At 36.8% G+C, this 72,089-nt stretch overlaps 1 protein-coding gene across 4 annotated transcripts; it reads left to right on the top strand.

Moving 5' to 3' along the window:
- Window positions 1–28,453: 28,453 nt before the first annotated feature.
- On the top strand, window positions 28,454–42,991 carry LOC126702601 (uncharacterized). Of its 4 annotated transcripts, XM_050401348.1 has the most exons (4): window positions 28,468–28,635; window positions 40,624–41,173; window positions 42,412–42,525; window positions 42,590–42,991. In XM_050401348.1, exons 1-4 carry the CDS (start codon window positions 28,594–28,596, stop codon window positions 42,718–42,720), a joined length of 837 nt encoding a protein of 278 aa, XP_050257305.1. In that variant the 5' UTR covers window positions 28,468–28,593; the 3' UTR covers window positions 42,721–42,991. The 4 variants fall into 4 exon arrangements, with proteins under 4 accessions (XP_050257306.1, XP_050257305.1, XP_050257303.1 ...); XM_050401349.1 differs by lacking the exons at window positions 40,624–41,173; window positions 42,412–42,525; window positions 42,590–42,991 and adding exons at window positions 30,416–30,529; window positions 30,593–31,007 and having other exon boundaries at window positions 28,454–29,185; XM_050401346.1 differs by lacking the exon at window positions 40,624–41,173 and having other exon boundaries at window positions 28,469–29,185.
- Window positions 42,992–72,089: the final 29,098 nt, after the last annotated feature.

A 72,089-nucleotide genomic window follows, 5' to 3' on the forward strand; every position in this document is an offset into this window, starting at 1 on the left:
CTGTATCTCAACACAAATGGAGGCAATCACAAACAAGTGTGCGAACCTTAAGCTCTGAGAAAGGGAAGGAAGCGAAGTGGACCTAGCCCGCCTGGAGTGGACCAAGGTTTGGTGTTGGCTGGGAAGTTTTGCACTAAACGCAGAGTTAATTTAGAGGATGTTGGGAGGGCATTAAGATCGGTCTGGAGAACAAAGAAAGATTTTGAGGTAAGTGATATGGGAGAAAACAGAGTCTTATTTCTGTTTCAAGATAAGGAGGATTTGGATAGGGTTTTATTGCAAGGACCATGGTCTTTTGATAAGTATATTCTTTTGCTGCATAAGTTAGAGGTGGGAGAGTTAGTCACATCTCTATCCTTTCACATGGCAGTGTTTTGGGTCCAGATTCATGGCTTACCAACATTGAGCCAGACTAGGGAAGCGGGTATACGTATTGGAAGTATTTTGGGCAAAGTCGAAAGAGTGGATGTAGGGGATAAAGGCTTCAGTCTGGGCTGTTATTTGAGGATTAGAGTAACCATGGACATCTCGCAACCATTGTGTCGAGGAAGAATGGTATGGATGGGAGGTTCGAAATCGCGGTGGGTTGAATTCAAGTATGAATGACTGCTTGTATTTTGTTATTTATGTGGAAAAATTGATCATGACGAGAAGGATTGTATTGACTGGATCTGTAGTGCGGACTCGATAAGTTCAGAAGACAAACAATATGGCCCGTGGATGCGGGCAATTCCGGATCAGCTTCAGAAGCCACACATGGTGCTTGTGCAATGAGCTGGGGAGAGAGATAGTGTTGGGCAAACCAAGGCGAGACAGGCAGAATGGGAGCAGCAGATTTTACCGCAAACGACAGCCTCAGCCAAGCACTCTTAGGCCTCTGACAAATCGGTGACAGACCATGAAGTGGTTGACGTGGAGGGTTTGACTTTGGGAAAAGCTAGAAGTATGGAGAAATAGATTGGAAATAAAGGAAAAGGTGATTTTGAGAATCTGTTAAGAGAAATTGATGCCGAGATTTCAGGTAAGGCAGATACGGGGTGTAATGTGGTTACTGCTGAATCGGTACGAATAATGGAAAATGTTATGGTGAGTGCGCAACACAAGGAAGCTATTGGGGGGGGGGGGGAGGTTTTAACGTAGGGCCTTGGGTCTAGATTTAGTTGTAATGGGCCGCAAGCTACAATGGGCCACATTGAAGATCACGTGGGTTCAGATGGTCCAAAAGCCATACTTACACAGGTGTAGGATTTAAAAGCTTTTCAAGTTAGGCCTATGAAGTCAGAGTTGAGTGGAAAGGGTAGTAATAAGAGATGTAAGAGCCCAACCCGAAGAAAGCCACATGCATATGCAACCAAGTTTGGAAAGGAAAACGTGGGACTATGTATTTCTACTTTGCAGAAGGAGAACGCCAAGGAGGATGTAAGTCGAATGGAGGTGGAGGAGTTGGATGTGGGGCCTAGACGAAAGGTACGTGCACCTCTATCAGAAGTAATGGAAAACATGGAGGTTGGAAAGAAACTCAAGCTAGATGAGGAAGTTATTGCTCTTGGGAAGTTGATGGCCACACAAATGGGATCGGCGGCGGCTGCTGGGCAGCCCCGCCAGGAACAATGAGTGCCATAGCTTGGAACTGTTGAGGGCTTGGGAACCCTCAAACAGTTGGCACTCTCCAAAAAGCAGTTTTGGACGAAGATCCCACTTTGGTTTTCCTTATGGAAACCAAGTTTAAAGTTGAAGAAATGGCTAAGATCAAACGTAAGTTGGAAAGAAAACAAGGTCTAATTGTCTCTAGTGTGAGTCAGAGTAGGGGCCTGGCTCTTTTATGGAAGGATTTGATGTCAGTGGATGTGTAGACGTATTCTCAAAATCACATAGATGCAATTGTTAGGGAGGAAGATGGGAACAAGAAATGGCGATTCACTGGTTTCTATGGCCATCCTGAAACCAGCAAAAGAGAAGAGTCCTGGAGGTTGTTAGTGAACTTGAGCACAAGGAGTGATCTACCATGGGTTTGCATGGGAGATTTCAATGAGATCAGGCATAGGGGTGAGAAGGAAGGTGGTGGTGAGAGACCTGAATGGCAAATGAGAGCATTTTTGTCAGTTATTAACAAAAGCAAACTTAGAGACATGGGCTGTGTGAGACTAGAATTTACGTGGAGCAGACGGTTGGGTGCACGTGGGTGGGTTTGTAAGAGATTGGACCGGGCTTTGGTCTCTACAAATTGGAGTTCTTTGTTCCCATGGGTCAGACTATACAACGTGCCAACTTGCTCATCAGACCACAACATGCTGATCCTTAAAGCTTCCCCACCAAGAAGTAGAAATAAAAGAAGGCAGCGGTTGTTTAGATTTGAAGCAATGTGGATTAAGGAGAGTGAATGTGATGGGGTAGTGAAAGAAGCTTGGGAGAGATCAAAATTTGGGGGATCAAAACCAATTTAGGAGGTGCATGGAGGAGTGCAGAACCTCCTTGCAAAGCTGGAATAGCACCACTTTTGGCCATGTTGGTCGAAAAATAGCATCACTAAACAAGAAGCTTCAATGGCTTGAAAGCTTACTAGGGAGTGGGGCAAACATGGAAGAGATACATGCTACAAAGGTGGAGCTTAACAAGATGCTTATGGCGGAGGAAGAAATGTGGAAGCAGCAGTCAAGGAATTGTTGGCTGAAATCAGGGGATAGGAACACATCCTTCTTCCATGAGAAAGCCTCCAAAAGGCACCAACGAAATACCATTACTAGGCTACTTAACTCTAATGGTAAATGGCAAGATAAGGAAGATGTCATGGGTTAGATTTTTGTTGATTATTTCTAAGAGCTTTTTACATCATCATACCCAACAGTTAGTGATGAATTGTTGGAAGCTATACATCCTAAAGTGACTAACAGAATGAATGAGGTTTTGTTGCAGGAGTTTCGGGTAGTAGAGGTTGAGAAAGCTCTTAAACAGATGCACCCATTGAAGGCACTAGGCCCTGATGGTATGCCTCCTTTGTTTTTTCAACATTATTGGCCCATTGTAAATTCTATTGTCATATTGTAGTAGACTTTCTTAATCATGGTGTAGCTCCCCCTAAATTTCATGAAACCCACATTGTACTTATCCCAAAGACTAAAAACCCAACTAGAATAACTGATTACAAGCCTATAAGTTTGTGTAATGTGGCATATAAGATTGCTTCCAAAGTAGTGGCTAACTGAATGAAGGCTGTTTTGAAGGATATTATATGTGAAAACCAAAGTGCTTTTGTTTCAGAAAGGCTCATCACAAACAATGTTCTTGTGGCCCATGAATTAATGACTCATATTAAAAGGAAGAGGAAAGGCAAAGTTGGAGAGATGGCATTGAAGCTTGACATGAGCAAGGCTTATGACCGGGTAGAGTGGGTGTGCTTGCAAAAAATAATGGAGAAGCTTGGGTTCCATGATAGGTGGATTAGCATTTTTATGGCATGTGTGTCCTTTGTTACATATGCTATTAGAATCAATGTCCAACCTGGGGGTAGGATCACTCCAACTCGTGGTTTTGTTACATATGTTATTAGAATCAATGGCCAACCTTGGGGTAGGATCACTCCAACCCGTGGTTTGCGACAAGGAGATCCACTTTCCCCCTATCTTTTCCTACTTTGTGCTGAAGGGTTATTAGCATTGTTGCACAAGGCATCACAGGGGAAGGATTTGAAAGGAGTGGCTACCTCGGCTAAAGGACCATGAATTTCACACTTATTCTTCGCAGATGATAGCTTGATATTTTGTAAAGCAACAGAGAAGGAAGGGGCTGAAGTACAAAGAATTTTTCAAGTCTATGAGTCCTCCTCAAGTCAACAACTAAACAGAAACAAGACAACACTATTCTTCAATAGCAATACTCCCACATGTACACAGGAAGCCATTAAGGCCATGTTTGGTGCTCAAGTCATCAAACCTCATGAATCCTACCTAGGACTGCCCACATTGATTGGGAAGTCAAAGAAGAACACATTTGCTCAGTTGAAACACAAACTAGCCTCCAAGCTTGTGGGTTGCAAGGAAAAGTTGCTGTCAAATACGGGGAAGGAAGTATTAATTAAAGCGGTTGCATAGGCCGTCCCCTCTTACACTATGAGCTGTTTCAAGCTCCCCAATGCTCTATGTGAGGAGATGACTAGAATGGTGTGGCAATTTTGGTGGGGAAAAGTGAAGAATGAAAAGGTGGCTTGGATGAGCTGGGACAGAATGTGCTTACCGAAAGATAAGGGAGGGTTGGGTTTTAGAGACTTGAAGTCATTCAATCTTGCTCTTTTAGCCAAACAGGGTTGGAGACTTCAAACTAATTCCTCCTCCCTATTCTCATGGGTTTATAAGGCTAAATACTTCCCTAAGGGAGAATTTGTGGATGCTGAGATAGGAAAGAACGCTTCCTTTGCTTGGAGGAGCATAATAGCAGCCCAACATCTGGTCAAACATGATTTGAGATGGCAAGTAGGAGATGGATGCAGTATACGGGACTGGCAAGACCAGTGGCTCACTACCTGTAGCACGTACAAGGTGGTTATTCCTGAAATTCCTAGGACTCAAGTTAAAATGGTTAGGGACCTAATGAAAGAAGGAGGAAGGGAGTGGGACATAGAGTTAGTGAGGAGTCTATTTCTACCCCAGGATTCGGATGCCATCCTAAGTACCCCGCTTAGTAACTTGGTTACAAAAGATAGACTAGTATGGGCTGAAGATAAGAAAGGTAGATTTATAGTGCGCAGCGCATACAAGCTTCCTCTAGAAATAGTAGTTGAGGATCATAATGTTAGTTGCTTAGACCCGATGAAAATGCAAAGCGTATGGCGTGGGGTGTGGAGTATGAACCTTCCAAACAAAATCAAGCATTTTGCTTGGAAAGCCTGCAATGGTATCTTGGCCATAAAAGCAGCTCTTTTTAGAAGGAAAATCACGGCCAATAACATTTGCGAAGCCTATGGAGAGCATGAGGGAACAATTATGCACATGCTCTGTTTTTGTAACCAAGGAACAGAGGTGTGGAGCGCTAGTAAACTCTCCTTGCCATTCACTGTACAAGAGTCATGGAGCTTTGTAGACACTTTCAGCAGGTTGAGGAATTGTTGGGAAGCACAGCCAGGGAAGCTTGAGAAGTGGGTAACAATTTGCTGGGGAATATGGAAGAGTAGGAATGAGGTTCGGAATGGAGGTAAGAGGTGACCCGGTCTATTAGTAGTGCGAAGTTCTCTGAAATTACTAGAGGAGTTCCAAATTGCTAATGAAACACCGAACCGAGTTAGCTCAAACCATAGGGATACAGCAGCTTGGAAGCCACCACCGCCGGGTTCGTTCAAGGTTAACGTGGATGGTGCACTTTTCTCGACAGCAAAATAGTCCGGCATTGGAGTAATGGTGCGAGATAAGGAAGGGAACGTGATAGCGGCTTTGAGCAGAAAGTTGGACTTGCCCCTAGGCACTTTAGAGATTGAGGCGAAGGCCCTGGGGGTAGGGATTCAATTTGCCGAGGAGGTGGGGCTTAGGAAAGTGGTGTTTGAAAGTGATTCGTTGCTAGCCATCAATGCGGTCCATGGGGTTGAGAAGGCTGTGGTATCAGTTCAAAATATCATACATGGTGTGCTACAGAAAGTTCAGGGCTTTGAGACATTTGATTTCTTACATACTAAAAGGTAGGGAAATGTCCCTGCCCACTTGCTTGCTCAATATGCTCAAAATGTTGATGGTTGTATGGCTGGAAGATTGTCCCAGCCAAGTGGCACGTATGTGTGCGAATGATGTATGTTCTTTACAAAGGCTTGAATAAAACTGTTAAGCATTTCTCATCAAAAAAAAAAAAAAATCTATCTCTCTGTCACTCTCTAAGCCACACCTCCACACAACAACCACCTTCTCATCCACACCACCTCCACACACCAACCACCGTGACCCCAAACCCACCACAATCCCAGCAAATACCAACCTGCAAACCAACCACAAACCCAACCACAACCCATTAAAAAAACTATAAAAAAAAACCCAGTCACCACCACATAGCAACCACCATGACACCAAACCCATACCACACAGCAACCATCATGACCAAAAACCCACCACAAACCCAGCAAATATCCAGGCACAAACCAACCAAAAAATACCCACAAACCCAGCTACAAACCCATTAAAAAATAACCAGAAAACCCACATCAACCACCACCATGCTCACTACCCTCTATCCACCACCACCACCACCACCACGGCACCACGAACCCACATCAACCACCACCACCAATTACCCATCCTCACCACCATGAAAACCCTTCACCACCACAAACAGCAAATACAGAGAAATCCACGGCCAAATCCATCACCATACCCACATCGATCTCGTCGCTGCAAACCACACCGGAAACCCATGAACACACCGCTGCAAACCACCATACCACGGCGATCTCGCCACAAAAAATACCCAGAAAATGGTGCCGGAAAGAGTGATGGAGATGAGAAAATACCCAGAAAAATGGCGCTGAAAAAATATCCAAAAAATACACACTATATCAAGCTCATGCCTCCGTTTAAGCATGCTTTGGCCAACAACGGCGTTGGAAGAATGAGAGAGACGATAGTGAGTCAGAGACTAAGAGAGGGGGAGACGAGAAGACAGAGTTGAGAAAGAAAAGGAGACCATCTCAGCCCAGAGAAAGAGAAGATAGACGGAGAGAGAAACAAAATACAATAGTGCTACAGTACGTTGCTACAGAGGAGACTGATATTTGTGAATAGAATATTAATATTTTTGTTTAGAACGTTGTTACAGTACACTCGTAAATTTACAATCGTACTGTAGCACAATTGTAAATTGTTTTACAATTAGAAGACCGAGTAACGTGACATTTTGGTGCTTTGATACTAAAATATACCAACATATGGCATTTAAGAGACCGATGTGAATGATCTTAGAGTGGTTTATTTTGATAATATTTTAAACATGATATATACAAGGATGGAAGGTGATGAGGTACTGCTAAACACAATGTCGGCTCAAGGGTATAAGTCATTGATGCGATTGTCTAAGGCCCCAAGTAAGAAAAAAGTCCCAAAATTTTAACCAAGGATGGACCTAGGATTTCAAGTTAGGAGGAGCCGAAGTTAAAAAAAAAAAAAAAAAAAAAAAAAAAAAAAAAAAAAAAAAAACTACTCCAAATGAGCTTCATATAGTATTAATAAAATATCAACCAAGAAAAATACAAAAAATCATTGTTTCTTAATATATTAAAATGCAACCATCTACTAACAAAGACAAAAGACACAAAACATCATTATTTCTTAATACATTATAATGCAATTATCTATGAAAAGGGAACTCGACGCTCTATTAAATTTTACAAAATGACTAATTGTTATTACTAAGTAAAGACAAATATTATAATGTGGGTGATATACATAATGCATCAAATATAAATTTAGACTTCTCAATTGATAGATTTATTAGTTTCATAAATTTATATAATTTTAAAATATTAATTAAAGCATTATGGCTTATGAGTTAGCAATGTGAACAAGTGTGACAATTTTATTTTTTTCAATTTGTGCGACATTTTTATTCTATGATGTATTTGTCTTTGTTATGTTCTTCAATTTGTGGGACAATAGTGTATTAAATATTCAACTCTATATAGATTGTTGCCCGCTAAGACACTGTCAATTTATTATGATACGCCAACATACCATTTTCCTAACTTTACCATTTTTTTTCTTGACTCACTGCACTGCTAGCCCACTTTACCACTTTTGTTGCCCCCACTAATGTAAAATATTTTTACATGTAAATATTTTACTGTAAAATATTTTCATTTTCAAGTGTTTGGCAAGTGTTTGATGTATCCTAAACATTTGAAAATGCAAACATAAACCAACAACTACTAACCATTGCAAAGCCAGCTAGCACAAACCCAACCACCACATTCATAGCCACCACCACTAACCATTGCAAAGCCAACCATCACTAACCCAACCAACACAGTTACCATCATCCACCAACCATTGCAAAGCTAGTAGCCGCCAACCGCCCCAAATCCAGCCACCACACTCACCGTCATCCACCTACCCACCATAATCTCATCTAATCGACCACCATCATCCACCTACCCACTGTTATCCCATCCAATTGGCCATCGTCATCAACAACCTAAACACCGTCATCGGATCTCTATTTCAGAGAGAGAAAAAAAAAAACCAGCCCGCAAAGACCCAGATCTCCACTGCAACACCTCCTTTGACCGCTGCTACCAAATCATGCCGAAAGGCTACCTTGACCACCACCAGCATCACACCTCTCAAGAAGCCTCTTTGTGACTTTCTTTGTCTGTTCGAGATGGGTAAGAGAGAACGACAAGAGCCCCGACGAACCTGAGAGTGATGAGCTCCTTGGTGGCTTTGGTTTGTGGGAAGACAGAACTTGAGAGTGAAAGGGAGAGTTATTGCTGGCGATGGGTAGTGCCTTCGGAAGCTGAAGCTGGCCAGTGGTGCTATAGACCTAGAGCCTTGGATTGATGGGGGAGGAGACCGGAGGTGGCTGGGTTTTTTTGGAGAGAAATCTGATTTAGGAGTGTTTGAGCGTAAAGTGACTATGGGAGTAATTGGAGTGATAAATGTCGGGGTACGAGAGAGGAAGCAAATGTAAAATGTTTTACCAAAATTTTTAGTGTAAGCTTTTTGAAGTAAGCGGAGCCCAACTCTATTTTGTCTTGGGTCTTAGTTATATTATATAATAAAAAAATTCTTTTTGGAATATCAAGGGGGGCTTGAGCCCTCTTGGGCCCCCATGTAAGTCCGTCCCTGATTTTAACTTAATTAAGCCGAAATATTAACCAATAAATAAAATAATATTTTTTATCAAATGAAAGAAAAAGATAAAAAAATATTATGTCCACAACAATTTTTACAACACTTATACAACAAATCCTAAATAACAGGTTGTTACGGGCTATTATTGATAGCAAAAAAATAATTTTAGTAGTGGGTTCAAATAGAAAACAAGAAGCAACTTAACACCTAAAATTTGTTGTGAAAAATATTGTGAATCCACTTCTCAAAAAAAAGCAATAAACAAAAATTCACAACATTTTTCATAATAGTTAAGTTAGCAAACTTTTACTAGTTATCATCTAGGTCCAGCACTAACATCGCTCTTTTACTTACCACTATCAATCTGCCACATCAACAAATGTAAAAACTTTTGTGAAATTTTTTGAGTTTATAAACTTTCTAAAAAATAAAAAATTATATGTGGTTCATGTTAATTAGTAATAATTTTGCATATAAAACAAGATAATCAATATTCACTTTAGGCCCTCAAATGTATCAAGCCGCCCTAAACAACAGAACAAGGGCTCCAATTGTAAACTCATATTCAACCTTTGCTTCAAGTAGACTTCGCTGACATTATGTAAAGGCAATAATCGGTTATGTAACTATTTATAAATCTCTCTCTCTCTCTCTCTCTCTCTCTCTCTCTCTCTCTCTCTCTCTCTCTCTCTCTCTCTCTCGTATAGATAGTTGTGCATTCGTAGATGATGATCTCTAAAACTTATCTTAAATGTGCTAATTTTGTGAAATGACTCTTAGCTTGTAATTGCTGTAAAATACTCGTTGTTACTAGATCTGAGTAAAGATGAAGTAGTAGAGTACATCTCAACTCATGTAAAAGTAAAACCTCAGGTTGTAGGTATGGGTATGCATCTTGTTACCTTTTTATTAGTTTGTACTTGATAATTCCTTGATCAAATTATTTATTTTTGTTCTTTACAAAGTTGGTTGCTTGTAACATATGTTGGTGTGAGAATTTGAAAGTTCAATTAGTGTATAAAACACTATGAACGTTTAGACCCCCAATTTACAAATTATCAATTCAAGCTTAATGTCAAACAATTAATGTGTGTAATATGAACAAAAGCTTAAAACAGAATTGATAAACAATCTAAACCAAATAAAATCACATCCACAGCAGAAATTAAATGGAAAAGATTAAGGGAAGAGAGATGCAAACACAAGGACAACACATGATGTGTTATCAAAGAGGAAACCGAAGCCCTCGGCGTAAAACCTCTCCGCCGCCCTCCAAGCAGTAAACAATCCACTAAAGAATGTAGTTGGGATACATGAACAGCAGAAGACCCTCCAAGCCTAATCTACCCAATGTACCTAAGCCCTCCAAGCTCCTACTCCAACGAAGTTACGCCGAACCTATTTCTTCTTTAGCTTATTGGATTCCGCTACTTGACCATAGCATCAACCAATATGAAATTGGTCCCTTCTTAACTACTTCCCAAACACCAAATGGCCTTCTCACAGATATGGGTATGGTGAGAAAAGGTTTTGGTAATGTACCTCTCAAGGATTTGACAATGGAGAGGAAGACGGTAGAGGAATTTGAAGAGTCTCTATGTGAAGATTGAGATGAATCAATCTTGTTTTTCTTTAGGGTTTCTCTCTCAAAATTCTCTCTGGAAGCTCTCTAAATATCGTGGGTATAAGGGTCTATATATAGTAGGGTGAAAAGGAATGTGAAAAGTCAGTTTTTCCCAAACAGGGTGGTCTGGTGACTTAACCTTGCAACTGGACTGAGTCGCGAGTTCAAGCCTCGAGCTAACGGCCTGGCTAGCCTGGGACTTTTGTCCTGTATTGCAACAGCTGGCATGACTCTTCAGCTCCCTTGCATGCTCCACACGTGTGCCAACTTTGATGGCTTGCTAGTTGCGAGTCACTCGTGAGTCCAGCCGCAAGTCTCTGCATCCTTGCACAATCTTGAGCATTTTTTCACTCTCTCACTCACTACCCTTACATGATTCCCACCTAAATACAAGATTACTAAATACTAAAATACAAGCAAATTTGGCACGGAATAAAGCCAACAAGATGGTTGATAAAATTCAACCTTACAGAATCAATATATATGTCATTTGTCCACCATTCCATTAAAAAAACTTTCACTTGTTTAAAATTGCTGAGCCAGTAATCAGTTTCTATTTTAAAAAATTTTCTAACTCAGCAATTTTAAATAGGTGGAAGTCTTTTAGTGGAATGATGGACCACATCACTTATCCACCATGAGGACCTTATAATTTCTCCATAAATTCAATAGGATATTCAGAATTCCAAAACATTTTTTTTTTAGTTCTCTAAACTCTTCCACTTCCTCAATTATAAATGCTCTCAACAATTTAATAGAAAAGACATCAAAGATCAATCATCTCAATGAGGATGCAAAGCTTGCTGCATCAGATTTACGAGCATGGAAGTCTAAGCACCTCAGGTGTGAAGTTAACTAGGCTACACATCGATTGGTGAACAAGTTTGCATTGTTTCTGATAGTCCTTCCATTTGGTTTTAGGATGTGCTTGATTGTATTGCTAATATTGCTGAAGCTAAGTCTAATTCCCGTCTATATTTCTCTCTTTTCTTCAATGTAATGAATATTTGTCTTTTCTCAAATTAAAAAAACAAAAACAAAAAAAGGACTAAATCACAATAATAGTATGCCCTCTTACCATCACTTCTCTCTTCTTTTTTAAGTTTCTCCTTTTTATGTTTATTTTTTTTCCTTTCTAAAATTTTTAGTTTGTCAATGTCATTGCTAGCTTTATGTGATTAATAACAAGTATGCTATAGTGGTAATTCTAAAACATGTTTTTTAGTATTCACAGTTTTATAACTTAAAGTTTTGTTTGTGTAGGCAAGATAGTGATCTAAATGTGAATGGTGAGTAAGGGTTTACAATTTTATTCTCTTTTCCCTTTTCAGAAAAGGCATTGCATTCTTGGATAAGTATGAGAAAACACAAATATGAACTAAATTTATTTATTATCTAAAATTTATCTATATAAACCAACAAGCAATTGGTCATTGAAGAAAAAAAAAAAAGATGGTTACAGTTATATTGTGTTGTTATTTAGATGCTCTAAAGGCATTGATTTAGAAAATATTTTTAGAAATTTTTTATAAGAAAAGAAAAAAGTAACTACTTTCCATAAAATTATTTTTAAAATTTTCCTAAAATAGTCAATTAACCCGTTGTCCAGATCCTTAATCAAATGTAGAGTTTACAATTTAGACATGTTGAGTGTTTTGTTGGAATTACAGTCAAAGAATAGTCAGATATATATAAGGAAGTGACTTATGAAATCCCATGACAAGGGCAATAGCGAGGAATTCAAGCATATCCAAATTCAATTATTCTCTCTCTGCTCCACCAAAATTGCCAATGTATCATCATAATTGAATTTTCGCTTAGAAGTCAAGTTTTTCTTTTCTTTTTTCTTTTTTATGTTCTTCAGCAACTATTCTATATCAATGTCGATGGTTTGTGGCTAATATGCTTTTTGTGGTTTGGTTAGGATTTGGTTTGCCAATGATGAAAAAGGGAGTTTGGGATTTTTAAATCTCTAGAAACATTTTTACACTTTTACTAGCAAACTTTGTAGATTTGGTTTTTAATGATAATTGGATTTGGTTTGTCTATTATTTTACACTTTTACTAGCAAATTTCATACATAAACTGTGACTATCATAACTAAGAATAAAAGTATCGATGAATCCAATGAGTTATCAGATAATTTCTTACAAAGTTTTTAAAAATGCACGGCACATCGTGTGAGATATTGGCTAGTTTCTTTTAACTGCATGATCAAGTCTTGATGCTTCAGCTATAACGTAAAATGTGAAAGAGTTGTAACAAATGAAGCAAATAGTTTTGAACAACTTGAGCTCAACTTAGAGGAAAACTTGTTCATGCTTGTTAATTCAGTGCACAAACCAAGCTTAAATCTCTGTGCATGTGCACGCGCGTCTGTGTGAATACACTTAAACAAATATAAACTGATATTGGATTTTTAAATTTGTAAACAAGTTCATAAGATAATAAATAGTTCATTTCATAAAAAAAATTGTTAGTAAAAATTACATAAAATTTTTCTACAATTCAAGTCAGTGAATCAAAATTTTATAATTTCATAAAAAAAAAATTATATTTAATTAAATCAAGTAATATAATTTAAACTATAATTTAGTTATTCATTATTAGCATAAATTTGAAAATAGATAAAAGAAAATTAGTTGTGGTGTTTACTACATATAATAAAAGAATAAGTTAATTAATTAATTTGTAAATAAGTTCTGACTTATTTGACTTGAACCAAACTTGAACAAATTTTTTGGTTTGTTGATGACCTTGAAGTTGGCTCATGTTTGAAAGAAAATCAAATGAATAATCCTACACTTTCAAGGATTGGATACAAACTTGATTGTAGCCTAAGGCTACAACTTCTTTTCAAAAAATTAATATGGCTACATATTTTGAAAATCTAACTATTAGATTGCATGTTCTTTATGTTCTTAACACACATCAAATTTTGTGTCAATCAGATGTTATTTACTTTATAATCCTTAAACTTATTTTTTATGTATAATTTTAGATTACAAAACTTGCAATTTAAACAAATTATTTATTTTTTTTTTTTTGAGAAGAAAGTCCGCAAACCTTTATTGAAAAAATTAGCCATTCTTGGCAAAAAGAATAGAATGTAGATGGGTAGGAACATCCTCCAACCACATTGCTAAACCTCTAGCATGTTTAGCTAAGTTGTGAGCTATAGAATTGCCTATTCTAAGAGTATGAGAAAATGAGATATTGCTAAAGGCATCTATAGAAAGTTTCATCTACTCCAGTAAATAACCAAAAGAAGCCAGAGATTCATCTTTCGTTAATTAGCAATGTTTCAAAACTATTTAGCAAACTAACACCTCGAATCTCTTAGACTTGAGTTCATTATAGCAACTCGAGTCCTAGAGACTTGAGTTCCATGTGTTGGCAGAGTTGAAGTAGAAAATTATCCACGTGGAACTCAAGTCTTAAAGACACTTGCTAAAGCAAAACATTCATCAAAAAACCTAGAGATAGACCCAAAGAGAAACAATGAAATCAACAAACCCAAGCAAACCTAGAGACCCAACAAACCCAAAGACCCACAACAAACAACAAACCCATTTCAACCCAAAACGAACAACAAACTCATTTCAACTTCAACTTCAACAACAAAATAAATACACACACAGAGAGACAAAGCCACAATGCACCTAATCAATGTAGTGATTGCGACTCAGATGTTGATCGGAACCAACGGCGTGGTGGTTCATCTACGTCGAGATCTCTTGCTTCCTTTTCCCCTTCATGGGAGGGTTTTTTTTTTTGGGGTTTGGGTTTTTGATCCAATCAGTTTTTGTTTTGGGTTTTTACGGCTTGGAAGTTTGAGAAATGAGAGTGGGAGGAGAACAGTGGGACAACAGGAAGGTAGGGAAAGGAAAAAAGAAAAAAGAAGAAGAAGGAAGATGGGGAAAGAAAAAAAACGAAGGAAGAAGGAAAGCACATGGAACTTGAGTCTTAGAGACTCAAGTTCCACGTGGATTTTTAATCCACCTTAGTTCTGCCACCACATGGAACTTGAGTTTCTAAGATTTGAGTTGCTACAATGAACTTGAGTCTAAGAGACTCGAGATGTTAGTTTGCTAAATAGTTTGGAAACACTGCTAGGCCAAAATGTCACAATAGCATTGTTTACTGAAATATATATCAATCTACCACTATTTCGAAAATATGTAGGGATCTACTGCTTTTTGGGTACTTGAGTTTGGGGAACTCAAGTTTTCCATGGTAATCGAGTTCCATGAACTCAAGTTCTATGGAAAAATTTTGAAATTTTTTTATGGTACTCTAGTTCCATGAACTTGAGTTCCATCAAAAAAATTTCGGCAATTTTGAAGGCAATTTTTTCAAAGAACTCGAGTTTATGGAACTCGATTTACACGACAAACTCAAGTTTCACAAACTCGAGTTTTAAAAAGGTGGTAGATCCCTACATATTTCCAAAACAGTGGTAGATTGATATATATTTCGGTAAACAGTGGTATTTGGCCATTTTGGCCAACATTGCTAACTAACGAAATGGGGTCAAAATGGCCAAATACCACCATTTACCGAAATATATATCAAACTACCATTGTTTTGGAAATATGTAGGGATCTACCACCTTTATAAAACTCAAGTTTGCTCTGTAACTCGGGTTCCATAAACTTGAGTTTTTTGAAAAAAATTGCCAAAAAATTTTTGATGGAGCTCGAGTTCATGGAACCCGAGTACAATAAAAAATTTTCAAAATTTTTCCATAGAACTTGAGTTCATGGAACTCGAGTACAATGGAAAACTCGAGTTCCCCAAACTTAAGTACCCAAAAAATGGTAGATCCCTACATATTTCCAAAATAGTGGTAGATTGATATATATTTCGGTAAACAATGCTATTGTGACATTTTGGCCATAAAATAGTGTTATTTTGCAAAAAAATCCAAACGACTAGTAGGTAGTTTGTGGGAAAAAAATTGGTAAATAACACCAATCCCTAAGCAATAAAGTTAGTTAGCAATGTTTCTAAACTATATACTAAACTAGCATCTCAAGTTTAAGAGACTCAGTTTACCCCTAAGAACTCGAGCCTCAAAGGCTCGATTTTTGTGTTCTGATGTAGATGATGTGGTTTTTTATCCACGTGGAATGCACCTGGAACTCAACTCTTATAGGCTCGAGTTCCATATCGACCATTAAAGGCTTGATTACCTTGTTCTAATGTAGATGATGTGGGTTTTTTATCCACATGGAATCCACCTGGAACTCAACCCTTAGAGGCTCGATTTCATAAAAGCAAAATTCCCTTCATGCTATCATTCACTCACACTATCACCACTCTCCACTTTCAATCGTTCACACTCACCACAGAGACACTCTCGTTCCTCACTTTGATTCTTCCTCTACACTCTCAATTCCTCGTCCTCCACCAAATTCCTTGTCCAAACAAGGATTTTTCTCCCTCAATTCTTCCCCCAAAATCAAACCCGCACACTCTGAGCTTCCCCCTGCACTGAAACCCGCACACTCACCTAAACACTCCGACCACCCTACCTCACTGAAACCCGCTACCCATAAGTCCTAGCTTCTGTATCATTGAAACCCACAATCTATAGAAGCTCATGAAACACCATGTAATCCATTTCTTTGTTAAACGCTTTTTTTGTTTTGTGGGTTTGATTTTTTATTTTTACGCTTTTTTGTGTTCGTGGGTTGAACTGTTTTTATATGCTTAAATCATTGAATCATGTATATATTGATATACAGATCCTCACTGTCCTAAAATTCACTATTAAAAAAAAGAATCAGGAAAATCAATTTTCTATCTTATATTTTGTCAAAAAAAGGGAACAGGAGTGTGTGAGTTGGATGGATCTTTTATCAAATTTCTATGCATTGTTTTGTGATATGCATTTCTTTTCATTAATAGCTTGTAAGAGTTAAATTTGATTTGGTATATAGTGTTCCTTTTGCCATTATCTATTATAAAGAAACACTAATCGCATTGTTTTTAGCAAAACACTAATTTTATGTTTAATTTTGAAATGATATCGTTTCATCAATAATGAACGAAAGGACTAAAATGATTTCATTGCTAAAGTTAATAGATTAAAATGACAAAATTTGAACTTAATGGATTCAACCAAAAATTCATCAAACTTATATGACTTTTGTTTTAGTTTTTTTTTTTTTTTTTTGGCGAAAAAATTTAGGATTTTAATTGAGTTAAATTTATATTTTGTCTCGTTGTTTTAGAAGCCTTCTTAGAGTGAGAGAGGATCACTATTTCTTTCTTTGTTTATCTAATTAACTAGTCGCTAACCCGTGCGATGCACGAGATAGTTAAACAAAATTTATACACATTCACTTTTATTGGTACAATCATTTGAAAATAATTCTAACTAATACCCAAATGTAAGAGACACATTGACTTACTATTTAAAGTAGCCTTTTGAAGAATTTACACATATTGTGCAACTGAGCCTTAATTTCTCATCAACAATAAAAACATGGAAATTCAAAACATGGAAAGAAAAATAAAAATTACAACAATTAATTCCATTATCTTTCATGCTATACTTTGTAATTGTACGGAATTAAGTCAACTCAATTTAAGTAGTTGTAATAAAATTGGCTTCTACTATTCTCTATTCTTTAGAGATATGAACATATTGGATTTCTCAAACAATTACCGGTATTGCAATAAAATGATTTATTATTGAAAATAAGAAACAAAGAAAATCTATCTATAGCTTCAGAAACACAATATACTAAAATTAAAGAGATAAAATTTTCGGAGGACAAAATATTATAGATAATTTTAGAAACAGATTATACACTTAAAAGGGTTAGTAATTTATAGCACTTACCCCCCACTATTAGTATACAGACACCAAGTGCGGTCGTCGTAACCTTTTGAAAGAACCTTCCCTTATTGGACCCTATCAAAAAAAAAAAAAAACACCCAATTAACAAAATTGATCCAAAAGGGTCTAAAAAGCACACAAAATCAATTCAAAAACAAAAATATGAGACAAAGTAATTACTTTCCGCTGCCAATGAAATCGTCTTTTGTATTGTTGTTCCAAACTGCAACACTTATCTCTCTAAGGCCTTCAATTAACGAAAACACAAACTTCTCTTGAAATGCCGGAGTATTATGACCATCTATACACACACACAAAAAAAACAAAATCAGCATAACTCACTATAACTCTATAGAAGCCTCAAAAATATATAGAGAAATTAAAGGGGTTGAATTTGATATTTATGTTTGGAGAGAGAGAGTTTGCAGAAACTGTGGCTTTATATTTCTTAACTTGAGAGAGGGGTAAGGTTGCTAGAGTTTTGAGGTGTTATAATGTTTTTATTTTTATTTTTTATTTTTTAAATATTGTGCTGACGTGAAAAAATGTGGTGCTAACAGAGGCTTCGGTTTTATATATATATATATAGATTAATTTCAATATCTAATTATTAACTCAAAATTTGTTGGGCCTTTATTAGATTGAAGCCCTAAACAATGGCCTAAATGGCCTTAACCTAATGCTAGCCCTGGCTATGAGCTATAGGACGGTTTTAGTTGCGAATGCTGTTAGAGGAAGAAATGAAATATTGTGCAGCGTCCAACCTCTCAATCCATTTGACAGTGTTGATGCAAATAAGATAATACTTGCATTAGAAAACTACGTATTGAATGGTACAAGCAAAGTTAGGAAGGACAAAAGGAAACAAGTGTTGTTTGATGTGATTCAAGGGCATAAGTAAATCCTGTCATGCTCGGGACAAAACGATATCATTTCAAAATTAAACATTAAATTTGATTTAGTATATATTTCATTAGTGCATTAGTGTTTTTTTTTTGCTAAACAATGCGATTAGTGTTTCTGTGATATATTTTTGATTTGGTATCATTCACTAGAATTTTAATCTATGAGTATGACATTTATCATCTTCTGATGTCTGAACTCTCTAAGTTAAGATGCCCTGATTCCAAATACCTTGTCAGATTTATGATATATTTGGATATATTGAAACTTAATTTTGCTATTCTTGAGTTGACTTTGCTCAATCTAAAAGCTAATTATTCATTTTAGGTGTGCATTAAAACTAATTATATTTGATCTGGTATCAGTGCAGCAACTGTAGTTGCTGCAGAAACCAGAATTCAATCTATGATATTTTCAACTTCTGATGTCTTTTTTTTTTTTTTTTTCTTTGGTAAGTTTGAAGTTTAAACTTATAACTCTTAAGATTGGTATGCGCTTGTTTTTGTTTTTATTTTATTTTTAAGATTGGTAATGTATGTTAAACAATTATTACCTTGCAAGTCACTCATTTATCAAACTAACTGCTTATCATTCTTGTGCAGTATGGTTGCTGTGAATGCTGACGAGATTGAGGCTGCGTGGCCTGGACCCATTGATGATTCAATGTTGACTTTGCAAGTCGAACATCGGTCAGATGTTATTTGGAATGGGCAGGTAAAACACAACACTAAAACCAGTTGTTATGTTCTGAATTCTATCCTTCATATGGTACCCCATTTCATTCATAGAACGTAGACACACATTATGTTGTATAACTTTCTGTAGTATTACTTTATGTAAATTCTATATTAATCCATGTTTCTGTCATGTGTAGGATCTGGGGGCACTTACTTGTCGCAGTCGTAATGAAGAGTTTAATAATCTAGAGCCAATGGTGGATGACCGTGTGGTTGACATAAATAAGGGAGTTGGTTTGGAGGGACTCCTAAGGACCCCAGGTAGAGAGACTGATCATGGCCTGATAATGGCCTCAGACACACATTATGTCATATAACTTTCTGTAGTATTACTTTATGTAAATTCTATATTAATCCATGTTTCTATCGTGTGCAAGATTTGGGGGCACTTACATGCCGCAGTCGTAATGAAGAGTTTAATAATCTAGAGCCAATGGTGGATGACTGTGTGGTTGACATAATTAAGGGAGTTGGTTTGGAGGGACTCCTAAGGACCCCGGGTAGAGAGACTGATCATGGCCTGATAATGGCCTTAGTTAAGCGATGGCGACCCGAGACTCACACCTACTACATGCCACATGGTGAGGTGACCATCATGTTGCAGGATGTGGAGGTTCTTTTCGGGCTTCCTGTTAATGGCAAGGCTATATTCGAGAGCATTGAGAAAGTTTGGAGGGACGTGTGCTAGGACTTCCTTAGCTTTACTGTTCCTTTGGATAATACACCGGTGTTGCAAGGCGAGAGGATTGTCATCAAATGGCTTTTGGAGAAAGTTGCAACTCCATTGCTGCCTAATGCTAAAGAGGATCAGGTGCATAAGTATGCACAGCACTACATTCTAGCGCTACTGGGGGACACAATATTCATGGACAAGTCTGGCAATAGGGTGCATCTAATGTGGGTGTAGTTATTGGAAGACCTTCGCAACCCACGAAGGTATAGTTGGGGAAGTGCTTGCCTTGCATGGTTGTACAGAGAGTTATGCAAGACAAGTAATAAGACAGATAGTTAGATTGGTGCGTCCTTGCTATTGGTCTAGTATTGGGCATGTGCCAGGTTCCCATTTTTGTGCCTGAGGGTTGAGAGTGGCCCGCCAGTAAGTGCTTATGGTCCTCTAGTGCGTGGTTCATTGTCTATGAACTAAGTCTTTACCTTAGACACCTCATATACATTCTGTGATCATTACCTAACCATGTAACTTGATTACATTATAGATTGATTACATTATAGTTTTAATCATAAAAAAATTTTAAAATGTGTTTCCGCGGTTTTAATCATAAGAGTATGTTTGTAGGGAAGTTGTAGATATGGATCCCCTCGTTCTTGATTGTAGGTGGTTATGGGTCCCAAGCAAAAAAAACAGGCCCTCTAACATCTTTTTGCTCTAGCATTGTGAGCAAATAGCTTCAATGCTGTTAGACCAGGTACCAAAATGTGTTTTTTGACATATTTAGGAATAGGATATAGCTTTGGTGAACTTTGAAATATACACATTGTAATTGTCTATTACTCGAAAAGATGGAAAGTTGCCTAATGTGTTGCCTACTTGTGTTTTGGCTGCTGTAGGTGGTGTGGCAACCGTATAAAGTTGAATTAAGAGACCTTCCTACGTATTGCATTGCAGGGAGGGCAGTGTGAACGGCAACGATGTCGCTTATATGTTTCCACCTAGTAGAGAAACATACACTGGATCATGTCGTTCATCAGTTTGGGATGGTCTAAGAAATTCCCCAACTCGTTAATACTGATGTAGTGCTTTATGGGATTGATTTGAGGGGGAAGGTCAGTATTGATTGGACGCAGAAACATGCTGGGCATATCCTCAACTGGGGTAATCGATTTGAACGACAGTGTCATGTAGTGCTTGGTGATATGCCTCTTGACCATGAGTACTTCGACTGGTTCCATAGGATAACTCAGAGGTTTATCGATCGTGAGGGTGATAAAATGATTATAATGGTAAGTTCTTTCATTTCTCCATATCTTATTTAGTCTTGGAATTTGTTTCCCTAGTAGCCTTTTGCATTCTAAGTTAGGCATGAGAATTTTCAAGTGTTTCCTCATGGTAGCCTTTGATTTCAAACATTGTTGAGCATCAAATATGCTTTGTCGAATTTTTGTTGTTGTTGTTGGGTTTTATTTTTAAAATTTTTTTTGTTAAAATGATTATAAGTAACAGATATATGAAAGGAGTGGTTCATTCTAATCAGTTTGGAAATATATATATATATATATATATATATATATATATTTATATATATGATAAGAGGACAAGGAGCTTTGTTTATGTCTGACTTGAAAGTATTAACTCAGTATAGTTATGGCATGGTGTAAATGCGTCATATTGATGCATTACAAACTTATAAAACTTCCTGTAGGGATGGAAAATTTAAATGATCACTTCCTACTTTTCATGAAGCATACCTTCACCTTAACATTAAATTTAATCACTATAGATTAATGCAGTTCAAAAATGTACATAGATTCAGAAAGTGTCATTTGTAGTAATTGATTGTGAGGTTGCTGGATATTTCATTTTGCTATTAATAATATAGTCATTAGCAAAATGACTATATCTCCTTATAAGCAGTAGAAGTTACTAGCATAGTTTTCCATTTTGATTCAGTATTGTATTACTAATAGTAGTAATGTACTTGCAGATTGAAGGATACCTCCGTTTGTTAAGGCGTCACGGAGTGGGCACTCCAGACTATAAGGACATTATTGATGTGTTAAAGGCAGTGATTGACCATGTACGTGGTCATATCGTTGAGGCCCCGAATGAGGAGGCATCTACTCTTGAGGTAGCGGCTACTGAGAGGCCAAGCACGAGCACAGCTTCTGCCAAACGTGGCTGTGGTCAGCGTGTTGCAACCCCTTGGGTTGGCCCTAGCCTTGATCCCTCTCCACCCACCCCACATCCATCTCCTAGCCCCAACATCCCTCCATCCACCCCACATCCATGTCTTGGGTCTGACATCCCTCCACCCACCCCACATTCATTTCCATAGCTTTCACCCATTCCATCCTTTGACCTGGGTATTGACTTCAATCCAACCCCTCTAGTCATGCACACGGAGCCACCCTCCCACACCACTGGCCATATAGACCATGAATCCTTCCCACCCACTAGCTCTATTGGCCCCACTTCGACCATCGACCCACCCTATGCTGACCACGTTCAAAGCGAAGCTTAGCAACTACATATGCATGTGCAATCTGAGTAGGTTGTTGGGTTACTTGTAGAGCTAGAAGGTCTGCCGAAACGCACATTAAAGGCACCTCTTTGTGGGACAAGTGGTCACAAACATGGACACAAAGCTGGGCATGAGGCATTTGACCAAGGACATGCAAGACCTCCTCCTTCACAAAGTAAATATTATATGAGATAGCATAAACTTCAAAAAAGGTAGCTGACAAAGATTGTAATGTAACTGTTGGTTGACAAAGATTGTAACTGCTAGTACATTGATGTTGCATGTGTAGAAAGATAGGCATTAGTCTAGTATTTTGATGTGAATAAGTGTAGAAAGTTAGGCATGTCTCTAGTATTTTGATGTATCAAATTATGTGAACAAGCAGTGGTGATATAGAAAATGCCTTTTTGATGTGTCATATTATGTGAACAAGTACAGTTTGATTATGAATATACAAGGAAATTACTTTTGTTTGAAATTGTTTTTGATTGAAATGGCGCTTTTTTTTTTTTTTTTTTTAAAATTCAAATAGAGAGTTATGCCTTGTTTTATCCAAAAAAAAAAAAAGAAAAAAAAAATTAGTGGAACTTGAGTATATAAAACTCAAGCTCTATTTAGTACTCGAGTTCAGGGAAATCAGGTTTCTAGGTAGAGAGTTATGCCTTTTTTATAAAATGAAAAAATAAAAAATAAAAAAAAAATCAGTGGAACTCGAGTATATAAAACTCGAGTTCCACAAATTGAGTTTCATACACTCGATTTATGCTGGGATTTTTTTTTCACATGCAGCAACAAAGAACCAGAAACACCAAAAACACACAGAAACAAAAAACAACCAGAAACAAAGCAAACAGCAGAAACAGAGAAAAGAGAGCACAACAGTCCACACACACAAATATATATATATATATATATATATTTATTTATTTATTTTAGGGGAATGCTCATATTTTGTCAATTTATTGTTTTTCTACAAGTGGGGTGAACATTTGATATGAGGTGCAATTTGATTATCAGGGGAAATATCATCCACAAGAAGTACTTCTATGGTTCAGTGGCATTGCTTGCTTTGACAACTGTATTTATTGTATGTATGTGTTTACTTTCACTACGATTTTGGATTCTCAAGTTTTGAAGTTAGTTGCATTAAAAAGATGCATAACGAAACTAATCCAACAAGTACAATGGGTAGAGAATAGTTCGATTACAATACATAGGATAGAGAATAGTTTGATTACAAGTACATTAAGTGATAAAAAAAAATTAAAAAAAATTGTGTCGATACAACATAGCCTAGTTTGATAAGTGCACTTATCCATACTGAAGATAACCACAACTTCCAGCTACAATGCCATTCCAAAATCAAGTCTCCGCTCACCTGACAAATATTTAAATATGGTCGTTAGTTCACAAATGTGAAATAAAAAAAGCAAATGAAATTCTATACATCTCAGCTACTTTGTACAATCCAAGCATATTATATAAAAATAGCACTTACCTAGTTTGTAACATCATTGCTTGTCGAAGCCCCATGGGAATTGGGACATCTTCTATGGTTATGCCCCTCTTCATGACACAGTCCGCATTGCTGCTTCGGTTGAATCTCCCTTAAGTCCAACTCTTCCCTCCAACTTCCCAATTTTCGCCGTACCTCATCCATCTCATTCCTTATTCTTGATTTCAGAAGTCGGCCTTTGGCCTGCAACAGATTTGGGCCTGGCGTCCACTGTGGGCCATTAACTTCTCTCCATAATGACTTTGACTTTAGCACCACAAATTGATGTGAAGATGTGTGAATGGCGTTGTCCAAACTGTAACATGGGTCAATATAGTTGGTCGGATCAATTTGCAGACACTGAAAAACTCTAATTGCTTGTGAATAAGGGATCTTAATGTTTTGCCCACTTTCCACAACCACATGTTCTAGCCACTATGTTTATTTCATGACTGTGGTTTCTCCCTCCACCGCTATAGTCATTGTATAGGGGTACTACTTGATATATACCAGCTTCATTATTAAATGCCCTCATAGAGTGCCCTGAAACTTTGTGCAGATTTGAGCCATAGATCCCCATGGCATATTTACTCTACACCTTACCTCGAGAGAGATCAGAAGTAATCTCTCTATATCGATCATGGAAATATGCAACAAATTTGCACCAAGTGAACTCAAGCATTACAGCAATGGGCAAGCTATAGGCACCTTTAAGTACCCCATTAAAGCACTTTGACATATTGGTTATCATTGCCCCATAACGTCTTCCACCATCATGTGACTGGGTCCATGTGTCTAGATCCTCACTCATTAGATATGTATATGGCATATAGTGTATAGGATCGCCTTTCTTCATTTGTACCATCACATTCCTCCTAAGGGCATTAATCTTGACTTCTTAATGGTTTGCATTATGGACTTAAATTTAACTTCTTGAGTAGCATATCTAGCTTTCAAGGCCAATGCCTTTAGAATTGGGTCTTGAAACAGTGTGTTAAAGTTACTAGCAACATGTCGAAGGCAATATCAGTGAAATACTCGTAATCTTCCGTCATCACCTCTAAGCCACATTGCAATGGTGCTTTTAATACCAGCATGCTAGTCAGAAATAATGCAAATGCCCTTATTAGGTATCACATGCTTTATCAAAACCCTGAGGCACTCTAAAAACTACCCCCAACTAGGCCCTGACTCCATATTCATAACGGTAAAGGCGAGAGGAAAAACCTTGTTGTTAGCATCGGTTGCCATTGCAATCTGAATGTTCAAAATGTGTATAAAACACTATGAAGGTTTAGACCCCCAATTTCCAAATTATCAATTCAAGGTTATTATCAAACAATTAATGTGCGGAATATGAACATAAGCATATAACAGAATTAATAAACAATCTCAACCAAATAAAATCACATCCACAACAGAAATTAAATGGCAAATATTAAGGGAAGAGAGATGCAAACACAAGGACAACACAACGATGTGTTATCGAAGAGGAAACCGAAACCCTCGGTGTAAAACCTCTCCGCCACCCTCCAAGTGGTAAATAATCCACTAAAGAATGTAGTTGGGATACATGAACAGTAGAAGACCCTCCAAGCCTAATCTACCTAGTGTACCTAAGCTCTCCAAGCTCGTACTCCAACGAGGTTACGCCGAACCTATTTCTTCTTTAGCTTACCGGATTCCGCTATAGCCCATAGTTTCAACCAATATGAAATTGGTCCCTTCCTATAGATGTGGGTATGGTGAGAAAAAGTTTTGGTAATGTACCTCTCAAGGATGTAACAATGGAGAGGGTGAGAGTAGAGAAATTTGAAGAGTCTTTATGTGAAGATTGGAGATGAGTCAATCTTGTTTTTCTCTAAAATTTCTCTCTCAAAATTCTCTCTAGAAGCTCTTTACGTTTCATGGGTATAAGGGGTATATATACTAGGGTGAGAGTGGAATGCGAATAGTTAGTTTTTCAAAATAAAGTTAGCTGGTGGCTTGGTCTCGCAACTTGACTGAGCGGCGAGTTCCAGCCGCAAGGTAACTAAATGGCCAGACTGGACTTTTTGTCCTGTAGTGCTATAGTTGGCATGACGGTTCAACTTCTCTGCATGCTTGGCACGTGTGCAACTTCTGGCTGCTTGCAAGCTGCGAGCCACCCGCAAGATCCAATTGCGAGTCCCTGCTTTTTTGCACAATCTTGAGCATTTCTTCACACTCTCTTACACACTACCCTTACATGATTCCCACCTAAATATAGGGTTACTAATTGCTAAAATACAAGTAAATTTGGTATGGAATAAAGCCAACAAGATGGTTGATAAAATGAAACCTTACACAATCAACAACACCCCTCGATATTTACCATACAAATGGGTCCCATCAATACTAATCACTGTCTTGCAATATCTGAATCCATCAATGCATGGAGTGAATGCCCAAAATACATAGTGCAGTAACGTAATATTAGGTACGCTCCTGGATATGGTGTGATAGAAGTACTGGGTACCCGAATCCTGATTCAAGTATGCCAACAACAACAACTTTCGCAACCTATGGTAAGACTGTTCCTAATCCTGAATATCTTCATAATTGCCTTTTGTTTTGCACCCCATATCTTATAGTAAGAAAGCTAATGATCATACTTTGTTTTAATGAAGTCCCAGAGCTGATCAATATGAGCATTGTGATCTTGTCACAATTTTGGAATAATTTCTGGTGCAACATAATTAGAATCCATCATTCTACTGTCTCTTCGCAGGCCAAGGGGTATACAACTGTGTGGACCCACATAAGATGTGACCATCGATAAACCATTAAGTTTAGGCTTCATGAATGCCCCAATGTACCACTTGCATGACTCATCAATGCATGTCGTGCACAATTTACTTTTGGTCGACCTACTGATTGTAAAATTTCTATTATCCTTTACTGTGTAAATTATCAATGCACGCTTCATCGCCTCTTTATTTGCAAAAGTCAACCCTTTACTAAAATTCATCCCCTCATCCCAAGTACAAAAAAATGGTATTTGAAGATATGAAGGATCAACCATATTTTCCCAAGTATTTGCATTGAATGACGAGGCAGGAGGTGTGTAGGCAGTGGTCGTATTTGTAACATGTTAGGCACCAATATCATCGTCCGCATCACCTTCATCACAATCAAACATATTTTCATCTTGAAAATTGGGAGCAACTTCATGGTCGTTAACATCCCTATCAAAGTCACCTCGCTCAATATTCTCTTCGTACTTATCTATATCATCAAGATTTTCACCATTATTGGCAACATGTTCTTTGTCTTCATCTTCCTCTCCTAAATGTCTCTCTTGAGGTGGGAGTGTTTCACCATTATTGGCAGCATGATCTTCATCTTCATCTTCCTCCCCTAAATGTGTCTCTTGAGGTGGGGAGTGTATAGCCTCCCATTGTAGTGCATCCATCATCTAGGGTTGTAAAGTGTAAAGATGTAGTTGTTTGTTGCACCTCTTCGACACCAACTTCTGCAAGTGGCTCTGAACTGACGTACAACTCAGTAGCATTTACTTGGGGCTTTTTATGGATCCTATTAAACATGATATTCACATGTTTGTCTTCTTTGATCACCATATACCTGTAATTTATCCATCTATGAAGGACTTCTTGTGGGTAATGATAAATAATCTTTATGTCATAAAAAGCAGGGTTCAAATTCAATTCTTCTATAATTTTCATCTTCAAATCATTCAACGTCTTCAACTTATGACAAATCATCATATAATAGCACTCGATACCCGGCCCTTTAAATGGGAATCCGTCAATCTCATCAGGATTGATAAGGGGTCCACCATAGTATTTATTTATATCAATCATCTTCAGTTATGATTGTGAACCTATTGGAGTCAAGTGCAATATGTTAGTGACATATTTTATCTCTTTCATTTAACATCAATTACAAAACCTTCTATCTAGTTAAAGTACAAAAATTACAACTTGTTACATCATATGCATATATAAACACACCCCACATTTGCATATACTCACCCCACATCACATACAAACACACTCAATCATTATCATTTCATACTCCAAAAAAAAAAAAAAAAAAAAAAAAAAAAACTAAAGATACAGCTGCAACTAAATTTGAAAAATATCAAACCAAAAAAAAAAAAGTCATGATCCATTACATACCCATGATAAAAACCTAAGAATACAAATATATCTTAAATAATTTTTACTTTTTATAAAAATCTAGCAAATATATACATTAACAACTAGATACATACAAACAGTATTTACAATAATATCTTAAAAACCTCACTCAATAAATCAATGAAATTGGTTGAAGTTCTAAAGTGCAAATACCCTTACCTGACATGTGGATTTATGAGCTGTGAGTGTTAGGATTGTATGAGAGAGTGAGAGAGTACAAGAATGAAGAGAGGTTTTCTACATTATTCATTGCCTGAGAGACCCACAACAGAGAAAGAGCTGGGGTCTGAATGACCTTTATGTGGAAATAAGGACCCATCGAAACCATGTGGATTAATATCCACCACACTTTGCAAATCAAGCCTTAAAGGCTAATTTTGCTTTTAAGAAATCAAGCCTTTAAGAGTCGAGTTTCAGGTAGATTCCACGTGGATAAACCACAACATTCTCAGAACACGGAAATTGAACCTCTAAGAGTCGATATGGAACTTGAGCCTCTAAGGTTCGAGTTCTAGGTGGATTCCAAATGGATAAAAAAAGCACGTAATGTACATCAAAACACGAAAATTGAGCCTTTGATACTCGAGTTTTTAGGGGTAAACCGAGTTTCTTAAACTCGAGATACTAGTTTAGTATGGAGATTAGAAACATTAGTAACTAACTATATTGCCTCGGGATTGGTGTTATTTGCCAATTTTTGCCTAGTTTGTGTAATCTCAATCTTAATAAATTTCTAAAAATAATCCCTAATCCCAATTCCATTTTGAACGAGAAAAAACCCCAGTGAGTGATGGCGGCCACCGAAGATAAATCATCATCATCAGAAGAAGAGGTAATGGTGAGGAAAATAGGATGTTACGGAGAGAAGGTGAGAGTGTTAATGGTTGGGGAAGACTCAGCTGCGGAGGAAACGATGTTGCTTTGGGGAATCCAACAGCCCACACTCTCAAAACAAAACGCATTCGTCTCCCAAACCTCTCTCCAACTTCGCCTCGACGCTTGTGGCCACGCTCTCTCCATTCTTCAGTCTCCATCTTCTCTAACCAAGCCTGGTGTCACTGGAGCCGTCATGTGGGACAGTGGTGTTGTACTTGCTAAGTTTCTTGAGCATGCTGTGGACTCCGGATTGCTTGTTTTTCAAGCCAAGAAGGTTGTTGAATTGGGTTCTGGTTGTGGCTTAGTTGGCTGTGTTGCTGCTCTTTTAGGTGCTCATCAAGTTTTTCTTACTGATTTGTTTGATAGACTTAAGTTATTGAGGAAGAATGTTGAGGTCAATTTGGGACAGGGACAAGCCCATCTCAGGGGTTCTGCTACTGTTATGGAACTTGTATGGGGTGATCATCATCCTCACAAGGATCTACTTCACCCTCTACCTGATTATGGTAGGTAGTTTTTCTTTGATTTTTCATTTCTTTTTTTTTCTTCCATAGTTGTAAATTAACATGAAATTTGCCTATAATATAAATAGATGAAATTTAGCTAACCAAATATATCTATTTATTCATTCATTCATTCATTTTTTGTTACATCTCAATTGGGTTGTGTCCTATTTTTTCGAAAATTACTGTTTCATCTCTTCTTAGGTTATAAACAAAAGATATTTCATTACTTTAGTTGGCTGGTTTTTGGCCATATGTAGGAGTAGGAGACTCAAATAGTACTTCTGATTTTAGAGATAAGATATTGCCTAGATTTAGTGTTATGAAGTAAATAGTCAGGCGTCTTCAGCCAAGGTTTTATTTTGAGAATACACAGTTATTGTGAGCATCAGTATGAAAAATCATATATCTGTCTGAAGCATCTGTTTTAGGTGCTGCCCTGAAAATTTCATTAGTGGGATGGGCAGCTTTAAGAATATATAAGCTATAATGACTTTTTTTGGTTGTCTTACTCTTCATTGTAGTGAAATCTTTTCTGTGTTACCCGCTTTCTTATAATTTGATACTCATCCATATTTTGTTTTTGGGGTAATTACACTCTTCTTCCCTTCCTTGAGGTTTGGGGAAATGACATTCCACCCCAAACTTGAAGGGAAAAAACACTTTCCCCCTTGTCATTGAATTGACCAAATTTTGTTACATTAATATTAAAAATATTGTGTACTAACTTGTCATTTGCTTAAGGGCAGGTTTCCAAAATTATCTTATTTCATAATTAAAATTCAATGTTTAAATTTTTTAAATTAAAGTGTATTTTAAAATATTAAGTGTGAATTTTTCTTCTTTCTTTTTTTTTCCCCCTTTTTTTCAACAGGTTATAGAGAGATTTTCCACAGCAAGTGTTTTGGTGTTTGATAAATTTTTCATTTTTATTCTAAACTTATTAATTCTTTTTTACTCACAATAGTTAAATTTTGTAAAGAGATTTTTATAAAAATTTAGAATATGTTATTACTAATATAAACAAAAGGGGGGGGGGGGGGGGGGGAATGTTATTTTTTTAAATCTTAATGAAGGGGAGTGTTTTTTTCCTTTTCAGGTTTGGGGTGGAGTGTCATTTTTCCAAACCTCAAGAGAGGGGAGTGTAATTACCCCTTTGTTTTATTTGACCTTTTCAATTATTGTCTTTTTAAAACTGCCCTTTTTTGTGACAAGTTTCTTTTGTTTTTTCAGTGCTTGGTTCTGATGTAATCTATAATGAAGAAGCAGTGACGGATTTGGTGGCTACTTTACTGCAACTCTCTGGATCTGAAACAACGATCTTTTTGGCTGGTGAACTTCGAAATGGTAAGAATTCTGTTGTTTCTTCTTTCTGTTATGATTATTGTCTCAATACTTCTTCCTTTGCAGATACCATCCTCGAATACTTTCTAGAAGTTGCAATGAAGTATTTCATAGTTGGGCGTGTGGATCAGACACAGTGGCATCCAGATTACTGCAGCAGCCGTGTTGTTTTATACATTCTAGTGAAGAAGTGATAGAGAGGATTAAGATCAGTTCTTTGCATATTCTTTTGTAAGTCGGTAATTATATCTGCATTTTGCTTGGGCTTTGTCTCAAATGAATGAAATGATAAAGGGTAGGGTTGGGTTGGGGTAACTTGGTTCAAATATAACTTACTAATCACCAAGAAATATGAAAAAAAGGGTTGTTAAGCAACCTTTTGGATGAGAAGAGAAGAAACACTTTTTGACTTTGCTTATTGCCTTGTGAATCTGGCTTGGCAGGAGTTGCATAATTTCTCTGGGTAAACCCCTTGCAATCAGATTTAATTGCTTCCTGACAATATATATATATATATATATATATATATATATATTTATATATATTGATAACCTTTGGGCCAAATTATCAGTTGAAGCAGCGAAGTGTCTCGCTTTGACCCTGGTCATTAGAGTGTTAAGGGGGTTTATCTTATGGTATAAACATAAGTGTGTAGGCTTACTGAAAAGAAGAATATATGTATTCTTGGTCATTAGAGTGTGAAGGGGGTTCATCTTATGGTATAAACAAAGGTGAGTAGGCTTATCAAAATGAAGAATATATGTATTCTTTTAGAATAATTGCTTTAGGTACTCGATGGAAATTCTTAACTATGTGATTTAATAATAGCCAAACTGTTAATATTTATTTCACATATTATTCGTGGCAAAAGAATTACTTAATTGCAGTTATCAACCTTGAAAGAAATTTGCACATCTTTCCTAAACTTCTAGTGCTTTTCATGTACATGTTTTTATTCCAAAACATGTATAAACTGAACCATTATGCTAGTCAAATTTTTAGCTCATATGAGACCTTTGTCATATAAATGAACCATCAAAGAAATGACGTAGCAAGTTGTTGTGGCATTTTAATTGATAAATGTATTATCAAAGATTTCTAGATCTATGGTAAGATTATCCAAAGTTCTTAGCTACCAAAATATTGTTCCAAATGTAAGTTAATTGAAGCTAATAGCTTAACAACTTTCGTCATCAAACCTAAAATTGGGGAGATGTGGTAGAGGTAATCATTGTGCTTCACTGTATTTTCTCTGCATATTTGTCAGGTCAGCCTTTAATAACTGTTAGTATTGGAGAGAAACAAAATGTACCAAGCCTTCTATAGATTGGAGCTTTTGATTGTCAATGATCTTTGGTCTTTGGAGCTTTTGGTAGAAATATCATCCACTTAGGATCCCTTATGTGATTGTATGTAACAATGGCAGGGCCAAATCAGCATCATTGTATGCTTTTTATCGTTTTTGGCTTTTCCAAATTGAGAAAAAAGAACTATTTATTCACAAGTAATAATGATCATTAGTTATTATTTATTAGAGAAGTGAAAATGATTACTAGTAAAATCAAGTACACTATGTCTTTGAAGAGCAGGCTTTTTTGTCTTGATATTGGGAAATTGCATACTTAGCATTTGTGATGCCCCTTTGGAACATCTTGCTGAAAGTCTCACCATCCCTGTAATAGGGGTTGGCTGAATACTTCCCCCCCCTCCCCCCCCAAAAAAAAAAAAAAAGCAAAGGGATGAAACTCTGCCTATCATTACTGTTTTATTATATATTAAAGAAGAAATAATTCAGTCTGCTTGTGATGCTGATTATTCTCTAAATGATTAATTTCATGCGATTAATGCCTCTCAAACTACCAACAGTTAGGCTGCAGGTAATTTGTTACAAGTTACAACTATTAGAAAATTGTTTTACCTAATTCAGTTTTGCCTAACTGTTTTAGTTTAATTGCTTCTTCACTTGATGGTTTTGTAACTGCACCGGTATCTTGATTCCTGAGTTGCCATTGAACCGGTATCCTCAACATGCCTCCTCAAACTGATGTATAAGGGCTTGGAAAAAAAAAAAAATCAGCTCAATAATCATTGCTCGATATGAACTTGACTTCCAAGTCCTTTCGTACTGCACGTTTGTGGACAAAATGGAAATCTACTAATATATGTCTTGTTCGAGTGTGGAACACGGGGTTAGAAGCAAAGGCAAGGATTGATATGTTATCACACTAGATACGAGGGGCAGTAAGAGCAGACTCCTGAATAATGACAAATCATACGAAGGCCTGGCAGTTCTGCAGTACAAGAGGCTAAGGATCTATACGTACCCTCAGTGGAGGAGAGACACAGTTGCCTGCTTCTTGGCAATCCAGGTGATTGGCTTAGAGCCAAGAAAAATACTGTAGCCAGCAGTAGATTGATAGTCTGATGGGTCCAACCCTTTTAGCATCGCTGTATGCTGATTGATTCGATTGATCCTGGTTGAAAGAAGATACAATGATTTAATGAACCCTTGAGATAGCATATGTAAGAGACTAAATTTCTAGTTTGAAATAAATCAAACAAGTAAAATAGTTAGGTCGGGAATTTTCCCTCTCTACAACATAAATTATGCTTTGCTGCTGTGTAATGAAGGTCGGTAGGGTTCTGCATAAATTGACAGACAATGTCAACAGTAAAACCAAAATCAAGGCTTGTAAAGTTGAGGTAATGGAGAGAGCCAACAATACTTCACGGTAGGATCAGCAAGAGAGCTGCTAGCTATTTTACAGAGATGATGGGATGGAGAAGTAGGGCTAGAGCAAGGTTTATATACATACATACATATAAACATATATATATATATATATATATATTGGTTTGAGGAGGTCCTCGGTATATTTTGGTGGTTGAGATAGAGACCAGTGGGAGTATACTGGATTTGAAGGCCGAGGAAATAATAGTGCAAGGGCCCAAGGTCTTTAAGCTAAAATACAGCCACAAGTTTCTGAATTAAGGAGGAAAAGAGTATTACTAATGATGAAAAAATCATCAATTTAGGAGTAAAGTGGCGGAGGAGGCTTTATAGACGAAAGAGGAGGATTGGTAGCAAAGGGCTGAAAAATAAGAGAATGAAGGTGTGTGGTGAAGCGCTCTAAGCAAGCTCATGGAGCTTTTTCAAGCCAATAGAGAGATGTATGGAGGTGACACTCATGATGAGGTTTGCTTGGATCATCAAAACCAGGTGACTGTATCATGTAGACTTATTCTTTAAGCTAGCCATGGAGAAAGGCATCGCTAATGGGTAATTGGCCAAGGGGCCAGTGATGTTGGACAGCAATAAAAAGGATTTTCTGAACTATGGTGGCCTTGATAATGGGACTAAAAGTCTTGTCAAAGTGAGTATCTTTTAGCCACTAATCTCAGTATTTAGTGAGTAATGCTACCATCAGGATTGTGTTTTAAGCTTGTATACCCACTTACAGCCCACAATGTTTTTACCTGAAGGAAGAGGAACAAGAGTCCAAGTAACTTGCTTTTGTAAGGTCAAAAATCATCATACATTGCTTGGCACCACTGAACAATCTTTGAGGCAATTGTAAAGTTAGGGAGTTTGATGGTCAAGTGATTACTGGTGTAAGCTGCATGGCATTGTTTTCCTTCTAAAATGGCAGATTTGGACTCCATCAACTTGATTCTATACACTCTAAAGCATTGTGAGCACAAATAGTGTAAGCGACGCACCCCAAGATGCACCATGAGAGAGATGGACCGTCATCCTATCTCTTGCATACACACTATCTCACCAAGTTGTCATTAACTCCTATGGGAATGTTATCGGGGCTCGATTCGCTTCTAGGCAGTGTTATTAAACCTAGCTTGGCCCGCCCGATCAGACCAGTAAACTGGTGACCCAACACATAAACTGGTCTGGGTCATTAATTGGATCAAATGTGCACAAGACCTAGTCAAAGCAGGTAAAATCCGGCGGGTTTTAAGCAAACCATGTGACCTAGCTGGGTTTTAATGACCTGATTGAGTTTGTGAATTATGCAAAATTACATTAGTAGGTCCATCCCATTGATTTCTTTATTATTTAATAATGTGTGATAATATAGTAATTTAAATAAGGGAAAACCTAAAGAAATATAAAAAATGCACCATTCTATAACTTCTCTGTTGATTCACACTACTCTACCCATCACTTTTCACAATTTCAGTTCCCCAAATTTGCAACCATGCATCAATTTTCTGCTATGAACAAATCAATTTTTAGTTTCATGTAGCTAATTAGCACATAGGTATGAGTATATCAATATATGTTATATAGTTTATTGTTTAAACCTTATTTTCTCTTCTTTTGTTTACCTCTTTTTTTGTTTTTTTTTTTTTTTTTTGTTTGTTGATTTAAGTCTTTAACATTTTTTTCTCTTCTTTTATTTATGTAGTTTGAGATTTGATTCTTTTTTTTTTTCCTGTAATAAAATTTTATTTAGCAAAAACTTTGTTGCAATCTTATAACATTGGTTTATTTTGCTTGTGAATATTATAGAATTTTTAATGCTATTACTTGTGAAACCTTGATTTTGAATTATAATAGTGAGTTTCATTTAGGCATATGCCTTTTTTTTTCTTTGTTAATTTACATATTTATGTTATGATTTCTTAAACTTATATATATATATATATATATATATATGTATTAAAATATTTTTATTTTATATTGTGGTTCGATCGTTGACTGAACCAGTGACCTAACTCATAAACCGGGTCAACCTACAGTCCGGGCTTAATAACTATGCTTCTAGGTGCCAGCATTATAGAAATTTATTTTTTATCCAATGCATAAATTGCAAAGTTAATAACCCCAAGGGGTGTGGTGTATTGGTCGGGCGAACTCTAGGACGAGTAGTAAAACTCTGATGTCTTGGGTTTGAGCAATTATACATGCATTCACTCTCTTGGGGCCATTGGACTAAAGGAATTTAATTGCCCCTTAAATTACCTGAGGTGCACTTGCAGGAAACTCCTTGTCGAGGGCCTGTGCACCCTTAGGATTAGTTAGGACAAAGTCTTGAACACCTGGTGCCAATAAAACAAAAAAATTGCAAAGTTAATGGCAATTGTGAGGTTCTCTTGAACGGTTATATATACATGTGGAAGACTTGGGTTTTATTAAAAAAATTATTTTCACTTGAACATTTTCCTACAATGAATATGATCTATTCCATCTTAAGGGATTTTATCTAAGCGATGGAACGAATACAAAGATCATTTTTTTTTTTTTTTTTGAAAGTGAATACAAAGATCATTGGAGCATAGTTTGAAAATTCTTTCAATTGTGTTTAATGAATATGCTGTTGATCTTTTATTTATTTATGGGCTTATATATTCCTCTTTTAGAAGGTAAGAGCCCGTTTGGTAAGGAAACTTGAGAATTGTTTTATGTTATTTAAATGCTTGAGTACGTGGGCTCCACTTTAGATAACAATTCTTATTTTAGGTGATTTGAAACATGTATTTAAACTTTAAAGAACTCCACAAGATGTGTTTTTAGTATTCAAGTAATACTTTATAAGTGGGATAGTTGTAAATAATGTGGGACTCACCAAAATTTAACGTGACAAAGAATATGATGGGTAATTGCTACAAGGAGTCAGGGACCACCTAGAATTTTATGGTTTCTATTTAGGTTTTCTAATATTGAATAATTTTTTTTTCGAAATTATTCTCCTTAAACTTTTGATGGGTATAAAACGCACATGCAAAAACCCGATCTAATTGCTAATTGCTAATTTCTAGGATTTTTTGTGGGTTTTTGTTTGGTATTGTTGCTTTCTGTTGATTGTTGCTAGGAGTTTTGGAAATGGGGTTCCAACATGGGAAATTAATTTTGACAAAATCCTAACTTTTTAATTTTGTTTTCTCTATTTTTAAAATATTTTTTTCTTTGTTGAATACCTAATATAGTTCAATTGGTTGATATAATGGTACAAGTTGATTTTGAGCCACTTTTGTATTCTATTGCATTATGGACTTAAATTTAACTTCTTGAGTAGCATATCTAGCTTTCAAGGCCAATGCCTTTAGAATTGGGTCTTGAAACAGTGTGTTAAAGTTACTAGCAACATGTCGAAGGCAATATCAGTGAAATACTCGTAATCTTCCGTCATCACCTCTAAGCTACATTGCAATGGTGCTTTTGATACCAGCATGCCAGTCAGAAATAATGCAAATGCCCTTATTAGGTATCACATGCTTTATCAAAACCCTGAGGCACTCTAAAAACCACCCCCAACTAGGCCCTGACTCCATATTCATAACGGTAAAGGCGAGAGGAAAAACCTTGTTGTTAGCATCGGTTGCCATTGCAATCTGAATGTTCAAAATGTGTATAAAACACTATGAAGGTTTAGACCCCCAATTTCCAAATTATCAATTCAAGGTTATTATCAAACAATTAATGTGCGGAATATGAACATAAGCATATAACAGAATTAATAAACAATCTCAACCAAATAAAATCACATCCACAACAGAAATTAAATGGCAAAGATTAAGGGAAGAGAGATGCAAACACAAGGACAACACAACGATGTGTTATCGAAGAGGAAACCGAAACCCTCGGTGTAAAACCTCTCCGCCACCCTCCAAGTGGTAAATAATCCACTAAAGAATGTAGTTGGGATAAATGAACAGTAGAAGACCCTCCAAGCCTAATCTACCTAGTGTACCTAAGCTCTCCAAGCTCGTACTCCAACGAGGTTACGCCGAACCTATTTCTTCTTTAGCTTACCGGATTCCGCTATAGCCCATAGTTTCAACCAATATGAAATTGGTCCCTTCCTATAGATGTGGGTATGGTGAGAAAAAGTTTTGGTAATGTACCTCTCAAGGATGTAACAATGGAGAGGGTGAGAGTAGAGAAATTTGAAGAGTCTTTATGTGAAGATTGGAGATGAGTCAATCTTGTTTTTCTCTAAAATTTCTCTCTCAAAATTCTCTCTAGAAGCTCTTTACGTTTCATGGGTATAAGGGGTATATATACTAGGGTGAGAGTGGAATGCGAATAGTTAGTTTTTCAAAACAAAGCTAGCTGGTGGCTTGGTCTCGCAACTTGACTGAGCGGCGAGTTCCAGCCGCAAGGTAACTAAATGGCCAGACTGGACTTTTTGTCCTGTAGTGCTATAGTTGGCATGACGGTTCAGCTTCTCTGCATGCTTGGCACGTGTGCAACTTCTGGCTGCTTGCAAGCTGCGAGCCACCCGCAAGATCCAGTCGCGAGTCCCTGCTTTTTTGCACAATCTTGAGCATTTCTTCACACTCTCTTACACACTACCCTTACATGATTCCCACCTAAATATAGGGTTACTAATTGCTAAAATACAAGTAAATTTGGCATGGAATAAAGCCAACAAGATGGTTGATAAAATGAAACCTTACACAATCAACAACACCCCTCGATATTTACCATACAAATGGGTCCCATCAATACTAATCACTGTCTTGCAATATCTGAATCCATCAATGCATGAAGTGAATGCCCAAAATACATAGTGCAGTAACGTAATATTAGGTACGCTCCTGGATATGGTGTGATAGAAGTACTGGGTACCCGAATCCTGATTCAAGTATGCCAACAACAACTTTCGCAACCTATGGTAAGACTGTTCCCAATCCTGAATATCTTCGTAATTGCCTTTTGTTTTGCACCCCATATCTTATAGTAAGAAAGCTCATGATCATACTTTGTTTTAATGAAGTCCCAGAGCTGATCAATATGAGCATTGTGATCTTGTCACAATTTTGGAATAATTTCTGGTGCAACATAATTAGAATCCATCATTCTACTGTCTCTTCGCAGGCCAAGGGGTATACAACTGTGTGGACCCACATAAGATGTGACCATCGATAAACCATTAAGTTTAGGTTTCATGAATGCCCCAATGTACCACTTGCATGACTCATCAATGCATGTCGTGCACAATTTACTTTTGGTCGACCTACTGATTGTAAAATTTCTATTATCCTTTACTGTGTAAATTATCAATGCACGCTTCATCGCCTCTTTATTTGCAAAAGTCAACCCTTTACTAAAATTCATCCCCTCATCCCAAGTACAAACAAATGGTATTTGAAGATATGAAGGATCAACCATATTTTCCCAAGTATTTGCATTGAATGACGAGGCAGGAGGTGTGTAGGCAGTGGTCGTATTTGTAACATGTTAGGCACCAATATCATCGTCCGCATCACCTTCATCACAATCAAACATATTTTCATCTTGAAAATTGGGAGCAACTTCATGGTCGTTAACATCCCTATCAAAGTCACCTTGCTCAATATTCTCTTCGTACTTATCTATATCATCAAGATTTTCACCATTATTGGCAACATGTTCTTTGTCTTCATCTTCCTCTCCTAAATGTCTCTCTTGAGGTGGGAGTGTTTCACCATTATTGGCAGCATGATCTTCATCTTCATCTTCCTCCCCTAAATGTGTCTCTTGAGGTGGGAGTGTATAGCCTCCCATTGTAGTGCATCCATCATCTAGGGTTGTAAAGTGTAAAGATGTAGTTGTTTGTTGCACCTCTTCGACACCAACTTCTGCAAGTGGCTCTGAACTGACGTACAACTCAGTAGCATTTACTTGGGGCTTTTTATGGATCCTATTAAACATGATATTCACATGTTTGTCTTCTTTGATCACCATATACCTGTAATTTATCCATCTATGAAGGACTTCTTGTGGGTAATGATAAATAATCTTTATGTCATAAAAAGCAGGGTTCAAATTCAATTCTTCTATAATTTTCATCTTCAAATCATTCAACGTCTTCAACTTATGACGAATCATCATATAATAGCACTCGATACCCGGCCCTTTAAATGGGAATCCGTCAATCTCATCAGGATTGATAAGGGGTCCACCATAGTATTTATTTATATCAATCATCTTCAGTTATGATTGTGAACCTATTGGAGTCAAGTGCAATATGTTAGTGACATATTTTATCTCTTTCATTTAACATCAATTACAAAACCTTCTATCTAGTTAAAGTACAAAAATTACAACTTGTTACATCATATGCATATATAAACACACCCCACATTTGCATATACTCACCCCACATCACATACAAACACACTCAATCATTATCATTTCATACTCCAAAAAAAAAAAAAAAAAAAAAACTAAAGATACAGCTGCAACTAAATTTGGAAAATATCAAACCAAAAAAAAAAAAGTCATGATCCATTACATACCCATGATAAAAACCTAAGAATACAAATATATCTTAAATAATTTTTACTTTTTATAAAAATCTAGCAAATATATACATTAACAACTAGATACATACAAACAGTATTTACAATAATATCTTAAAAACCTCACTCAATAAATCAATGAAATTGGTTGAAGTTCTAAAGTGCAAATACCCTTACCTTACATATGGATTTATGAGCTGTGAGTGTTAGGATTGTATGAGAGAGTGAGAGAGTACAAGAATGAAGAGAGGTTTTCTACATTATTCATTGCCTGAGAGACCCACAACAGAGAAAGAGCTGGGGTCTGAATGACCTTTATGTGGAAATAAGGACCCATCGAAACCATGTGGATTAATATCCACCACACTTTGCAAATCAAGCCTTAAAGGCTAATTTTGCTTTTAAGAAATCAAGCCTTTAAGAGTCGAGTTTCAGGTAGATTCCACGTGGATAAACCACAACATTCTCAGAACACGGAAATTGAGCCTCTAAGAGTCGATATGGAACTCGAGCCTCTAAGGTTCGAGTTCTAGGTGGATTCCAAATGGATAAAAAAAATCACGTAATGTACATCAAAACACGAAAATTGAGCCTTTGATACTCGAGTTTTTAGGGGTAAACCGAGTTTCTTAAACTCGAGATACTAGTTTAGTATGTAGATTAGAAACATTAGTAACTAACTATATTGCCTCGGGATTGGTGTTATTTGCCAATTTTTGCCTAGTTTGTGTAATCTCAATCTTAATAAATTTCTAAAAATAATCCCTAATCCCAATTCCATTTTGAACGAGAAAAAACCCCAGTGAGTGATGGCGGCCACCGAAGATAAATCATCATCAGAAGAAGAAGAGGTAACGGTGAGGAAAATAGGATGTTACGGAGAGAAGGTGAGAGTGTTAATGGTTGGGGAAGACTCAGCTGCGGAGGAAACGATGTTGCTTTGGGGAATCCAACAGCCCACACTCTCAAAACAAAACGCATTCGTCTCCCAAACCTCTCTCCAACTTCGCCTCGACGCTTGTGGCCACGCTCTCTCCATTCTTCAGTCTCCATCTTCTCTAACCAAGCCTGGTGTCACTGGAGCCGTCATGTGGGACAGTGGTGTTGTACTTGCTAAGTTTCTTGAGCATGCTGTGGACTCCGGATTGCTTGTTTTTCAAGCCAAGAAGGTTGTTGAATTGGGTTCTGGTTGTGGCTTAGTTGGCTGTGTTGCTGCTCTTTTAGGTGCTCATCAAGTTTTTCTTACTGATTTGTTTGATAGACTTAAGTTATTGAGGAAGAATGTAGAGGTCAATTTGGGACAGGGACAAGCCCATCTCAGGGGTTCTGCTACTGTTATGGAACTTGTATGGGGTGATCATCATCCTCACAAGGATCTACTTCACCCTCTACCTGATTATGGTAGGTATTTTTTCTTTGATTTTTCATTTCTTTTTTTCCATAGTTGTAAATTAACATGAAATTTGCCTATAATATAAATAGATGAAATTTAGCTAACCAAATTTATTTATTTATTCATTCATTCATTCATTTTTTGTTACATCTCAATTGGGTTGTGTCCTATTTTTTCAAAAATTACTGTTTCAATCTCTTCTTAGGTTATAAACAAAAGATATTTCATTACTTTAGTTGGCTGGTTTTTGGGCATATGTAGGAGTAGGAGACTCAAATAGTACTTCTGATTTTAGAGATAAGATATTGCCTAGATTTAGTGTTATGAAGTAAATAGTCAGGCGTCTTCAGCCAAGGTTTTATTTTGAGAATACACAGTTATTGTGAGCATCAGTATGAAAAATCATATATCTGTCTGAAGCATCTGTTTTAGGTGCTGCCCTGAAAATTTCATTAGTGGGATGGGCAGCTTTAAGAATATATAAGCTATAATGACCTTTTTTGGTTGTCTTACTCTTCATTGTAGTGAAATCTTTTCTGTGTTACCCGCTTTCTTATAATTTGATACTCATCCATATTTTGTTTTTGGGATAATTACACTCTTCTCCCCTTCCTTGAGGTTTGGGGAAATGACACTCCACCCCAAACTTGAAGGGAAAAAACATTTTCCCCCTTGTCATTGAATTGACCAAATTTTGTTACATTAATATTAAAAATATTGTGTACTAACTTGTCATTTGCTTAAGGGCAGGTTTCCAAAATTATCTTATTTCATAATTAAAATTCAATGTTAAAATTTTTTAAATTAAAGTGTATTTTAAAATATTAAGTGTGAATTTTTCTTCTTTCTTTTTTTTTTTTTCCCCTTTTTTTCAACAGGTTATAGAGAGATTTTCCACAGCAAGTGTTTTGGTGTTTGATAAATTTTGCATTTTTATTCTAAACTTATCAATTCTTTTTTACTCACAATAGTTAAATTTTTGTAAAGAGATTTTTATAAAAATTTAGAATATGTTATTACTAATATAAACAAAAGGTGGGGGGGGGGGGGGGGATGTTATTTTTTTAAATCTTAATGAAGGGGAGTGTTTTTTTCCTTTTCAGGTTTGGGGTGGAGTGTCATTTTTCCAAACCTCAAGAGAGGGGAGTGTAATTACCCCTTTGTTTTATTTGACCTTTTCAATTCTTATATTTTTAAAACTGCCCTTTTTGTGACAAGTTTTTTTTTTTTTTTTTTTCATTTTCAGTGCTTGGTTCTGATGTAATCTATAATGAAGAAGCAGTGACGGATTTGGTGGCTACTTTACTGCAACTCTCTGGATCTGAAACAACGATCTTTTTGGCTGGTGAACTTCGAAATGGTAAGAATTCTGTTGTTTCTTCTTTCTGTTATGATTATTGTCTCAATATTTCTTCCTGTTGCAGATACTATCCTTGAATACTTTCTAGAAGTTGCAATGAAGTATTTCATAGTTGGGCGTGTGGATCAGACACAGTGGCATCCAGATTACTGCAGCAGCCGTGTTGTTTTATACATTCTAGTGAAGAAGGGATAGAGAGAATTAAGATCAGTTCTTTACATATTCTTTTGTAAGTCGGTAATTATATCTGCATTTTGCTTGGGCTTTGTCTCAAATGAACGAAATGATAAAGGGTAGGGTTGGGTTGGGGTAACTTGGTTCAAATATAACTTACTAATCACCAAGAAATATGAAAAAAAGGGTTGTTATGCAACCTTTTGGATGAGAAGAGAAGAAACACTTTTTGACTTTGCTTATTGCCTTGTGAATCTGGCTTGGCAGGAGTTGCATAATTTCTCTGGGTAAACCCCTTGCAATCAGATTTAATTGCTTCCTGACAATATATATATATATATATTGATAACCTTTGGGCCAAATTATCAGTTGAAGCAGCGAAGTGCCTCGCTTTGACCCTGGTCATTAGAGTGTTAAGGGGGTTTATCTTATGGTATAAACATAAGTGTGTAGGCTTACTGAAAAGAAGAATATATGTATTCTTGGTCATTAGAGTGTGAAGGGGGTTTATCTTATGGTATAAACAAAGGTGAGTAGGCTTATCAAAATGAAGAATATATGTATTCTTTTAGAATAATTGCTTTAGGTACTCGATGGAAATTCTTAACTATGTGATTTAATAATAGCCAAACTGTTTTTTTTTTTTTTTTTTTTTTTTTTGTTAGCATAGGAGAACTTCACTCAGATTAGTTGCACGTCGCAGAGCATACTGTACAACAATCCTCATTGTTAATCAAACTCCTACGGGCAACTGACCCCACCCGCCAGAACCAGTTACCGGGTAATCCAAGGGCTTTTCACCCCTGACGGGCTAAGCAGTTTATCCTCATGCCCAGGAGGCAGCCAAACTGTTAATATTTATTTCACATATTATTTGTGGCAAAAGAATTACTTAATTGCAGTTATCAACCTTGAAAGAAATTAGCACATCTTTCCTAAACTTCTAGTGCTTTTCATGTACATGTTTTTATTCCAAAACATGTATAAACTGAACCATTATGCTAGTCAATTTTTTAGCTCATATGAGACCTTTGTCATATAAATGAACCATCAAAGAAATGACGTAGCAAGTTGTTGTGGCATTTTAATTGATAAATGTATTATCAAAGATTTCTAGATCTATGGTAAGATTATCAAAAGTACTTAGCTACCAAATTATTGTTCCAAATGTAAGTTAATTGAAGCTAATAGCTTAACAACTTTCGTCATCAAACCTAAAGTCTATGTTTAATGGAGCGTAAAAAAATTGGGGAGATGTGGTAAAGGTAATCATTGTGCTTCACTGTATTTTCTCTGCATATTTGTCAGGTCAGCCTTTAATAACTGTTAGTATTGGAGAGAAACAAAATGTACCAAGCCTTCTATAGATTGGATCTTTTGATTGTCAATGATCTTTGGTCTTTGGAGCTTTTGGTAGAAATATCATCCACTTAGGATCCCTTATGTGATTGTATGTAACAATGGCAGGGCCAAATCAGCATCATTGTATGCTTTTTATCGTTTTTGGCTTTTCCAAATTGAGAAAAAAGAACTATTTATTCACAAGTAATAATAATCATTAGTTATTATTTATTAGAGAAGTGAAAATGATTACTAGTAAAATCAAGTACACTATGTCTTTGAAGAGCAGGCTTTTTTGTCTTGATATTGGGAAATTGCATACTTAGCATTTGTGATGCCCCTTTGGAACATCTTGCTGAAAGTCTCACCATCCCTGTAATAGGGGTTGGCTGAATACTTACCCCCCCCAAAAAAAAAAAAAAAAAAGCAAAGGGATGAAACTCTGCCTATCATTACTGTTTTATTATATATTAAAGAAGAAATAATTCAGTCTGCTTGTGATGCTGATTATTCTCTAAATGATTAATTTCATGCGATTAATGCCTCTCAAACTACCAACAGTTAGGCTGCAGGTAATTTGTTACAAGTTACAACTATTAGAAAATTGTTTTACCTAATTCAGTTTGGCCTAACTGTTTTAGTTTAATTGCTTCTTCACTTGATGGTTTTGTAACTGCACCGGTATCTTGATTCTTGAGTTGCCATTGAACCAATATCCTCAACATGCCTCCTCAAACTGATGTATAAGGGCTTGGAAAAAAAAAAAAAATCAGCTCACTAATCATTGCTCGATATGAACTTGACTTCCAAGTCCTTTCGTACTGCACGTTTGTGGACAAAATGGAAATCTACTAACATATGTCTTGTTCGAGTGTGGAACACGGGGTTAGAAGCAAAGGCAAGGATTGATTTATTATCACACTAGATACGAGGGGCAGTAAGAGCAGACTCCTGAATAATGACAAATCATACGAAGGCCCGGCAGTTCTGCAGTACAAGAGGCTAAGGATCTATACGTACCCTCAGTGGAGGAGAGACACAGTTGCCTACTTCTTGGCAATCCAGGTGATTGGCTTAGAGCCAAGAAAAATACTGTAGCCAGCAGTAGATTGATAGTCTGATGGGTCCAACCCTTTTAGCATCGCTGTATGCTGATTGATTCGAGTGATCCTGGTTGAAAGAAGATACAATGATTTAATGAACCCTTGAGATAGCATAAAATATGCTTTGCTGCTGTGTAATGAAGGGCGGTCGGGTTCTGTATAAATTGACAGACAATGTCAACAGTAAAACCAAAATCAAGGCTTGTAAAGTTGAGGTAATGGAGAGAGCCAACAATACTTCACGGTAGGATCAGCAAGAGAGCTGCTAGCTATTTTACAGAGATGATGGGATGGAGAAGTAGGGCTAGAGCAAGGTTTATATACATACATACATACATACATACATATAAACATATATATATATATATATATTGGTTTGAGGAGGTCCTCGGTATATTTTGGTGGTTGAGATTAGAGACCAGTGGGAGTATACTGGATTTGAAGGCCGAGGAAATAATAGTGCAAGGGCCCAAGGTCTTTAAGCTAAAATACAGCCACAAGTTTCTGAATTAAGGAGGAGAAGAGTATTACTAATGATGAAAAAATCATCAATTTTGGAGTAAAGTTGCGGAGGAGGCTTTATAGACGAAAGAGGAGGATTGGTAGCAAAGGGCTGAAAAATAAGAGAATGAAGGTGTGTGGTGAAGCGCTCTAAGCAAGCTCATGGAGCTTTTTCAAGCCAATAGAGAGATGTATGGAGGTGACACTCATGATGAGGTTTGCTTGGATCATCAAAACCAGGTGACTGTATCATGTAGACTTATTCTTTAAGCTAGCCATGGAGAAAGGCATCGCTAATGGGTAATTGGCCAAGGGGCCAGTGATGTTGGACAGCAATAAAAGGGATTTTCTGAACTATGGTGGCCTTGATAATGGGACTAAAAGTCTTGTCAAAGTGAGTATCTTTTAGCCACTAATCTCAGTATTTAGTGAGTAATGCTACCATCAGGATTGTGTTTTAAGCTTGTATACCCACTTACAGCCCACAATGTTTTTACCTGAAGGAAGAGGAACAAGAGTCCAAGTAACTTGCTTTTGTAAGGTCAAAAATCATCATACATTGCTTGGCACCACTGAACAATCTTTGAGGCAATTGTAAAGTTAGGGAGTTTGATGGTCAAGTGATTACTGGTGTGAGCTGCATGGCATTGTTTTCCTTCTAAAATGGCAGATTTGGACTCCATCAACTTGATTCTATACACTCTAAAGCATTGCGAGCACAAATAGTGTAAGCGACGCACCCCAAGATGCACCATGAGAGAGATGGACCGTCATCCTATCTCTTGCACACACACTATCTCACCAAGTTGTCATTAACTCCTATGGGAATGTTGTCGGGGCTCGATTCGCTTCTAGGCAGTGTTATTAAACCTAGCTTGGCCCGCCCGATCGGACCAGTAAACTGGTGACCCAACACATAAACTGGTCTGGGTCATTAATTGGATCAAATGTGCACAAGACCTAGTCAAAGCAGGTAAAATCCGGCGGGTTTTAAGCAAACCATGTGACCTAGCTGGGTTTTAATGACCTGATTGAGTTTGTGAATTATGCAAAATTACATTAGTAGGTCCATCCCATTGATTTCTTTATTATTTAATAATGTGTGATAATATAGTAATTTAAATAAGGGAAAACCTAAAGAAATATAAAAAATGCACCATTCTATCACTTCTCTGTTGATTCACACTACTCTACCCATCACTTTTCACAATTTCAGTTCCCCAATTTGCAACCATGCATCAATTTTCTGCTATGAACAAATCAATTTTTAGTTTCATGTACCTAATTAGCACATAGGTATGAGTATATCAATATATGTTATATAGTTTATTGTTTAAACCTTATTTTCTCTTCTTTTGTTTACCTCTTTTTTTTTTTGTTTGTTGATTTAAGTCTTTAACATTTTTTTCTCTTCTTTTATTTATGTAGTTTGAGATTTGATTCTTTTTTTTTTCCTGTAATAAAATTTTATTTAGCAAAAACTTTGTGCAATCTTATAACATTGGTTTATTTTGCTTGTGAATATTATAGAATTTTTAATGCTATTACTTGTGAAACCTTGATTTTGAATTATAATAGTGAGTTTGATTTAGGCATATGCCTTTTTTTTTCTTTGTTAATTTACATATTTATGTTATGATTTCTTAAACTTATATATATATATATATTAAAATATTTTTATTTTATATTGTGGTTCGATCGTTGACTGAACCAGTGACCTAACTCATAAACCGGGTCAACCTACAGTCTGGGCTTAATAACTATGCTTCTAGGTGCCATCATTATAGAAATTTATTTTTTATCCAATGCATAAATTGCAAAGTTAATAACCCCAAGGGGTGTGGTGTATTGGTCGGGCGAACTCTAGGACGAGCAGTAAAACTCTGATGTCTTGGGTTCGAGCAATTATACATGCATTCACTCTCTTGGGGCCATTGGACTAAAGGAATTTAATTGCCCCTTAAATTACCTGAAGTGCACTTGCAGGAAACTCCTTGTCGAGGGCCTGTGCACCCTTAGGATTAGTTAGGACAAAGTCCTGAACACCTGGTGCCAATAAAACAAAAAAATTGCAAAGTTAATGGCAATTGTGAGGTTCTCTTGAACGGTTATATATACATGTGGAAGACTTGGGTTTTATTAAAAAAATTATTTTCACTTGAACATTTTCCTACAATGAATATGATCTATTCCATCTTAAGGGATTTTATCTAAGCGATGGAACGAATACAAAGATCATTTTTTTTTTTTTTTTTTTGAAAGTGAATACAAAGATCATTGGAGCATAGTTTGAAAATTCTTTCAATTGTGTTTAATGAATATGCTGTTGATCTTTTATTTATTTATGGGCTTATATATTCTTCTTTTAGAAGGTAAGAGCCCGTTTGGTAAGGAAACTTGAAAATTGTTTTATGTTATTTAAATGCTTGAGTACGTGGGCTCCACTTTAGATAACAATTCTTGTTTTAGGTGATTTGAAACATGTATTTAAAGTAGGGGTGTGCAGAAAACCCACCGACCCGCCAAACCCGACCCAACCCAACCCGACCCACCGGGTTGGGTCGGTTTTTAAAGCTTGGTGGGTTGGGTTGGGTTACCAAAAAAATTATTATAGCGGGTCGGGTCACGTTTGGGTCATAAAATTACAAACCCGCCAAACCCGACCCGACCCACCCATATTTAATATATATTTTATATTTAATAATTTGCATTTCCTCAATTCCTTCTACTAATACTAATTTAATATATATATATATATATATATATATTATATAATTAATAATTTTTTTTAAATAACCAATTCTTCCTATCCTATATAAAAGCCAGTTAGTTCACACAAATTCTAATAAATTACTATTATTGTTTAGTCATTAGTGTTGAGCCTTCAAGGAGTTACATTGATACTAATCTTTAGGTTTTTTTTTAATATATTAATATTTATATTTTTTTTCTACTCAATTTAATAATAAATAAAAAATTGTCAAACCCATGGGTTCAACCCGACCCACGTGGGTTGGGTTGGGTTGGGTTGAATTTATGTGATGGGTTGGGTTGGGTTGAATTTTTTTTGACCCACCATGGTGGGTTGGGTCAAAAAATTCCCTCAACCCGACCCATGCACACCCCTAATTTAAAGAACTCCTCAAGATGTGTTTTTAGTATTCAAATAATACTTTATAAGTGGGATAGTTGTAAATAATGTGGGACTCACCAAAATTTAACGTGACAAAGCATATGATGGGTAATTGCTACAAGGAGTCAGGGACCACCTAGAATTTTATGGTTTCTATTTAGGTTTTCTAATATTGAATAATTTTTTTTTTCGAAATTATTCTCCTTAAACTTTTGATGGGTATAAAACGCACATGCAAAAACCCGATCTAATTGCTAATTGCTAATTTCTAGGATTTTTTGTGGGTTTTTGTTTGGTATTGTTGCTTTCTGTTGATTGTTGCTAGGAGTTTTGGAAATGGGGTTCCAACATGGGAAATTAATTTTGACAAAATCCTAACTTTTTAATTTTGTTTTCTCTATTTTTAAAATAGTTTTTTCTTTGTTGAATACCTAATATAGTTCAATTGGTTGATATAATGGTACAAGTTGATTTTGAGCCACTTTTGTATTCTATTGAATTTCACGAACCAAGTTTTTTATGATTTTTACAAAGGACAACGTTTGGCTACAAACTTAATTGTAGTTAGTTACAATTCTCACTAACAAAATTAACATAATTATATATTTTTTTTAAATCTAACTGCTGGATTATATATTCTTAATATGCATTTCAAATTTCGTGTTAATTGGATGTTATTTACTATTTGATTCATAAACTTATCTTTTTATGCATAATTTTAGACTATGAAAACTTGAAATTTAAAGACTTGATGATGACATAACTATTGATATTTGATCATCTCTAAAGTTTACAAGCATGAAGGATAGAAGAAAAAAAAATTTAATTTAATGGTAGATTTCTCAAAATTCACATTCAATAATAAAAAATAAAAAAAAAAAAAATTGAATGGAGTTCTAGTCATTAGCTATAACTAAGTTTGTAGCTAAATTTTGTCCTTTTACGAATGCCACTTTCTGATCTAGTTTTCTTAGATTATGTTATTTATTTATCTATTAAATATTTTTAACAAAGAAAGTTTTGAGGTAGATTATGGTAGCCTAACAAAGCTGAGCCTAGGTGGACAAAACGCTAACTTTTAAACTACAATTGGGCAACATGACATTAGGCCTAAAAAGAGTCTATGGAACAACTTTTGTGCCCTAATTCTTACCGCAATCCTAACATATATGACTACAAATGGTGGAAAAAGTGGTTGGTCCATGTAAAAGTAATAGTTTACTAATCATGGCCTCACAAGTCCATCAAGTTGTGACAAAGCGTGTGCACTTAAAATAATTGATAAATAAATTTAATCATTTGCCAAAAAAATTGTCTTTGTCTAACCATAGGTATTGCTACAATCCAACAAATACACCCAATTTGACATATTAATGAATTGTCAACTTATATCACTTTTACATAAATCCAATATTTTTGTATATACCAATCACAACTTGACACATTAGTTGGATGTGACATAACTTGTGAAATTAGATCCCACCAAAAAGAGAATTCTTGATACTTTATATAACCTTAAAAAAAAAAAAAAAAAAAAAAAAAAAACAAGAAATGTTATGTCTTAGGTGTTAAACTATTACTTATTTTAATTTGGGTCATAATTTGGTTAATTGTGAAATTGTTGTAAAAATATTTACTCAACTAAAAAAAGTCAAGGACTTTGTAACTTAATTGGCATATCCTCATGCACAAAGTACTTGAGAGTTTAGTGGGAAAAAATTGGAATTAAGAGATTATCAACATACTAGCATCACCATATGCACTTTACGCGTGTGATGAGACTTTTTTTTTGGGTTAAGTGTCAAAAATTTCCAAAAAATAAAAGGGAAAGAAGCAATTGAAAATCATATACAACAATCAAAATCATATGAGCAATCAAACGATTAAAAAAAAAACACTAATTAGGGCATGTTGGTAGATTGTAATAGGCACTATAATGTAATAGTTATTTCTATGATTTATCCATTTTTTTTAGTTTGGTAATGTTTTATTATAAGGAATAGTCATTCTTTATGAATAGCTATTCTTCAAAATGATAAATAATCATTTATCTCTAAAAGGGTTGTAATAGTTATCCCTTAGTAGGTGCAATAATTTCTATAGTCCGCCATGTTATTAGTTGCTTCAAAGTTCAACTTGATTGCCAAAGGTATATGAGATCCCTCAGGAGTGACCAAGAGTATTCCTATCCCATTTCCATATTGGTTTACAGCTCCGTCAAAGTATATCATCCATGTTCTTAACTCAACATCCAAATTGTCCTCATCTGAAAAATCTTCTTTACCATCTTCCCCCTCTATAGGATTCTCGGAGCAAAAATCTGACACAACACTCCCTTTGATAGTTTTTCTAGCCACATACTTCAAATCGAATTATGCCAACAAGATCAACCATCTTGACAATCTTCCACTCAAAGTGGGTTTCTCAAAGAGATACTTCAATGGGTCCATTCTTGCTACCACCCATATTTAGAAAGGTAAAATGATATGTCTCAATTTCTGTGCGGCCTAAACAAGTGCAAAGCATGACTTTTCTATACGAGTGTACCTAGTCTGATAATCATGGAACCTGTTGCTCAAATATATATGGCCCACTCATTTTTGTCATCGTCTTCTTGTGCAAGCATACTTCCAATTGCATCCCCTATGATGGAAAGGTATAGGAGTAACGGTTTTCCATGTTGTGGAGGCCCTAGGATAGGTGGGTGGAGGAGATATTCTTTGATAAGTTCAAAGGCTTTTTGGCACTCATCGTTCCATGCATGTGGTTCATTCCTCCTTAAGAGTTTGAAGATGGGCTCACAAGTAAAGGTGAGCTTAGTAATGAATCGACTAATGTATTGTAATCAACCCAAGAAACTCCTTATCTCTTTCTCACTTTTGGGTGGGGCATTTCAAATATGGCTTTAATCTTGGATGGGCCAACTTCTCTCCCTTTATCACTCACTAGGAAACCTAGCAATTTTTTGGCAGTTACTCCGAAGGTACACTTTTGTGGGTTCAATCTGAGCCTATACTCTTTAATCCTCTCAAAGAACTTTCTCAAGCTTATGGTGTGGCTACCCCTATCCTTGAATTTTACTATCATATCATCAACATACACCTCTACCTCATTATGCATTATATCATGTAGCAAGGCCATAGCCATCCTTTGGTAGGTTGCCCCAGCATTCTTTAGGCCAAATGGCATCACCGTGTCACAATAGATTCCTCATTCGGTAGTGAAAGTGGTTTTGGTCATATCTTTAGGAGCCATCTTGATTTGGTTGTATCTTGAAAAGCCATCCATGAAAGATATCAAGGCATTTCCTACCCTCTTATCCACTAAGATATCAATGTGAGGGAAAGGAAAGTCATCCTTAGGGCATGCATTGTTCAAGTCCCTAAAATCCACATACATCCTCACTTTCCCATCTTTCTTAGATACGGGCACGACATTGGCTATCCATTTGGCTTGGTGTACGAGTTTGCTGAACCCCACTTTTAATTGCTTAGTGACTTCCTCCTTGATTTTTAAAAGCCATTCGATCATCATTCTTCTCAACTTTTGCTTAACAGGCACCATAAGATCATAAGTATTAATGTGATGTTGAGCAATCTCGGGGTCAATTCCAAGCATGTCTTCATAAGACCATGCAAACACCTCTTGAAACTCCATAAGGAGTTCTTGAAGATATTTTCTTTCTGTTTCATTTAGAGTTGAGCCAATTTTAGTTAAGCGTGGATTCTCATCATTGCCCAAATTAATAGTTTCAAGAATTGGTTCCATAGGTTCAATTTTCTTTTCCTATTGTTTTTTAATTTCATTTTCAATTTCATTTGAATCACTTAAGTGCAGAATTTCAATGTTATGGGACACATCAAAGTAAGCCAAATCAGAATTTATCTTATTAAAAATATTGAAAAGTACATTGGAACTTGCATTACAAAACTTTTTTCTCATGTTTTCAAAAAACCCAACCCAAGTCAAATTATTAATGGGCCCCACAATAGGCATGATGAATTTGGAAGGATCACTTGGCTCTTCATTGGTGATGGCAAACACGTCCCCACTTGTCTTCATCTTGGTCTTCATTGCTTCAGCATCCATGTAGTTCACCCAATCGACCTCTTCTTGTATCACTTTGATCACCACAGTAGGCTTCTCATTAAAAGTGAGTTTTTCATTAAAGAACATTTCCCAACTCGGATACACCTTTCCATCCTTACCTACCCAAGGTTCCGGGAAGCCACAATAAGGGATGTTTCCCCCTTCCTTCACAAAGTTCCCATTGAGAGTGCCAAGGTTTTTCTTGATTCTATCGCAGCCTTCAAAGAATCCTAAACCTTCCTTAGTCACTTGAGTCTTGACGTTGGGGAACTCAACTACCCTTTTTCCTTCTTTTCCAAGGCCCATGCTAGGCATGAATCTCATGTTCTTCATCATTGCAATCACCTCATGGCTACAAAAGGGGAACAAGTCGGTAGCATACCTTTCATCCTCCAACCCATAGTCAGTCATATTCACGAACTCAAAGCCACTCATTTAAAGCTCGCTTCCTCCTTCCTCAGGCCCATAAATCGGTGATAGAATCTCACCATCTCCAAGCACTATGGCAATCCCTCATTTCTATGGGATCTTCATCTTTTGGTGTAGCAAGGAGAGGATTACCCCATTGAGGTGAAGCCAAGCCCTCCCCAAAAGAAGGTTGTAATTTGGGGTGATGTCCATGACATGAAACTCCACAATGGTTTCCATTGGCCCAATCTTGCAAAGAGCCTTGAAAGTGCCCATGACCTTCCTTGAAGTGTTGTCATATGCCTTTACAGTCAAGGGAGAAGGAATGATAGTCTCCATGTCTAGGCCAACGATGAGGGAGGCCCTAAAGGGACAAACATTCAAGGCAGACCCATTGTCAATAAGCACCATCAGAACCTTGGCACCCATGCATTCAATGGTGATTTGCAAGGGTCTAGTGTGAGTAGCTCCTTCGGGAGGGAGATCTTCATAGAAAAAGGCAAGGAGAGGGTGTGAGGAACCCTCAACTCCCATGAAAGACAAAACTTCTTGTGGTGTAGTTTCTATAGGTACTTCTTTCCCATTCAAGGAATCCAAGAAAGCCTTACGATGCTTTTGAGAGGCCATGAGCAAGCCCCATACGTACACATGAGCTTGGGTCTTCTTCAATTGCATTAAGACTCTATCTTCTTATTCTTTATCTCCTTTTCCTCTAGGTTCTATAGGCTTGGATCCTTCCCCTAGATCTTTACCAAGATGGTCCTTTTCCAAAAAGGATGGCTTGTAGTGCTTCTCACTCCTAGTGATATTTGCTACATTGTCCTCCAAAACCCTTTTTCTTTTCTATTCCGCCACTCCTTTAGGAAGTATTCCCCATATTGCTATCGCTTCCTTTAAGACTTCATATTCTTCATCCCATATTCCTTGGACTTCCATAGCACTAATATTGACATTTATAGTTTCTATTAACTTTGAGCAATCTCACTCAATCTCATCTACTTGTGCCCAATTTTGATATGGAGGAGGAGCCCTATGGTAATCGGGCAAAGGGTTCTTTCTAATATTGGGCTTGGTGATGATGTTGGGATTTGGGAGGGTTCCATTGTCAATGAGGTCTTGTATCTCGTGTTTGAGGTGGAAGCAATTATCAGTTTTGTGGCCAGAATTTTGGTGGTAGTGGCAATATTCAATGATTTTCCAAGTGGAAGGTATGAGATTAGGCATGGGTATGGGTCTAAAGGCTTAATGAATCCTTTGCAGGATAGGTTTTCATATGCTTGGCTAAGGGTCATTCCTAGGTTGGAGAATTCTCAACAAGCTTTTTTTGGGTAGGCTAGTGTTTGTTGGGGTATGATAATGCTCACATTTACTGGATTGGGTGCTTTAGTGGTGGTTGCTCCTCCTCCATATGTTTTCTTGGTTGGAGGCTTACTCTCACCCTTCTCCAATTGCCCATTGTTGATGGCGTCTTCAATTCTTGTCCCACAATCACATAGTTCTCCAAATGAGCTAATAGGCGATGACAAAAGCCTACTATTATAAGCCGGAAGCAAGTTCTTGATGATCATGTTGATTTGGTCTTTCTCATTTGGTCTATTGACCATTCTCTTGGTCTTTCATCTAGTCATGTATTCGGAAAATGTCTCCCCTACACCTTGTTTGGTAGTCTCCAAACCCTTAGAGTCATGTCAATCATGGTGTTAAAGATGAATTGGTCCCCAAACAACCCCACTAGTTCATTCCACACCTTAGTTTTGCTTGTATCAAGTCTATAATACCACCTTGATGCACCTTTCGTGAGTGAGAGAGGAAATGCATGCAAAGTTTGCTTCTCATCTAGCCCTTTCATTTTAGCGATGCTTAGGTATCTCCTCACATGTTGTTTTGGATCTCTAGTCCCATCGAACTTTTCTACATCGGAAATCTTTTACTTGGGAGGTAATACAATAGGAGTCATTGAACTCATTCCTCCCATGTTGTAGAGGTAATCATCCATCTCTTACACCTTGCAGAAGACAAGTTGCATTTTCTCCATATTTTCCCTCATAGCCATGGTTTCTATGGTGAGCTTCTCAAATTGCTTGTTCCTTTCATATTCCACTTTGTCCTTTTCATTCCATTCTTCGTCCCCCTCCTCATCATCATGGATTTCCACATGTAGAGGCTTCTTGAGCTTTGATTCTTCCAACCTAGTAAGACACCCTCCCATTCTCTTATGGGCCTTTCCGTACTCATCCAAAGCCTTAAGGATCTTTTGTGAGATTGGGTCTTCCATGGAGGTAGTCATTGTTTCTTGGGGGGGTCTCTTCTTCTTGGTGTGTGTCCTCAATCTTGATCAAGCGCCTTCCTTTCTCTCGAATCCAAATGGGTGTGGGGATCTGTTTCCTTGACTTTGTTGGTGCAATGATGCTTGAAAAGAAGCCCCATTTTCATTAAGTTCATGTCCCAATTAAAGGTTCCTTTTAAACTTAGATGTTCTTGGAAAATTCTTAAATTCATTTTAATGAAGGCCCAATTAAAATGTTGCTCCCTTCCCTCTCATGGATTTTTGCCCCTTGTTTCATTGGGCTTTGGTCCATTTACAACAAAGTTCTCATCTTACTCTCATGGGCTTTCATTAGAATGCACTTAGAAATTTTCAACCTTTGTCTCAAACATGGGCTTACAATGTATTCATCACTTTTGGTCCTTTCCTTTTTATTCATCATTTCATCATATTTTCTTGAAATAGCCCTCTAGCTAGAATTCATTGTAGCCTTCCTCTCAAAGTCTATGAAATTCTCATCATTTTGGGCCTAGGCATGCAACAAAGAGACCCAAGATTAAGGAGTTTCATTTTGGGCTTTGAAGGATGTTGGATGCTAAGTCCATAGCATATTTGTTACCATAGGCCCAAAGTCCTCTTTTTCAAAAGGGTTTTTTTCCACTTGGGCCTATAATAGCAATTAGGCTATGGTCTTATAAACTTTTTGAGTTAAAATATACTTTTGGATTTAGGGACAAGCCTCTTTTATGTGAGAACTTCTTTTTCTTTTTATCCCATAATATCTTAAGGTATACCATAACTCTAGGGCCATCTCTTCCATTTTTAATATCTTTCATTTGTCCTTTAGAATTAGGTGAACACACGGTATATGGTTGAACAAACAAGAGATATATAAAGGGTATCCTTTGTAATAGGTTCTAGGATCTCTCTAGTGTGGGTAGGCTTCCTAAGGCTAAAAGGATAGATAAGCAGGTTACTCACAACTAGTTGGACTATAATTCCAACTGAGGGCCTAAGTGGATCCCATAGTGGATTGGTAGAAAACTTTTAACGTACTCAAAGCCCGTTATAGGCAATGGCACCGATTGTGAGTTGGTGGGATGAACTTTGGAAATTTAGGCCCAAATAGAGCCTTCCATCTTCCCACTCATCTCCAACTAAGGTTAAGGGCCAAAAGAGAACAAGTGATATGTGTGCAAAACAAGTATTTTTAAGGTCAAGAAACAAGACACATAGGAATTAAACTCACTATCCCTAGTGGAGTCGCCATAGTGGACACAAGGGGTTTGTAATCGCCAACTAGTCTTTGCAATGGTCTAGAAACCATATATATAACGTCTTTTTCGAGGAAGGACCTTTGATCTTACTACTAAAGTATGGGTTCGGAGTTTAGGTACACTCTTGGGAAGGTGTTAGGCACCCAAGATTGCTCAACCCTAAGGTTGGCATCCCATCAGTGTCTTATGCCTTAACCCTATTAAAAACTAACACAACACTTGTATTCTAAACTCACACACACACACTAAACATGGCGTTTTATTCCTAAACAAGCATACTTATCTATCCACAAAGCAAAAGAGAGCCAAACACACATAAGAAAACCCTAGCATTTATCTAACATGTGAAAACCCTATCATACATCTAAACGAGGCAGCAGCCCCAAACCTGGCAGCAAGCATATCATCAAACACAACACATATCATAAACAAATCACTAACACATTATAAACCCTAATCATACATCTAAGCAAGCTTCTTCATATCATCAAAATAAAACCATAACACAAATGCATGGACATTTCTAATGCATGACTTACCCTTTACTTACCTTTCATCAACACAGCACCATGGCATTAATGCATGGACATGTGAATGAATGGCATAGCATTGAAAGCAAGAAGCAAACATAAATCCCTAATCCAAGCATGTTAAAGACAACAAGCATACAAGACAGAGGCACAAATACATATAAACATATGAAAAGGCTTTAAAAAGGGACAAAGCATGTGAAACAAACCAAATAAACAACATAAGAATCTGGACTAGGGTTTCTGGGCCAGTGCCTGCGTACGCAGGATTTAACCTGCGTACGCATGCTTATGACATGCGTGCGTGGGACTTGTTCAAGAACCCTAACCCAGAAACCCGAAAAAGAAAGTAGAACACAAACAAAAAACCCTAATTCTAACTATCTAGCATGTTCAGAACACAACTGAACTATAAAACTAACCTAAGCAAACATATAGAAACCTAAACTACACAAAGAAGCAGGATTAAAACTAAAAAGAAAGACAGAAAATGAAAAAATGGAAGAAGAAATAATACCTTAAAGCAAAAGCTCCTAGGCTTGATTTTTGACCATTCCCCTCAATCAAATCTATCACAATTCAACATTCTAAAAAAAAAAAAATCTATCACAATTCAATAAAACAGTGATTAGAAAATTTAAACTCAAAGGATTCAGGCCGGAAAATGTCTCAATCAAATAAAAATGATTTGAGAGTGTTTTGTGAAAAACTCCCTTTTGATTCATTATTCTCTCTAGTGAATCTTAGGTTTTTCCTGTGGGATTTCTATGGGTTTTGAAAATGTACCTTATAAGGCTTTTTATAGTGAAAAAAATCGGGTTTGGAATGGCTCCCAGAAAATGTGGGATTCATTCCAAACCTCAGCCAATATTATAGAAAACTTGCATATTTCATGCTTCTGAAACCCTAGCTATGTATGCAGGGATGTGCCTGCGTAAGCATGCTTTGGCCGATGTACGCAAGTTGCTACCCATGTACGTGGGCCGAGGGCCTTTTTGGTCATTTTATTTCCAAAAATATAATTTTGTGCATTTAAAAATGATATTTTCCATTTTAACACTCCTCAAGTCAATTTGATATCTGATTGGGCTCTAAAATGACCTTCGACCTTTAGAGTTTGAGCATCATTGGGGAATGGGGGCCCGAGTTGTAAGGGATACAAAATGCGATGTCTACACCTAGGTATGGCAATGCCTGCGTGTGTGTGGTTGATTGTGCACTTTTTATGATGGACTCTTATGGTTAAGCGAGTGACCCTAGCTGAACACAAGTGCACTTGACCTTGTAGTGTGGGTATGCACTCAAGGCGATTGTTGTAGGTGCATATTCATGCTATATTGTGTGCACGATCGTGATTGTCTTGATCCATGTCATCAAGTGACATTAGTTTCCCCATGTATGCGACACGCATCAACATGCTTGATGCTTTAAAGGGCTTCAGCTCATCACAGTTTGAGCATAGCATGTCGATACGCGCCGTATACACAGATGCAAAACCCTGCCAGTGCGTCATAGTGCACCAAACGTGAAACTCTGCCGAATTTTCATTGTGAAAATGGGGCATTCCCATTGTCGTATTCTCACGTCAAAAGCTTAGTGAGAATAGCGCTTTGTGTGTTATGACACATTTAAGGCGAAGCGCAACCAAATTTTTTCCAAGAAAATAAGGCAAAATGCAGCAGGATTTTCCTCGTGACAATTTGGCAAATATTCCAAACACACTTGGAAAGCATTGATCGAGACAACACCCATTCTAAAACCAAACCTTAAAGCCCAATACATTTAAAACCTTGAAAGCTAATGCCAATAGCTCATTTTCAACTATCAATGTCCTTAAATTATGATTTTACCAAAATAAAAGACTGTCTACGGACAGGCGTTGTGGGGTGCCTAGCACCTTTCCCACACGTAGCCAAACTTCTGAACTTAAGAATCAAGATTTTTTTACCCATACACATTAGATTAGTTAAAATGACATTTTTCTTAGCCTAGGATCAGTAATAAAATCAAATAGAGTCAGGTGACCATTCAAACCTAGAAAAATCCAATGATTGATGGCGACTTCACTTATACCCTTGGTAATTTCCATAAAATCGACTCATATTCTAGTCATAAACCCGAGGTACAACACACCTCCATCATCCACATTTTCTCGCACCAAGACATATATATATATATATATATATAGAGAGAGAGAGAGAGAGAGAGAGAGAGAGAGAGAGAGGTGCGTGAGCATTGCCATGATGGGTGATCGAGCAGCTGGGAGGAGTTGACACCACTGTAGCTCTAAATCTTACAAAGTCAGAACCTATGGAAACTAGACATCCAGAGCTTTCCAAGGATAAAAAATTTGAACAAAATGGAGCTTGGAAGGGCCTCCAAACAGTTGTATGAAGATTGAACTTGAAACCGAGAAAAAGACAAAATAGCTAGTTGTACCAAAACACCATCACATAGCCTCCCACTTTTTGTATTTCCCTAAAAATACCCACCCCCCCCCCCCTTTTTGTAAAAAGAATTTTTTGGGAGAAAAATTAGTGAGAAAAATACTAGAAAAATTAGAAAAAAAAAAAACCCCTAGAAAATTCTCAAAAATTTCTCTCTCCTCTCTTTAGGAAACCTGTCACAAAAATTTCAGCCCTTCTCATCTTTATTGTAATCTTTGTGAGTAAGGTGAAGGGACGAGGTAGTTTCTTAATAACTAAACCCATCTCATCCCTCTCTATTTCCATCCTATGTAACATCATCCATTTTGTATATATGAAGTTCCATTTATTTGCTTATTGTCTCTTTACTTTATTGCTTTAAATTTCTAGGATTTCGTTGTTGTGATTGTGTATATCTATCTCGCTCTTCCTTTATGTTTATGTTACCCATTGTTGATTGTGATATTGATGTTATGTTTACTATCTCATCACTTATGAAAAATATTTTCTATCTATCCCTTTTAAATGAGTTTTAAACCTTAAGTAAAGCACAATATGGGAATGTTGCCTTAAGGATGGTTAATGGCTTAGAACTCCCATCTCTTTTTGACAAAGAACCCATAGGCTTGAAATAGATTAAAACTTATTTAAGTGGGACCCCTAAAAAAAACCCTTTCAATGAACTATAAGAGAAGTAAGTCCAAGTACGGAATAGAACCTATGGGCCCAACTTAAGGAGGAAAAAAGGCCCATTTGCACATCAATTCTAGCCCAAATCACGGATTAGAGCCTGAGGAGGAAAGATGAAAAGGCCAACCTTTCGAGAAGCCTGAGAAGTAAGCATTCTTCGGGAATTGCCAAGCAAGCCGCTTGTAGCAGAAGATAGGAAACCGAAGAAGGTGGAAGAAACATGTTAGCAAAGTAGAAAGGAAATATCTAGATAAAGTAGTCATAACATCCGTATTTAATGCACTATACCAACTTAGATGACCGTATTAATGAAGGAATGACACCTGAACAGTAGCCTTACAGCTTGAAGCACATTTTATCACCTCTAGCACAGCCCAGATGGGATAAGCATCCAAAGGAAGGCCCCTAACTAACAAGTGGAGGGCTAAGATGCAATCCAAAGGACTATATAAGGAAAGGAAACCCCTCCAAATTGGGGGATGAGAAATTGAAAGAAAACAGAGAAATTGTGTAGGGAAACCCTGTATCTAAAAACTTGAACTTAATACGAACTTTGGTTCTTTAGCTAGATCCGAGGAAGTGTTAATTCCCAATTTGTTCCTATGTGAATGATTTGTTGAACTTTTTTCATCTCAAAAATAGCATTTAGATCATAAGATTGCATTAAAATTGACATCGAAAGCCCATAACTCTAAACAAATTAATGGTATTGGGCCTAACAACCAGACTCCACCACCCTAAGTGGGCTTAGTGTATTTTTTGGGCCTATGCATGAACCTTTATTTTTATTGTCATTTAAATTCGAGCTATTTACTTTATTTGTCATTTAAATTCAAGCACTTTACATTCCCTTTTTATTTAATTTTCTAGGAATTTTACTTTCATGCCTTTATTTTCTTGCACTTATTGCTCTTTTACCTTTTCTCATTAATAATGTTGCCATAAATTAATAGCTTGGGTAATCAAATTCCTTTAGTATGCTTTTCAAAGGAAATGATTTTTCAAAAGAAAAAAAAAAGTGCTATTCCCTTTTCAAAAATAAAATCTTTTCTTTAAAAATCCTTCCTTAAACCTTCTTTTTTATTTTTCAAAATATTCTTTAAAAAAAAATATTTTCTTTCCTTTAAAAATGTATATCTTTTCCTTCTTCTTTTTTTAAATCCGAAAATGAGGGTCTTTTCTAAAAAAATCTTTTCTTTCACCAAGTTGGAAATTTCCTTTCAAAATATGATAAGAGAAATATTTTGAATTGGTAAAGTTTTAAAATGAATATTTCTTTTTCTTCAAAGTCATGGGATTTTTGAACCTAAACTTTTTCTTTTGAAAATAAAACCCATGAGCTTCTTTAAAAAAAAAAAAAAAAAAAAATCTTTTGTATTCAAAATAATTTTTCCCCACCCAAAAATGTTGTCAACCTAATTCTCTTTCTCCAACCAAAAAAATCATGGGATTTTTTTATTCAAATATTTTCAAAAGGAAAACCCATGAAAATTTTAAACAAAAAACTAAAGAGTTTATTCCAATTCTCCACTTTTACAAAAAAAATGTGTATATATATATATATATATATATATTTTCCAAAACTTCTAAACCATTTTCTCAAATAAACTCAAGGGATCTTTTAAAAGCTAAACCTTTTTTTTGCTTAAAAAATAAGCCCATGAATCTTTTCTTAAAACTCCTTTTTCTTTTGTCTTCTTAAAACTAATTTTTTTTAAATGATTATTTTTATAAGACTTCAAATCCCCCCTGTAGACACTCGATTTTGCACCCATAATTTAATCAAGGAAAATAGATAAAATAACCATTCATATACCCAAAATTTATGATTGCATTACATGCATTAATTCATTCATTGCATATCATAAAAATGATCTTGAGATTCTTACAATCACGATGGTGTACCCGATTTCTAAATTGGACCGTTGGATTGAAAGATATCGCATAATCAGGTATACATGGTTTGCATGCATTTTGTTTGGGTGGAACCAGCCACACATGACTAATTTAAATTAATTCAGATTGGTCAAGCAATTAAAATTAAGTAAATAATTTTGTGATTGGTTGTTAGTTAGTGTTCAAAATAGGCTTGCTTGCGTGGGAATAAAAAAGGATAATCAGATAACTACAAAATTTTTGATAATCAAGACTTTTTTAAGTATTTATTTACAAGATAATCATTGCTGAAAAGGCCTGAATTATCAAAAAAAGAGTTTAAGTTTAAGAATGTGGATTAAAAAAACGTCTAAGTGCAAGTCCCGTCTCAAAAAACCTCAAAAAAGGAGTCCAAAATGGACTAGAATTCAAACACGGGTTTGGCACCCATTCGGCACTTTTGGAGTGCCGATTGGCACAAATGCGAGCCACGGCCTGAGGGCACTTGGATTGAGATAAAATTCATCCTTTTTTATTTTTTAGAGATAAGGATGCGTCCCAATTCATATTCTGATCATTTAGCTAATTTTTCGAACATCCCAGCCTCTATAAATAAAGGCCGCATCTCAGAATTCAGCACACTTTTTCACGCTCTTTGACTCCCCTCTTTCTGACTCTTCTCTTCTTTTATTTTCTTTCTTACGTTAAAGATGTTCTAGAGGCTCTGACCTTAAGAATTTCTTTTCTGTAAGCAAAATGTTTTAGGTTTCAAAGAGAATTGAATAAATTTCTTTGAACCCTAAAATATTCTTTCACTAAGAAGAGCACGCTCATGCAAGAGGTAGTTTTTTTTTTTATTTTTTATTTTTATTTTTTTTTATGTTCCTTTTTATTATTTCTACTTGATGATGCATGAATAGGTTTAGGATGTTTTTATTATTTTGATTTTTGATGTTGTTGCCATGTGTTGTTAAACTTTTCTTTAAAGCATGTTCTTGCTATATTTTTGTTGTTATGATTTTTCTTTTGAGTCTCAAAAATCTACTATCAGAGATTCTTTTTTTAACACATAAAATAGATCTGAATTTTTCAAATCTGATTTTTTTTTAACTCCAAAAATTTATCTACATTTTCATTAAATGTAGATCTGATTTTTTTTAACACTTAAAATTGATCTATATTTTCATTAAATACGGATCTAAAATTTTTAGCACATAAAATTGATCTGTATTTTCATTAAATACAGATCTAATTTTCTTAGAAAAAAATTTTCTTTGACTCAATTGCTGATTTTGGAATTTAAAAGAAGGAATTAAAAATTGGATTGAAGTCTTTTCTTTTTCATAACATGTGATGCATGTAAAATAATTTTATCTCATGAGTGTGAGTCATCTATTAATAAGTTTTTATTTATTTATTTATTTTTATTTTTTATGTTCAACAACAGATCTGATTTTTTTTACATATGAACCAAAAATATATATATATTTTTTTACTATTCAAAAAAGATCTAATTTTTCTTAATAAAATCACTTTTTTTAATTTTGCTTGAAAACATACCTGATTTTCTTTACAAAAACTATCTTTTTATTTGACAAAAACATATATGATTTTCTTTACAAAACTAATTTTTTTTATCTACACAAAAACAAATCTGGTTTCTTTTTATGAATCAAATCAATTTTTTTTAATTCACAAAAACATATTTGAATTTTCTTTCTAAAAAGAAGAGGATACATTCATAAGATAAATTTATTTGAGTTAATGTTAGTCAAGTGTGTGTCATATATGCAACATGTCATTCACATCATGCAAAAAGGGTATATTGGTCATTAGAGTCTAGAAGACTAGACTCTGTGTGGGTGGAATGGGTGCCTAACACCTTCCCATTTCATAACCTAGCATTCAAATTTAGTGTTTTTGGATAGGTAGATCTATGCCTTGTCTTTCTTTTATTTTTGGGTAGATTGTAACTAGGACAAAAAGCTATGTATTCTTTCGGTAGATTGTAAATACGACTTAAAGCCTTGTAATATTCAATTTATCAAGCTTGTATTTATTTTTATTTAATCAATGACAATGAAGCATTTCAATCATGTAAATTTGTATTTTTTTTCTTATTTTTTTTGTATAAAAAAATAAGTGGCGACTCCACACCACTTACCCAAAAAGAGAGGTGCCCTTTAAAGCACCCAAATCTCTTTTTTGAGAGCACCTAATTTCTCGATCTCTCACAATGGTGACTCCACTGGGGATGTCAAGGGCTAAGCTTCGTGTTAGACTTAGGTGACCAACAATATACCCTTGTTTTTTGCATGATATTTTTGTTTGTTTGTTTATTATGTCTTGAGATGTTTGTATGCTATTTTTGTTTGTGTTGCCATATTTTTTTGTTAAGAGCTTTCCCTAATTGTTATAATGTATGCCATCAAAACAACAAATATGTATGCATCCCTTTTCAACAATGTGGTGGTAGTGACCATGGATCACTGGTCTTCATTAGATTCGGGTATCCAGTGGCGAACTCAGCAACTCATAGCCCAAAGTCACTGGATCATTTCTTGTTGATTGTAAAGGATAGACCATGTCGTTCGGACCAACACAATGTCCATTACATTACAAGTTGGGAGGTGTAATGTCCTAGCTATGGGAAACAATAAAACATCAAACCCACCTACCATGTAATGACTTAGAAACTACCCTTAGGTCGGTCCATCTTAAAATTGCATTGCATTTTACGTATGTTTGTTTGGTTGATTGATGTAGATGGGGACCTAGCTTTGATTAACCCAACCAAGCCTGTTGTTAGGGAAGAGTTTGGTCAAGATCCAAAGGAAGGCTACATAGAGAACCTAAGGCCAACACTTAAGCTAGTAGCTCCAATTCCAAGCCCATCACGGTATTGAAGCTTGTGAACATAGAAGACACTCTGCTGCTACAACATCACAATCCCATATTCGACCTACAAGACAGTTTAAGTCACAAGAAGTCTGAAGCTCCTAAAACAATGGCAAAAGAGGAAGAACATCCGAATACTAAAGAACCCATGAACACCCAAGAGCTACTCAACATCATGGTAGCTAGTCAAATCCAATTAAGGGAGCACATGAACCTTATGGTACAACAAGTATAAAGCTTGAAGAGTAATCAAGAGGAGAATAAGGCTGACCATAATCCACCAACTATGGAGAGTGAGAAGAAGATCAACAAAAGAATTAAGAAGATGGAAGAGATGATCAAGAGAGCTCGCAAAATGAAGGACCTCATGGACTACCAATCACTCTCACTTTTCCCCGATGTGAGACTGCCTCCTAAGTTCAAGAGGCCAACCTTGGACAAGTTTAACAGGACTGGCTGCCCAAAGTCCCATTTGAAGATGTATATGAGGGCCATGCAGCCCCCAAGGTGTGACTAAAGAACTACTTGCTCAAATGTTCCAAAACACTCTAACTGGAGCCGCTCTTAGATAGTTCCTTAACCTAGATGATACTAGAGCAAAGAGTTGGGAGGATATCCGTCGTGAGTTTCACAATCAATATAAGTACAACTTAGAGATGGATATAACAAGGAGGGATCTTGAGACCATGAAGCAAGACCTAAAAGAATCTTTCTCTACCTTTATTACCAACCGGAGGTCCAAAGTTGCATAGATGATAAATAGGCCAAGTGAAGAAGAACAATTAGCTATGGTTGTAAAGAATTTATTACTTGTATACCATAAGTACTTGTTTTCTTAGTATTTTCCTAATTTTAGATCTCTGATTGCTGCTGGAACCCAAATTGAGGATGCAATAAATAATGACGCTATAAAGAATGATGACCCACTGAGATTTAAAAAGAATTTTGGATCTAATTCTAAGGTTGCAGAAGTTTCTAATATCCATAAAAATGATCCTTATCAATTGATTGCACCCATTGCACCCGTGCAAATATCACAAGGGCCACCTCAAAGGCCTAGGAGAGAATTTCATGAGTTATATATGCCTATGAGCCAAGTATTTGAGAAGCTAAAAGCAAAAGGGTTACTAAAGCCCTTAGACCCAAAACCAATTCCAAACCCGCTACCTTCAAGATTTGATGTGAGTAAAAGATGTGCCTACCACCAAGGCCTTAGCCATGATACTAATAGGTGTTTTGGCCTTTGTCATGCAATTTAAGACTTAATAGACAACAAGGTGATTGCACCGCCTACAAGACCTAGCATCACTAATAATCCCTTGCCCAACCACAATTTTGGGAAAGGACCAAGGATTAATTGTTTGTGACTGAAGAAGAAAGTAAAGAGGACCCATCCAAGTTGATTTATGATTGAGTGCTTTATGATGACATGGGAAGAATTAATGGGTATGACATCCACTACAGGATATGATGTATGGAGTAAGGTGACCGAGACCACAAATTACCTGACATCCATAAATGGGGGGAGACACTTCAAACCCCAATCAAACAACCCAATACCTATAAATGAGGGGAGACACTTCGAACCCCAATCACACAACCCAATACCCACAAATGGGGGGAGACACTTCAAACCCCAATCAAATGGCCCAACATCCATAAATGGGGAGAGACACTTCAAACCCCCACATTTGGAGACAGACAACCCAATAGAAGCTTTGAATAAAGCCACCTAACAAACACCCACTGAGGAGGATGAGGTCCTTAAGCAATTGCAGAAAACACAAGCCAATATATCTTTATGGGGTTTACTCATGGCCTCATACGAGCTCCATTAAAATCTGGTAGACCTTCTCAACCAAATCCAAGTCCCTACAACCATAACTTCCCAAGATTTGAATGCTATGATGAGGTCTATAAGTAGGAACTCACTATTTCCTACTCCGATAAAGATTTGACAAAGAAGGGGAAGCACCATAATGACCCATTGCATATTACTGTAGATGTTAAAGGCAAGAGGATTCCAATGGTTCTCATTGATGATAGAAGTGCCTTAAACGTGCGTCCCTTAAAGATTGCAAGTTGTTTGGGTCTAAGTATTGAAGACTTTGTGCCCACTGATCAGCATGTAAGGACATATGATAATAGTAGAAGAGAGGTCTTGGGAACCGTAACACTGGAACTCACTATAGGAGCAATGATCAAGAAGGTGGAGTTTCAAGTCCTTAACATAGCCTCATGCTTCAATATGCTCTTTGGAAGACCATGGACCCATGACACAGAGACCGTACCTTCATCCCTATACCAAAAGGTTCGATTTCCACATGAAGGAGCCATAGTTACTATATATGGCGATACTTTGACCGTACCAAAGCCCATTTTTGGTATTGATTCTAAGAAAGAGCCATTGACCTTGGATGGCTATAAGTTTGTGAAGCCTAATTTTGAAAGAAAGGAAGAAGAAATGGAGAAGATCCCCATGGACTTTGTTCCTTACAGCAACAACAGCGTGGTGGCAATGATGAGGAGAATGAATTACCTTCCAGGAATGAATTTGGGAGAGACTATGAAGAAGCCAATTGTTCAAGACCCCACAATTCCAACTACCACACCACCTTTTAGGCTAGGCTATAATCCCACTGATGATGCCTTGTTAGAGATGGAGGTGAGAAAGATGGCCTGAGCCAAAGCCAAAGCAAAAGGACTTCCTTGTCCTCCAGAACCCCTAAAGCCCTATACTCCTATATTGAACGGAAAGTTTGTCAAAGCTGGAGATACTCAATGCTATTGGGGATTCCCCGAACCAAGATTTGATCCTGAGACCAAAACTATTATGCTTGGGTTTAAGCTACTACTTGATTGCAACAACAAGCTTCTAGAATTGAAGAAGGAAGATACAACCTAGGTCCCTACTGATTGGACTGATTACATGGACCCTGATGCAATGACTACGCTTCTAGGGGATGCCATTTGCAATATAAAGGAAAAAGAGTACTGGGAGGCTTGCCAACATGTGTTAAAAAGCCCGTATGAAGTAAGAACAAGTGATGAAGATGAGGAAGGGGGAGTAGCCCCTAGTGATGATGATGAAGATAGTAATAGCTAGAGTGACAGTAGTAGTGACAATAGCAGCGGTGACAATGGAGATGGTGAAGATGATAGAAACAGTGACATTGAAAGCAACGATAGTGAAGACTATGATAGCCAATATAATGGCAATGATTAGGGTGAACCCCCTAGTGATAGAGAAGATGAAGATGAAGGGCTTTACTGTGAAGACTATGATGATGACGTAGACTGCTATGATGGAGATATAGAGGATGATGCTGAAGCTGAACCTATAGATATGAGAAGTGACACTAGAAGTGATCAATATAGGCTAGTAAATTTGGTGAAGGCTGCAGGAGAAGAGGTTGAAAAGTCCAACAATATAGATTATGATGATTACCCCTATAGGCGCCTCTCAGATTGGAGCTGTGTTACTGATGTTAGTTCAAGGTTCGGCCCTCGATATGACAAGCATGGTAGAGAAATTCCTGAGCTAGGATCCTTCCACAACTCAGAGCTTGGCTCACTGACCCCATACATTGAGAAAGAAGATGACAAAGATGCTAGATTGGCCATTCTAGACCAAAAACTAATGGTCCACAGTCTCAGAACCCTAACACTTGAGAAGGCTGAAGGTGATAATGAAAAGATGGAAGGGAATGAGTCAGAATACCTCCCTTAATACACCTACCTAAACAACAAAGGAAAGCAAGATCTGTTTGGTGAGTGGTGGATAGCATAGAGCATCTGGATACTTATATGACTGACAAACCCATAGATATGGAGATTGATGATGAAGGCATGGACTATATGGATGAAGATACCCTGAAACTGATGCTGAGGGAAGAAGGAACTTGAAAGTTCAAATATGTGCATAAACACCCATGAACGTTTAGACCCCCAAATTACAACTTAACCAATTCAAGCATTATGTCAAACAACTAGTGTACGAAAAATTAACATAAGCTATAATATGGAATTGGAAAAACTATCTAAGCCAAATTAAAATCACAACCCACAACAGATGGTAAAAAGGCAAAGATAAAGAGGAAGGAAGATGCAAACACAAAGACAACACGCGATGTGTTATTGAAGAGGAAACCGAAGCCCTCGGCATAAAACCTCTCCGCCACCCTCCAAGCGGTAAAAAATCCACTAGAAAATGTAGTTGGGATACATGGACAGCAATAGACCCTCCAAGCCTAATCTACCCAATGCATCTAAGCCCTCCAAGCTTCTTGCTCTAACGAGGTTGCGCCGAACCTTTTTCTTTTCTAGCTTCCCGGATTTCGCTACTAGACCGTAGCATTAACCAATGAAGATTTGTTCCTTTCTAACTGCTTCCCAGAAATCCAAACAGCCCTCTCATAGTGATGAATATGGTGAGAACAGGGTTTGGTAAAATGCCTCTCAAGGATTTGACAATAGAGAGGAAGAGAGTTGAGGAATTTGAAGAGACTCTAATGTATAGATTGTGGGTGAATCAATCTTTTTTTTCTTTAGGGTTTCTCTCTCAAAATTTTCTCTGGAAGCTCTCTCACATTTGTGGGTAAAAGGGGTATTTATACTGGAGTGAGAGAGGAATGTGAAACGTTAGGATTTACAAAACAGGGGTGGCTCGCGACTTGACCTCGCGACTTGACTGAGTTGCGAGATCCAGTCGCGAGATAACCGTATGGTCAGTTATCCTGTTTTGTCCTGTAGTGCTCCAGCTAGCATGACTGTTCACCTTTTGGCATGCTTGGCACGTGTGCTGCGTCTGGTGGCTTGCAGCCGCGAGTCACCTGTGAGGCCAAGCCGCGAGTCTTTATTTTCTTGCACACTCTTGAGCAAACTTCACTCTATCTCACTCACTACCCTTACAACAAACCCACCTAAATACAGGGTTACTAAATGCTGAAATACAAGCAAATTTGGCACGGAATAAAGCCAATAAAATGGTTGATTAAATTCAACCTTACAATCTCCCCCTTTGGCTATTCCGTGACAAAACCCTAAAACAGACTCTAGACTTAACATGTGAGTTGAGAACAGTTGAACAAAACTCACTCACACCTAGCTCTAGAAGCTGTGAAGCACTTGAATCATAAGAACATGAAACTCTTGAAACACAACAATACACCATGATCATTGTATGCAGAAAAGCATGAAATGCATATGAAACAAGCTAAAGGTGATCAAGCAAAGATGAAGTGAAGAATCAAATCATGGCTTGATCAACCAAGTGAACACCACAAGGTAGTGATCACAGTGCTCATTCACACTTGGAATGAACACATGAACATACAAGTTAACAAGAACAAAGCAAGATACTTGTATGCTCAACACTCAACCAATGCATAATACACTAACTATATGCATCTAGGAACAATCCTACAAGGGCACAAGAGTGACAGTACATAAATCAAAATGCAAGACATTTAGATATAAGTACTGATTTCAACATAGCATAAATGCTACATTAAGCAAGGTACAAACCATAAAGCCTACAGAATATGCATAAAAACATTAACCCTAAAAGCTTACATAAGCACATGGGTACAAACCCAATATATCAGTTTACAAAACACAATATATCAACTTAAACTGAAGAAGAATGCAAAAACACTCCTCCTTAGGTAATATCCTCCCCCTCTGATCAGGCCTATCACTCCCCCTTTTTGTCATGGAATAGGCTATACATCCTCTTCCAGCTTTCTCTGAATTTGATCCAATTGAGTTTGAAGTGAGGTAAACTTCATATCCCATCAAGTGCTGTGATGGTGTAGAGTAGATGTGAGTCCAGACATCTTTGTATTCAACTCGTGTACAGAGGATACAATGTGATCAAGTTTTTCATCAAGGGAGAGAGTGCCAAAATGAGAGCCACTGTGAGATGCGGAAGTTTCTGGTTTGGCTCTCTTCCGACTATGTCCAATGCTTGCATTGAATGTACGCATGTTGATTGGACTAGGTTTCGAGAGAGGAGATTCATCTGCCGTTGGATAAATTCCCTTGAGCTTCAAGATCCTTGAAATGAGACAGCAGAAAGGAATGCATGTTCGAGACTCAGTTCGTAGAACCGTTTCGCGCAGAACATGAAAGATATGAGCACAGATGTCAATTTCTACATCAAAGATTAGATCATGAAGAAACAAAGCACGTCCGAGGTTCATATACCCAGTGCTTGATAAAGGGTACAAATTGTGAAACATCACAATTGTAAGCACTCTCAGTTTTGGAGGAATAGAGGAAACACTGATGGATTTTCCATTGGGTGAGAACTCCAAGTCTTGTCCAATACCTTCCTTGAGAAGCTCCTCATCAGGACAAAGATCATCATAAACCGGTGAGTGTCAAAATATTGGTCTGTTGATGTGAAGGATTTCTGCCAAATATGCAGGAGAGACTGAAAAGCTCTTTTTCCTAACCCAGCACTTAAGTTCATCTTCTTCCACAATCGCGTTGGCATAAAATTCCTTTACCAAATCTTCATACGCGTCATCCAGATCAAAGAGAAGGTAATTCCAGTCCTTGTGAGCAAACCATTTCGGAATGTCAGTGTCATGAAGTGATGATTGATCCACAGTTCTTTCTAGTAATGGTGTAGCATTTTGGAAATAATTCTCATGAGACTGATAGGCTGCATAGGATTTGAACTTGTTGGGATCGAATCTCTTTGATGAAGAACGAGTCTCTTTTGTTTGAGGTGGGTAGTCATCAACATCAATGACGTGTTCCTTCCCTTTGGAACTGCCTCCTTTCACAACTGCTTTCTTGAATGGTGACATGTCTAGTCTGAATCATGAATAGAGGAAATGACAGA

This window comes from Quercus robur, chromosome 10, assembly GCF_932294415.1.
Source record: "Quercus robur chromosome 10, dhQueRobu3.1, whole genome shotgun sequence".
NCBI lineage: Eukaryota > Viridiplantae > Streptophyta > Magnoliopsida > Fagales > Fagaceae > Quercus > Quercus robur.

Coding starts and splice junctions, on each gene's coding strand:
- LOC126702601 (XM_050401348.1), top strand. CDS start 28,594: ATGGCGGCCACCGAAGATAAATCATCATCATCAGAAGAAGAG. Junction 28,636..40,623: donor CATCATCATCAGAAGAAGAG/GTAATGGTGAGG, acceptor GAAGAAGAAGAG/GTAACGGTGAGGAAAATAGG. Junction 41,174..42,411: donor TCACCCTCTACCTGATTATG/GTAGGTATTTTT, acceptor TTTCATTTTCAG/TGCTTGGTTCTGATGTAATC.